General features: G+C 49.2%; 1 protein-coding gene and 1 long non-coding RNA gene across 4 annotated transcripts in view; both read right to left on the bottom strand.

The window, feature by feature from the left end:
• The window catches only part of LOC123375665, a 10,992-nt gene extending 8,613 nt beyond the window's left edge, over nucleotides 1-2,379 (bottom strand). Inside the window, exon 1 of the long non-coding RNA XR_006581551.1 lies at nucleotides 2,271-2,379. This is a non-coding gene — a long non-coding RNA (uncharacterized LOC123375665). The remainder of the gene's footprint in view (nucleotides 1-2,270) is intronic.
• A 35,675-nt stretch (nucleotides 2,380-38,054) lies between these two features.
• On the bottom strand, nucleotides 38,055-71,244 carry CD101 (CD101 molecule). 3 transcript variants are annotated; one of them, XM_045006864.1, is made up of 9 exons: nucleotides 71,140-71,244; nucleotides 68,727-69,107; nucleotides 66,802-67,215; nucleotides 63,320-63,706; nucleotides 60,285-60,662; nucleotides 58,262-58,678; nucleotides 43,378-43,791; nucleotides 42,397-42,789; nucleotides 38,055-40,290 (listed from the first exon to the last, which is right to left on the bottom strand). In XM_045006864.1, the coding sequence occupies exons 1-9, from the start codon at nucleotides 71,183-71,185 to the stop codon at nucleotides 40,031-40,033; spliced, it is 3,090 nt and encodes a 1,029-aa protein (XP_044862799.1). In that variant the 5' UTR covers nucleotides 71,186-71,244; the 3' UTR covers nucleotides 38,055-40,030. The 3 variants fall into 3 exon arrangements, with proteins under 3 accessions (XP_044862799.1, XP_044862808.1, XP_044862818.1); XM_045006873.1 differs by having other exon boundaries at nucleotides 68,727-69,104; nucleotides 71,140-71,230; XM_045006883.1 differs by lacking the exon at nucleotides 58,262-58,678.
• Nucleotides 71,245-71,501: the final 257 nt, after the last annotated feature.

Below are 71,501 nucleotides of genomic sequence, written 5' to 3'. Positions count from 1 at the left end.
AGATGGAGGTGGAAGAGAGAGGAAGAGCATGGAAAATGACTCTCCCTTTTATCACGTCCTTTCTTCTCTCTTGGCTTTGCGCCCTCCCCCCCACACCATTCAGAGTCAGGTAAGCATTATCTCATTGCAGTCCCAAACTGACTAAAGGAAGGGAGGTGACTCACTCGAGAGTCCAACAGATCCTTTGTTGTTGCCTAGGCCAGTGTCCTTTGTTCCTGTGAGGTTGGGCTGGGTTTGTCCCATACATGCCCTGATGAGGTGTGAACTGCCTCTCTGCTCTTGGAGAGTTTTTGCCTGGGCTTGCTTTATGCCATGAGGACACATTTTCAGCCTCATAACTATATACATGAAATTACAACCTATAACAAACATTACTCTAACAATGATTACTAAAATATTACCATAACAACAACGCTCAGTACATCATGAGCCTTCCAAAGACATCCGACATGACAAACTTTGCTTTTGATACCACATAATCATATTATAAGGATAACAATGGGGGTTCTGGGAGTTTCCCCAAAGTACAGAACGACACAAAAGAGCATTGGCTTTGGTGTCTAGGCCAAACTTAAATAAAGATCAGTACATTCTGCTTCACTAGATTTCCTCTAAAGTTTCAGTTGGCTACCGTATTTATCTTCAGTTCATCTTAAATAGGACTTGAAGTTAACCAGATACCTACTTCCCAGGAAAGAGGTGCACAACGAGGTTCTGGCAGGGACAACACCATGGTTAGAAGCTAAGCCCCCTTTCCCATCCCTGGCTGTGGGGAGTTGGACCCCTGAGTCTTGTTTGAGGACTCCATCTTCATCACCCTCCTGTGGCTATTTGGTGTCTGATCCTCTAAAACCTCCACCCCCTCTATCTGCTGGAAAAGAGAAGGTGCTTCAGTCTCTTCTCTCCCCTCCACAACCCGCTGGCTGCTACAAGATGGATGGAGTCTCCTTTCCATTACTCTAGCCCTCCCCCTTGCCTCAAATTTCTGGGTTCTTCTCCGCAGTAGATAGATCCAGTGCCAGATGTTGCTCAGCTTCCTGAGTCTGCAGCCAACCAGCTCTAGTGCCTGACTTTGCTGATGCTCACAGTTTTCACAAAAAAGTGCTGAAATTGACATGGTTTTTGGCAGTGTCCCAGCTGCCCACAAGGATCTAGATAGTGATTATTGAAACTGACCAGGCTCTTGTCAATTTCAGGCTTCAGTGGTTGGAAAGGTAATAAACAACTGGAAAGGCAGACCCTGGACTGGACTCAAGAAGATGACACTGTAAGGCTTGCTATGCACTCATAAGGGATACAGAATTGGGGTGGGGGGGAATTAAATGAAAGCTTAGATTTTGAGGAAATGGATGGTTTAGGATCACACACATTCTGTAGGGGAAACTTCTCAGATGCCACGGCCAGTTGGACAAATGTTTTCCACCCCAGTTCTAAACTTGCATAACACTGATGCATGCTAGTGAACCATTCCTATGTTTCCATCTAAAAGGTGGTGGCATTTCACAGAAGGGTGACGCAATTCTTGTTTATACTCGCATGTCAGATTCTCAGCTGCTGTAAACAAGCATAGTTCTGCTGACTTCAACAGAGTGATGTCGATTTACACAAGCTGAGGATCTGGCCTACAATCTGTAACATAATGTGCTTTGAGCGCCTTTAGGTTGAAAAGTGCAATATGAAACACATATTTCAGTGGGCAGGGGTCTGCACCATCTCAGCACAGGCCTGTCACAACAGCTAGTGGCAATACCATGTCCTGTGCCACAAAGTGAAACACCATTTTGTCACACACAGTGTTTCACACTAGGCACGCTTCTGCCAGTATTAAATATATGGGGATCTGGATTTAAGATTCCTGAGCCCATTCCCCACAGCTGATGCACCCTGATACTGGAGGGATTGCCCATACTGAGAGAATAACTCAGTGTGGACAAGAAACTACTTTGGCATAAAAGCAGTACAGTTCCACTGATTGTTACCCCAGAATTCAGGGTGGGTGGGAGCAGACAGCACTGACTACAAGCCCCAGAAGTGGTAAGCCACAGCCAGGCCAATGCTGCAACATGAGGCCTGGGGCTCAGTTTAATCAACAAGCCAGTTCCTCAGTGCTGGAGCCAAGGAGCCAGCTGCTGTCTGCAGTCCTGACCACAAGCTTATGATACTTCCCTGAAAGTTTAAGGAACTTTCGAGTAATGGTAGATTCACACATTTTGATTCCCCCCAGTGCCTGGGTCAGCCAAGATTTTCCTGACCAATAGAGTGCGACTTACCTCATTCACTGTCTGAGTACAGCTGTGCCTCTGATTCCCTTCCCTGGTCACTGTCTGCCCCATGGCTGGTAAGCTGGCTGATTTAGCGCTCCAGCCAGTAGTTTCCCCAGGAATTGAAATTAGGTGGGGGGGGGGGGGCGCGGTTCGAATTTACAGGGGTGTGTGTGTCAGGACCGATGAGATATATAAAAGAGATATGAATAAAGTAAATGTTTTGTTAGGATAATGCAAATTTAAGCTAAGGATAATGCAAGTTACACCAAAACACATAACAGGTCTAGATTTCTCAAAAAATATAATTTTTTAAAAAAAACTGTATTTAATTTAAATTGACTTTTGAAAAGTAAGCCATCATGGGATAAGAGAGAAGTCCTCCCATGGATCAGCAACTGGTTAAAATATGGGAAACAAAGGGTAGGAATAAATTATCAGTTTTCAGAATGGAGAGAGATAAATAGTGGTATCTCTGAGGGGTCGGTACTGGGACCATTACTGTTCAACACACTCATAAATGATCTGGAAAAATGGGTAAACAGTGAGGTGGCAAAATTTGCAGATGATACAAAACTATTCAAGATAGTTAAGTCCCAGGCAGACTGCGAAGAGTTACAAAGGGATCTCACAAAACTGGGTGACTGGGCAACAAAATGGCAGATGAAATTCAATGTTGATAAATGCAAAGAATTTGGAAAAGAATCTCAACTATACATACAAAATGAAGGAGTCTGAATTAGCTGTTAACACTCAAGAAAGAGATCTTGGCATCATTGTGGATAGTTCTCTGAAAACATCCACTCAATATGCAGCGGCAGTCAAAAAAGCAAACAGAATGTTGGGAATCATTAAGAAAGGGATAGATAATAAGACAGAAAATATCATATTGCCTTTGTATAAATCCATGGTACATGTACACCTTGAATACTGTGTGCAGATCTGGTCACCCCATTCCAAAAACGATATCTTAGAAATGGAAAAGGTACAGAGATGGGCAACTAAAATGATTAGGGGCATGGAACAGGAGGAGAAATTAAAATGACTGGGAATTTTCAGCTAAGAAAAGAGACGACTAAGGGGGGATATGATAGAGGTCTATAAAATCTTGACTGGTGTGAAGAAAGTGAATAAGGAAATGTTATTTAATCCTTCACATAACACAAGAACTAGCAGTCACCCAATGAAATTAATAGGCAGCAGGTTTTAAAAAAACAAAAGGAAGTACTTTTTCACACAACATAAAGTCAACCTGTGGAACTCTTTGCCAGGGGATGCTGTGAAGACCAAAACTATAACAGGATTAAAAAAGGAACTAGATAAATTCCTGGAGAACAGGTCCATCTGTGGCTATTAGCCAGGATGAGAGGGATGCAACGCCATGCTCTGAGTGTCCCTAGCCTGTTTGCCAGAAGCTGGGAATGGGCAACAGGAGATGGATCACTTGATGATTACCTGTTCTGTACTTTCCCTCTGAAGCACCTGGCCTTGACCACTGTTGGAAGACAGGATACTGGGCTATATGGACCATTGGTCTGACCCAGTATGACCATTCTTATGTAAAAATTAATTATAATAATAAAAATGTTTAGTACAGAAACTCCCCAACATAATGATCTCTCAAGATAGCAACAATGTGAGATAACCTTGGCAAATAATGCATTTTAAAAATCTTGGCCTACTAGGAAACATATTTATATAAATTTCCATTCCCAGTCACAGATCTAGCATTCTGGAGCAAAGTCACTAAAATATAGTCCAACAAACAAATGTTTATTTAACGTGCCCCTCACTTTTCCCTCCACCGCACCCCACTCACCGGTGTTGTCCTCGGTCAGCGGAGTCTCAGAGTTCAGAGGTGCTTTCACGTGAGTACACCTCCCAGGTTGGGGGCAAGAAGGCACCTTGCTCGTTCCTCCAGCTGCTCACTGTTCGCTCTGGCCACGGCTGTTCGTTGTGCCACCGTTCACTCCACCACTCTGTTGCCAATGGCCCCGCGCAGTCACCTTCTGCTGCCACCTGCCACTGTGACCTCTGTGAGTTGGTCTCTTGAGATTGCACCAGCTCTCAGTGGGGGAACTTCGCTGCTAGTGCAGTCTGGGCTGTCTCTTACACAAAAACACTGTACCCACAGGAACACTGTCCCCACAGCAGGACTAAGCACTTAGACCTGATATTAAGTGATTTCAGCTGCAGTGGTCACTTAACAGAACAAAAGACTATCTATGGAGCCTAATCAGCTCTGTCTTTAAACAGTGGAGAGGGACAGGTCCCCACCCTCTCTCTTGATGCCCTCAATCAGCACAGGCTAAGTACAGTTCTACTGCCCTTTACTCATATGATAAGAACAACATTTCATTCCCCCCCCCACACACACACATTCAAGTGGTTTGTAACCCAACCCCAGCCAAAATCTTTCACTTGGACAACACATCTCTGTTTGCTGGATACCTAGGTAGATTTGGTGTGAATGTAAATACAATCTGGTCCTGAAGCCTTTCCCCCTAACCCCCAGCTCATCATTAGCTGTCAGGGAGAGCTCATTTAGACTTTGCTTACAAATCATCATTTGAAATTATTAGGTTGGCCAACATCACCAAAATGAATGCACTGACATTGTCATAAAAAACACCAGCTGTATAAGGAAACTAGTCTATGTTAATACTTTTCAAATCTATTATACTTTTTCAGATACACATATTTTATCATACACTGTATATGCTTTTAAAGTGTGTATTAATGTTTCAATTTCAATTCAGATTTCCAAACAGTCACTAAATTGGCATGTAACTAGTTCACAAAACTGGGGAGGAGGGAGGTGTTGGGAAAATTCAGCAGTGGTGCAGGGAAATCACTGGCTCCAGCCAAACCAAAAAGCTCCTTGTCTTCAACAAACAGATGTTCAAATACACCTCAAGGGCTTTTCACAACAAAATTAATCACCCTCCTTGGGCTACAACCCACTAGTCATGGCCCCAGCATGACCTTTCTCTCAGACAGTTCCTTGCTGTGTGATCATTTCCCCTCCAAGTCTTTGCCCTTGGTTGTGGGGGTTTCCATGCCACCCATCAGTGATGCGCTATAGGGAAGCCCATTCCTTCCCTCTGCTACAGGCCCAGGGACCTGAAACAGCGAAGCAGCTGCCCAGCCCAAACTCTAAGCCACTTTGCTTCCCTTTTCCCTAGGGCCACTTCTGCCATACAGCCAAGCCCCTGCCAGACTCCTTCATGCAACAAACCTCGATGCCAACTCTGCCCGCATATCTACACCAGCGACACCATCACAGGACCTAACCAGATCAGCCACACCATCACCGGTTCATTCACCTGCACGTCCACCAATGTTATATATGCCATCATATGCCAGCAATGCCCCTCTGCTACGTACATCGGCCAAACTGGACAGTCTCTAAGGAAAAGGATAAATGGACACAAATCAGATATTAGGAATGGCAATATACAAAAACCTGTAGGAGAACACTTCAACCTCCCTGGCCACACAATAGCAGATCTTAAGGTGGCCATCCTGCAGCAAAAAAACTTCAGGACCAGACTTCAAAGAGAAACTGCTGAGCTCCAGTTCATCTGCAAATTTGACACCATCAGCTCAGGATTAAACAAAGACTGTGAATGGCTTGCCAACTACAGAACCAGTTTCTCCTCTCTTGGTTTTCACTCAACTGCTAGAACAGGGCCTCATCCTCCCTGATTGAACTAACCTTGTTATCTCTAGCTTGCTTCTTGCTTGCTTATATATACCTGCCCCAGGAAATTTCCACCACTTGCATCCGAAGAAGTGGGTATTCACCCACGAAAGCTCATGCTGCAAAACGTCTGTTAGTCTATAAGGTGCCACAGGATTCTTTGCTGCCTGATATTGGTGTTGCTGGCACAAAGTAAAAGGTAACTAGTTCAGGTTAGTGTAGAACTCTTTCGTTCAGGACTACATTAATAGGAACTAGCTACCTTGTAGTTCGCACCTGCAACATCCATAGAGGGCAGTTACAACACAACACTTTGACGCGCTCTGCACTTCACACCCCCGTAGTCTGCAGTGCAGTGTAGACACACCCCTAGTATCCACTCAGAGCAGACAAGAACTTGCCCTATAGTATAATAATCCCCAGTGATTCAGTGCAAATGTAAATGTCTCAACTGATGGGATTTGACATTTCCAGCCACGACAGCTGAAATTCCTGCTGCTCCCACTCACGGGCTCCATTATTAGTGTTCTGTGATCATGTATGACCCTCAAGCCCACATGGCTTTGATGCCCACAAGAATGGCTGCATTTTGGCAGTGGGTACAGTGGTCATTTTGGTGGAGTTAAGGGTGCTCAGCATCTTCCAGGATTAAAAATATGAAATCCAGACTCGATATTTCCATAGAGACCTGAGCTTTTGTAGCAGTCCAACAAACTAGAGGTGCTGCTTGCTCAGGCCTTGGCACTTCCCAGCAAAGTAGACATGCTGAGCTGTTGATCTCACAGAGCCTTGCACTTTGATATCAGCCCAGCACCTAGATTTGCTCAATATTTATTATGAGTTGTTGGTGGTAAAGCAGAGGGAGACTCATCCTCTCCTTGGCCCCGCCCTCAGAGCTCCCCCTCTACCTGCCTCTGTTGGCTGCAGAAATCAGGGTCCATCACACAGGAGCAGCAGGAGATGGTACCTGGCTGGGGAATTTATGGCACTCCATTGTCTTCTCACAGGTCAGTGGAGCTGCACCAGCACCTGATGAAAGAAGAGCTGTCCAAGCTCAGAGGCCCCCTTTCTGCTGTTTTTCTTCTGCAGGAAGATTTGCCCGCCTGCAGATTCACCTCTTCTTCAAAGAGGGAAAGCAAAACCTGCCTCTTTCCCTCCCCAGAATGGCCCAGTCAGTTCCCTTTCTCCTCTTGGCACACCACTGGATGGGGAGGGTGTTTGGAAGCACAGAGGATATTCCCTTCCATAGCACCTCATTCTACACAGGCACATGCACTTACTTGTGCTTGGTTGGCTATGGGCCCGATTGTGGATCTGGACTCCTATGAGATACAGGGGACAGATTGGGAGGGAGGAAATGAATGTGCCATGTTGCACTGTCCTGCATGAAGGGATGTCCCATCACCACATGACTTCACTGCCCACGACAGCATCCAACCGCTGGACTTGGCGTGCATCCTGGCCTGTTTCAGCTGTGACAAAGTTCCTCTACCTTGGTGGGTCCTGCGCTTATTGGTGGATTTGCTCACCTCAGTGATGTTCCCCTCTGGTGGAACCCACAGTCTGGGTCAACTCCTCCTGTGTCTGATCAGGAGTTGGGAGTTTTGGGGGAACCCGGGCCTGCCCTCTACCCCAGGTTCCTGCCCAGGACCCTGTGGATTGCAGCTGTCTATAATGCCTCCTGTAACAGCTGCATGACAGCTACAACTCCCTGGGCTACTTCCCCATGGCCTCCCCCAAACACCTTCTTTATCCTCACCACAGGACCTTCCTCCTGATGTCTGATAACGCTTGTACGCCTCAATGCTCCAGCAGCACACCCTCTCACTCTCAGCTCCTGGTGCCTCTTGCTCCCAGCTCCTCACACGCACGCCTCACTGACTAACTGGGAGGCTTTTAACTAGTTCCAGCCAGCCCTTGATTGGCTTCTGGTGTCCCAATCAATGTAGATATCTCCACTGCCTTCTAGAAGGATCTTAATTAGCCCCAGGTGTCTTGATTAACCTGGAGCAACTGCCAGTTGGTTACCATGGTACTAGGGATTTGCTTAGCCTGGGGCTAACATACCTGTTCCTCACTACTTTACTGTAGCCATCTGGCCTTGCCCCATCACACAGCCTACATAAACCACTGCTGAACTACCCAGGGTGCAGGAGTAGATAATAAGTCATCCTCCACCCTAGCACAGCCAGTGCACAGAGGAGGTGGCAGCAAAACAGCCCCACTAGCCAGCATTAGCAAAGGTGCAGTAAACAGCCCCCCTATAGCAAAAATAGAGGCTTAAGCAACCAGAGAACTCAGAACGTTTGGGGGTTAGTTCTGAAAAGTATCCGAAAGTTTAGGGCTGATCCAAACTGTCCCAATCTACAGGCCCTACAACCCTCCAGCAGGTCTGTGTGGCCCATGATTGGGCTTCACCAGGAAGTGATGCGCTGTGCAGCATTTTCTGGAGACAGGGCTGTCCTAAGCACATTTGGAAATAGCCTCCATCTGCTGCTTTGCATCCAACCCCAAACCAGAGAGTACTTCAAGGACTCGCCAATACAAACTCAAGGGGTACAGATCTGAAGGTTTTTATTCCCAGGGCCAAATCTCCCCTTAGTGTTTGTACAGGGACAAATCACACTGACAGCCTTCAGCAAATTATAACAATTGACATGGAGCTGGGAAGGTCTGATCCAGATCTCACTTGCCCCAACGGTTGGGGGAGTTTCAAAATCAGGTTTTTGGTGGAGATCCATCTCTAAATACTAACCAAAAAAAACAGAGTGTCTTATCAGCTTCCTAGCAAGGCACAATGGAGATGTTACATGGATAAAATATGAATCCCCTTCATTGCCAGAAGTAAATTCAATTCTGGAAAGAAATGATGTTTTTAACACTTAACATCTCATACTTGCTTGGTTACAGACTGCTGTTTTACTCATTTAATAGGATTTTACCAGTGCTACCTACCTCATCAATATTTCACTCCATTTAAGCTGGGATTCCTAGACAATCCGTCCCACTTCCACATACAGTAAGTCATTTTATCACAAACAACTCTGCATTTTCCCTCATGCCCTCCAGCGCGAACAACACTTTTAATCTTATCCCATAATACCAATTATCAAAGCAACACTTTGCGGCAGGAATAGATGCCGCATTTCAAACAATTAGCGGGAAACAGAACTAATTACAGAAAAATGGCTAAAAATAAGAAATCTCAGACTGTTAAAAATAGTTTTTCCTTACAGTGACTTCAATTTCTTATGCAAATAATAGGCCCCGTAAATTCAGGATGGAAATCTACCTGGCCAGGAAACCATAAATGATATCTGAGAATGTATAGCCTACAAAAAATCTAACACACAATCTCTTGAATCATGCCTACTTAGGGAAAGGAGTCTGCCCCCCCAGAATTTCAGAGTACAGGTTGTTTCTTGCAGATGTGGCTAAGGCTCTAAATGTAGATTACAATGATGGGCATTAATCTCTGCCAGATATATGGGGCCAGATTTTTATCCCCTTATTCATACTGAGTAGCAGACTTGGAAATGACCTTCATCTGCCATTTTGGATCCCACCCAAAATCACAGAGAGCACTTCTGCTCTGTGCCCTCCAATCTGAACACCCTGAAAATTCCAAATCTCATATCTTTTTTCATGTCGAGTAGTGCTACATGAATAGTGCCCCTGATTTTAGTTGATCCACTTGTGGGGTAAAGGTGCTACTCTAACTCACCATGAGTAAGGGGATGAGAAACTGGCCTTTGTCGAGTACTGTAATACTCACTGATAGAACTCTAAGGATTTATTGGGACACTGCAAGTAACAACTCCAGCACACACCGGTAAGATTCAGATTTACTACAAAAACCCCTTTTCTGACCATACAACATACAAGACAAACACCACTAAATAAAGATATAGCACCACCTGTTGGTGGAGTTGCTGCCTAAACTGATCATTACAACTCCCCCCCCCCCTAGTTAAATAAGAATTTAAAACAATAATGAAAGTTTTAATATTGTTGCAACTCCTAGGAATCCAAGTAATCTGCCGTGCGCACAGGTTTCCATTTTGGTCTGCTTACTTGAGTCCTATATTCAGTCATGGAGCTATCACACATAGTTGGATCTAGATTATCAGTATATACAGGTTTCTTGTCCTCCAGGTTATGCTTATCTAATTGTGGACAGACTTTCTGTTGAAGACTGCAGTGGGTTGAGGTGGCAATGACACCCCAGCAATTCTTCATCCACAACTGGTCTCCCACCATGAGCCAGAGGATTCTGCTCGGCTACCTCCAAATCCTCTTCTGCATCCCTCTGGGATGGCTGTTGAGCATCCTCAGTGGTTGCGCTCCCATTTCTTTCAGTGGATCTGTGCACTTGTTCTCAATGCACCAGAAAGGGAGGAGCTCTTGCTTTTTATATGAGCAAGGATACATTGTTTCTTTTCTTAACTCTTTCCAAAAAGGAGTAAGTTTGGGATTTTTTTTTTTAAACTAGGCTGCTTTTCCCAGTTATGTAGCCACATCTTATTTCCTTCCTGGATGGGCACATAATTTTTGTTTTTCCTGGCATCCTATGCCTGGCATACTTGCTTCCAGCTCGCTCTTGCTTGACCCTTTGGAATGCTCTCCTCGGGTCACTGATGTAAGACTCCACTGCATTACCCACCTATGTAGGTACAGGAGGCCTAGTTAGTTCTTGCTTCCTGAAGATCAAGTCACAGGGAAGCATGGGTTTGCAGAGTCCCAAAATAATCTCACAAGGAAAGTAATGGAAGGCTGAGTGCCAGCTGGTGTATATGCAAAAATTACAACAAAAGATGTATTCATAGCTGTGACGTTCCCCTCTGGTGTTATCCAGACTGGTGATCTGCTAGGTCACTCCAATCCTTGACTCTGGGAGCCAGCCTTACCTTGCTCTGCTGTGAGAACCCCCCTCCTGGGCTGTTCATGCACAGTCTCTGGCATGTAAGCTGCTCCCAGCTGCTTGCAAGTGAATGACACTAGCCAAGATCTCCGGTCCCAGATACAACCCTAGAAACCTCCGTCTTGCAGTGTCCAGCTATGCTGCAAGCTTATATAAGTTAATCAATTTAACAAAGAAATTGATATGAACCAGGCTTGTTATCCCAAGGGTAGCCTCTGACATGCTTCAGACCAAACACTCTGCTTCAGGTAGAATAAACAAACAGATTTATTAACTACAAAGATAGATTTTAAGTGATTATAAATCAAAGCATAACAGGTCAGAGTGGTTACCAAAAGAAAAGAAAATATAAACACGCAGTCTAAACTCTCAACTCTATTAGACTGGGCAGCAACTAGATTAAGCAGTTTTTCTCACCCCACTGGATATTGCAGTCCTTAATATACAGGTTTGTTTCTTAAATCTGGGTCAATCTTCTGTGTTGGAGTCTTGTTTTCTTCTCAGTGTCTTGGTTGCTTGCAGCATAGTTGGGGACAGGAGAAGGGCCCAGTATGTCTCCACTCTGCCTGTTTTATACTCTCAGTCCACGTGCTTGGGGAGCACAAGTCCAGGCATGTCTGGTGGGCATTGCTGAGTCTCTCTAAGCAAGGTTGAGCAATTCCCCTGGTGTGGCCTCATGCAGGTGAGTCACTGCATTGTAGCTCCCTTGCTGGACAATGGCCGTTGATGGGTTGTTTGACACCCTGCCCGGGTGTTGGTTACTTTCCTTGCTGTTGCCTCTGGGAAGCTAATATCTGGCTGATTCCCCACCTTACATCAGGCTTTGGTGACCACGTGTGACGGGGCGGGACAGCCCCACACTGGTACAGCGGGGGTTAACCCTTCTTTGATAGCAGAGGAAGCCACGCCCAGGAAGCTCTGCTGGGCGTGCTCCAACTGGCAGACCGGTATAAAAGCCTGCAGGTCTGCTCAGTCGGGGCTGACCACCAGGGGAGAAGGACGCAGACCGTCAGCTCCTGCAGAAGGAGAGCCAGTGCGCCTGGACTGGGGCGTCAGCCGAGCAGAGGCCGTACCGGGGACGCCTGCCGGGAAGGATCTACGGGGGAACCGCTCCCACAACGCCGACGTCCGGCTAGACAGGGTAGGAAGTGACCCAGGGGAGTGTCGAGACTGACAGCCTTAAAGCTGCAGTACCGCTCGGCGTGTTGCGGGCGGATCCCCGCCGAGCGGGGGAGGGGGTGTCTATGGACTCTGGCCGCTAGGCCGTGCTACCCCGCTCCAAAGGAGTGTCTATGGACTCTGGCCGCTAGGCCGTGCTACCCCGCTCCAAAGGAGTGTCTATGGACGCTGGCCGCTAGGCCGTGCTGCCCCGCTCCGAAGAGGGGGTTGTTGGACCCCGGCCGCTAGGCCGTGCCACCCTGCTCCGAAGAGGGGGGTTGTTGGACTCCGGCCGCTAGGCCGTGCTACCCCGCTCCGAAGGGGTATCTATGGATGTTGGCCGCTAGGCCGTGCTACCCCGCTCCGAAGAGGGGGTTGTTGGGCTCCGGCCGCTAGGCCGTGCTACCCCGCTCCGAAGAGGGTGTTGTTGGACTCCGGCCGCTAGGCCGTGCTACCCCGCTCCGAAGGGGTGTCTATGGACGTTGGCCGCTAGGCCGTGCTACCCCGCTCCGAAGAGGGGGTTGTTGGACTCCGGCCGCTAGGCCGTGCTACCCCGCTCCGAGAGGGGGTGTTTATGTGAACTCGGGCCAGTAGGCCGTAATACGCCGGTTACCAGGGGCAGGCCGAAGAACAAGGGAGTGGCACGACGCTAGGCTCCAGCTCGCCCCTGCCACCAGGGGGTGCTGGGGTACCAGACCCGTCACACCACCATACAACACAATTCTCATAACTTCATATGCATTAATGATACACATATATGGATAGAGAAATCACTTTCAGCAGATCATAACCTTTCCCCTGATTCCTTACAAGGCATGCTTTATATGTGAGATCATGATTATATGAAAACAAGGAATATGGGGGTTACAGTACAGTATGCTCTCCCAAGGGATAGAATGTCACAATAGCACAGTTTTGTTGGCCTTTGCTGACTAAGGGCTTGTCTACGCTTGCAGCGCTCCACCAGAGCAGCTCCGCCACTGTAGCACTGACTTGTCTACACTACACAGTTTTGTTGACAAAAGTCAGCTTTTGTCAACAGAACAGTGGAGGTGTACACACTGCAATGCTCCTCCCGCCCATGCAACTCCCCAGCTACACTGACATAATAGAACCACCTCAACGAGAGACATAAGGCTTATGTCGGCATAGATAACTCCTTACATCGGCTGTTGGCTGTCATTCTTGTCAATTTCATGGCTCCAGTGAAGCTGGCTCTGGAGCTGGGCTACTGCCCAGTCTCTGCTCCGGCCGGGCTGCTGCCCAGGCTCCCTGCTGGGAGCTCTGCCCCCCTGCCCCTGGGGTCACCGCTCTCCACTTCCCACTGGGGGCACGGCAACCAAGCGGACTCTGGGCTCAGATCTCACTGCTGAAGGTGAGAAGCCCTGGGTGGCTGCCCCCTGCTGGGACTGTGAAGGCAAGAAACCCTGCGGGGGGTGGGGACAGTAGAGCGCCCAGTGGGGAGCTGCGTGGAGTTGAGAGCCATGGCTCTCAGCCCCCCCCACTGCCCATCTTCAAATGCTGGAAGTGCTCCTGGTGAGTGGTGTGGACATCAGCCACCGCAGTAATTAATGTGGTGGCTGTAAGTCAACCTAACGTAGACATTGCCTGAGTGAAGATGCTACCTATGCCGATGGCTGTATGCTGATGTAAGTTAGGTTGTCATAATTTTGTAGCGTAGACATGGCCTTGGACTCTAAACACAGAACCCCGCCTGTAGCGGGGTGGCTACCCGCTCCTGCCCTTTGAGGCTTTAAAGCAGCCCTGGGAAGGGGCTTTTTGGCTGGGCTGATTGGGGAAGTGGCTGCAGGTGGGGGCCACGCCCCAAACAGAGCAACAGGGCCTTATAAGAACGCAGGGAAGCCAGGAGCAGTCAGTCTCTCTCTGCTTCCAGAGGGAGATGGGCCTGGCTGCTTAGAGGTTGAAAGGTACCTATGGTGAAGCAGGGCTGGGGAAGGGCTGAGGAGCTAGGGAAGCTCCAGCCTGGAAAGCCCCAGGCTGCGGCCTAGAAAAGGGCAAGAGGTATTGGGGGTTGCAAGGGACAACCCAGGAGTAGGTAAAGCAGCAGGTCCAAACCCCTTTTGCCTGTGATGAGTGGGCCGATGCTGCAGTCTGCCCCAGGGTGTGGGGCTAGACCATGACTGTCAGTGGCCACTACTGAGGCAAAGTGGGGATAGTAGGGTGGGGGAGGGGGAGGGGGAGACCCAGTTATAGTTAAAGGGGCACCGGGTCCAGGGAGGGACACGGGGCCGAGAGCAAAACAGGTGGATCACCAGCCTGCAGGGGGCGCTCCAGACTGGAAGAAGAGCTAATTCCCGGAGTAACCAGTAGGAGGCGCCACAGGGGTGAGTACCGCCCTGTTACACCGCCCCTTTTAAAAACATAGCTACCAACAACTGACACTATTTACATCTATTCATTCCAAAAGTGAGAGTCCAGGGAATGGGAGCGAGATGGTGCTGAAGTATTTTGAAGGCAGGAAAACAGGAGTCTAGGGACTGCTGTAGAGCAGGATCTTTTATAGGCTTGGGTCCCGAAACACTGAAATCTTAACTAGGCCTGCGCTGTACTACCAGTCATGGCTCTGTGGCTCCCGTGCCTGGTATGAGACTGCTACAATGGAGATCTGCAGAGGCAATTCAGGGTGGAGAAGGAAAGTGCTAAGTGCTGAGTGACCGTCTGCAGAGTTGGTGAGCAGAAGTGTCAGTTTATTAGGGTAAGTTGCTTTTATAAACCAAACAGCAAGTTAATAGCAATCTCATTTTAAAAGATGATACAGCTTAAGTGCACTGTTTTACTGTCCTGCGATTTAATACTGGCCACTAGACAATGTCACCATTTCTGTAAGCATCATGCATAAAAAAGATTGTCTATGGCCTGGTCTACACTAGGACTTTAAATCGAATTTAGCAGCGTTAATTCGAACTAACCGCTCAACCGTCCACACCAGGAAGCCATTTAATTCGAACTAGAGGGCTCTTTAGTTCGAATTTGGTACTCCACCCCGACAGGTGGAGTAACGCTAAATTCGACATGGCTAGCTCGAATTAGGCTAGGTGTGGATGCAAATCGAACTTAGTAGCTCCGGGAGCTATCCCACAGTGCACCACTCTGTTGACGCTCTGGACAGCAGTCCGAGCTTCGATGCTCTGAGCAGCCACACAGGAAACGACCCGGGAAAATTTGAATTCCTTTTCCTTTCTGGACAGTTAGAATCTCATTTCGTGGTTGGACATTGGGGCGAGCTCAGCAGCACCGGCAGCAATGCAGAGCTCTCCAGCAGAGAAGTTCATGTAATCTCTGAATAGAAAGAGGGACCCGGCATAGACTGACCGGGAACTCTTGGATCTGATCGGTGTGTGGGGCGAGGAGTCTGTGCTTTCGGAGCTGCGCTCCAACAAACGGAATGCAAAGACCTACGAGAAGGTCTCCAAAGCCATGATCCAGACAGAGGATACAGCCGTCATGCAACGCATCGCTGCGTGAAAACCAAGGACCCCAGACAAGACTACCAAAAAATCAAAGCGGCAAACGGACGCTACGGAGTCTGCCACCACTGCCCCACCAGTGACCATGGACTCTGATGATGGGACAGTGTTGACGGACAGTTCCTCGACGATATTCACGGACGGGGAAGATGAGGAAGTGTTTGTGGAGGACGAGGCAGGCGAGAGCGCTTACAATGCTGGTTTCCCCGACAGCCAGGATCTATTCATCACCGTCACGGAGATCCCCTACCAACCCTCCCCGGCCATGAACCCGGATCCTGAATCAGGGGAAGGAGCAGTCGGTAAGTGCTTTAACCATGTTAACTTTTATTCTTAATATAACAGGAATCTGAAGTGTGTGAGAAGGAGGTCTCTCTATATATGGTGATAGAACAGAAATCCTCCTGGGAGATCTCCACGAAGCTCTCCTTCCGTTAATCGATAAGCATCAGCAGGAGGTTCCTGGGGAGAGCTGCCTTATTGGGTGCTCCGTGATAGCACCCTTTTCCGCGCGAGGCTTTCATGCGGTATTCAGGGAGCATTGCCTCCCCGAGCACGGCTGCATCGGTCCGTGGTTCATGATAGATTTCACGCAGCATGCGCTCTCTATCTCCTTCAGTGCCCGTCCTCACGGTGATCTCGCTAGGAGACTCATGCATCTAAGTAGTGGAATTACTGTTATGGTGCGCCTGGTCCAAAGTATTTTTAATAAATCCACGGACAGACGGCATAGCACAGACTCAGCACGCAGCTGCGTGACGAGCGTAACGGAAAGCCAAAGAATATAATGGACGCTCATGGAGGGAGGGGGGAATGAGGACGCAAGGTATCCCACAGTTCCTGCTGTCTCTGAAAAGTATTTGCATTCTTGGATGAGCTCCAAATGCTTCTAGGGTCAAACACAGTGTCTGCGGTGGGTCAGGGCATAGTTCGGCAATTTGCGCACACACCCCACCCACCACCAGAAGTGAAAACAATCCTCTGTTGACTCTTTTACATGTCACCCTATCTTTACTGAATGCTGCAGATAGACGCGATGGTGCAGCACTCAACACCAACATCCTTGCTCCCCCCACGCTATGGATGGCTGATGGTACAAAACGACTGGTATCCGTCCTCATCATCAGCCTATTGGCACATGGGGCAGTGCAAAAGGACTGGTAACCATGCGTACTAGCATCTGTGAGGTCGATCAAGGGCGCCTGGCCCTAATTTTTCATGGTAGATGGTGCAGTATGGCTGGTAACCATCCTCATCATTGCAACAGGGGGCTGAGCTCCATCAGCCCCCACCCTTCATTGTAAAGAAAAGATTGAATTGCCCCTGGACTAGCAGAGGGATGTGGGCTCCTTCAGCCACAGTAATTAATGTCCTGCCTGGACTATCATTGCAGCTGGAGGCTTCCTTCCACTCATTTCTCACAAACAAGTCACTGTGTCTTATTCCTGCATTCTTTATTACTTCATCACACAAGTGGTGGGACAATGGTATGGTAGCCCAGGAAGGCTGTGGGAAGGCTGGAATGAACAGGTGGTGTTGTTGCAGGAGCACCCCCTGTGAATAGCATACAGCTCCAAATTTATGCAGGATCGGACACAGAGCAGCTGTGCTCTCTGGTTCTATGATACAGTGGTTCTCTAGTACACTTGCCCATAATCTAGGCAGGACTGATTCTATTTTTAGATACCAAAAAGGAGGGATTGACTCAGGGAGTCATTCCCAATTTTTGCTTTTGCGCCCCTGGCTGCTCGGCCAGGGGCACTTATGACAGCACCAAATGGTACAGTGCAAAAGGACAGGTAACCATGCCCATCTTATTACCATCTTATTACCAATTTATGGTATGGTAGATGGTACAATATGGCTGGTAACCATCTCTGCTGTCATGCAAAAGCATGCTGCTGTGTAGCGCTGCTGGACCGCCTCTGTCAGCGGCATCTAGTACACATACGGTGACATACACAAAAGGCAAAACAGTGTCCATGGTTGCCACGCTATGCCGTATGCCAGGGCAATTCTGGGAAAACGGGCTTGAAATGATTGTCTGCCGTTGCTTTCCCGGAGGAAGGAATGACTGGCGACATTTACCCAGAATCCACCGCGAAAATTATTTGTGCCCCAGCAGGCACAGGGGTCTCAACCCAGAATTCACAGAGACAGCCTAGACTCAGTTAATTGTTCGCAAAAATGTATCTTTGCAAGGAATTCACTCCCTGTTTCCCATCTCACAGCTTCCACTGTCTCCAGACCTGCCACAGCATCCCCCTCGCAGAGGCTGGCAAAGATTAGGCGGAGAAAGAAAAAGACAAGGGACAAGATGTTCGAGGAACGTATGGGCTGCTACCTAGCAGAGGCGGACCAGCAGAGCCAGTGGAGGGAGACCGTCTCTCTGTACCAGCGCTCACACAGCGAACGGGAGGAGAGGTGGCGTGAGGAAGACAAGCAGGCGACTCAAACAATGTTTGGACTAGTGAGGGAGCAAACGGACACGCTCAGGCGCCTTGTGGATGTTCTGCAGGACCGCAGGAGGACAGAGCCCCCCTGCAGTGTATCTGCAACCGCCCTCCCCCGCCACAAAGTCCCATACCCCCCTCACCCAAAATAACCAGAAGGAGGGGCGCCAAAGGCCATGTAAACTGTCACTGCACCCCAGCAGAGTGCTCAAGTACCCAAAAGCTCTCATACCCTACATTTGCAGAAGTCGTTCCCTTCCGGACTCGCACAAGTCCCAATCCCAGTTCCATCCCCTAAGTGTCTACTTAAGTAATAAAAATACTTTGCTGTTAATTACTGTTTCCGTCATGTTTTTTCAAAGAAGACTGTGTTTGAATGGGGGGCGTGGGGAAGGGGGTTGTTAATTGCATAGGACAGTCACCTTTCCCAGGGTACAGACACGGGGGCAGGATCAGCAGCAGGTCACACACACAGTGCAGTCAGTAGGCACCATGGTCGGTATGGGAGGTGGTTTCCAGGTTCTGTGTGGGCGGGGGGGATGTGACTTTGTAGCGGGGGAGGGCGGTTACAGATCTTATACAGCGGTCCTTGTCCTGGACCGCTGAGTCACGCAGCTGAGGAATCTGTATCCGTACTCCTCCGCCACAAGGTCACATATCCCCCCGCACACACAATTCGAAAAAGAGGGATGGCAGGCTCCGTTGAAACAACCAGTCCGGCACTGCGGACCGCTCTAGGAGCAGGAGCCTGTCATTCATTGAGTTTAGAGGCAGTCTTTACATCACCGCACACCCTACCCAGCACAGTCTGCCTCCCAGTTTCAACCCTTTAACGCAAAGTCATGAATAAAGAAACCTTTCTTCAGTAACAATGGGACATGTATTTTATTTTTACACGTGTGTTGGAAGTGGGGGAAACGGGGTTAACGGGGTATGTAACCGAAGAGGAGAGTCAACAGTCAGTGGGTAAAGAAACAGGGGCAGGTTCAGCTTCTCTGTAAAGAAACTGAACAGTCACAGGTCACGCTGCTCGCTGGTATTTGAAGAGTTCCTTGTCGCTGTCCCAGGCGCCTGTATAGGGCTTCATGAGCAAGTGCATTAGCGGGCGGGCTGGGTCCCCGAGGATGACTTTAGGAATCTGCTCATCCACAACAGTTATTTCGTGGTCCGGGAAGAAACTACCTTCCTGCAGGCGTCTGAGCAGCCCACAGTTCCTGAAAACACACGCATCATGAACCTTGCCCGGCCACCCGACGTTGATGTTTGCAAAACGTCCCCTATGGTCCCCCAGTGCTTGCAGCACCATTGAAAAGTAGCCCAATTTCTCATCAGCTGACTGTGGAAGAGGTGGACGATAAAGTGCGAGGAGGAGAAAACGGCGATGATCGCAGCGGGCTCCGTGCTTGCAGTGCTGTGGCGTCCGCGCTGTCACTGACCAGAAAAGTGCACGAACAGATTGCCCGCAGGCGCTTTCAAGGAGGGAGGGAGGGAGGTTGTGATTGACGGTTCAATGACGACACTTACCCAAAACCACCCTCGACACATTTCTCCCCCCAGCAGGCATTGGGGGCTCTACCCAGCATTCCAATGGGCAGCGGGGACTGCGGGAACTGTGGGATAGCTTCCCACAGTGCACCGCTTCCAAAGTCGACGCTGGCCCCGTGAATGTGGACTCAGAAATTCGAATTAGTGTATTTAGTATGGATACACAAATTCGACTTCATAAGGTCGAATCCACAAATTCGAACTAAGTTGATTCGAAATAGTCTTGTAGTGTAGACAAGGCCTATGAGACAAAGGAACTCAGAGGTAGGAAATCACTGGGATCAGGGGTAGCTGGATCCTATGTACATATAACCTTTTTCTACTCTTAGTATATCAAATGAAAATAAAACTCTGAGTCAGACCTTATTTGCCCTATTCATTCAGCTCGATATAAACCACAACAGAGGGAAAAAACAGGTCCAACTAGCTGAAACAAAACAATTATATACAGGCACATAGTCATAATAAAAGCAATTACCATGCAAGATATTAAGAACCTATCCCATCTTAAAAAGTCTGTGGGCCATAAATAGAGATGCACGAAGGATAGATTAGGAGCAAATCTCAACCTCTTCTGCCATCAATTCTCAAGTTAATTATCTGATAATCACCACGGCATACATTTGCAAAATAAACACCCCGTGTAAATTTAAATCTGCATGTAAATAGAGTAAGAGTTAATTAATGCAACGATCAAATACGCAGTGATGTGAGCACTCCAGTGACTCCACTCCCCATTAAAGAGGAGAGTCTATTAGAACTTTGTGCTCAACTCCCCGATTGAACTACTCAGGCCTGTAGGGTTAGCAGCAAAGCACCAAGTAGCACCACAATGAACAGGGCAGCACGTTGATCAGTGATCAGGATTCTCAAGCAATTTTAGGCCCGGATTCAGCAAAGCATTTAAAATCAGGCTTGGGTCTATCCCTATTCAGCAAAGCACTCTACACCTAGGCCTGGTCTACACTACGAGTTTGTGTTGAATTTAGCAGTGTTAAATCGAACTAACCCTGCATCCGTCCACACAACAAAGCCATTTTTGTCGACATAAAGGGCTCTTAAAATCGATTTCTGAACTCCTCCAGGATGAGGGGATTAGAGCTGAAATTGACATCACTGGGTCAAATTAGGGTTAGCGTGGATGCAATTCGACGGTATTGGCCTCCCGGAGCTATCCTATAGAGCACCATTGTGACCACTCTGGACAGCACTCTGAACTCAGATGCACTGGCCAGGTAGACAGGAAAAGCCCCGTGAACTTTTGAATTTCATTTCCCGTTTGGCCAGTTTAGTGAGCTGATCAGTACGGGTGACCATGCAGTCCCAGAATCGAAAAAAAGCTCCAGCATGGACTGTACGGGAGGCACTGGAACTGATCACTCTATGGGGAGACAAATCTGTGCTATCAGAACTCCATTTCAAAAGACGAAATGCCAAAATATTTGAAAAAATCTCCAAGGCCATGATGGACGGAGGCCACAGCAGGGACTCAACACAGTGCTGCGTGAAACTTAAGGAGCTGAAACAAGCGTACCAGAAAACCATAGGATCAAATGGACGCTCTGGGACAGAGCCACAGACATGCCACTTCTATGCTGAGCTGCATGCATTTCTGGGGGGGGGGTCGCCACCATTACCCCACCCCTGTTCGTGGACTCCGATGATGGGGTATTCTTGTCAACATGCCTGAGGATTTTGGAAAGATGGAAAGATGAGGAGGAGGAGGAGGAGGACGATGAGGCTGAGGAGAGCACACAGCACACCGTTCTCCCCAACAGCCAGGATGTTTTTCTCACCCTGACTGAAATACCCTCCCAAGGCAGTATCCCGGACCATGAAGCCATAGAAGGGACCTCTGGTGAGTGTACCTTTGTAAATATAAAACATAGTTTAAAAGCAAGCGTTTTTTAATGATTAATTTGCCCCGAGAACTTGGAATGCATTCGTGACCAGTACAGCTACTGGAAAAGTCTGTTAATGTGTCTGGGGATGGAGCAGAAATCCTCCAGGGACATCTCCATAAAGCTCTCCTGGATGTACTCCAAAAGCCTTTGCAGAAGGTTTCTGGGGAGAGAAGCCTTATTCCGTCCTCCATGGTAGGATACTTTACCACGCCAGGCCAGTAATCTGGTATCATCGTATGTAATCTGGTATCATCGCATGACAAAGCCTGGCAGCGTATGGTGACGGTGTTTGCTGGCATTCAAGCAACATCCGTTCTTTATCTCTCTGTGTTATCCTCAGGAGAGTGATATCATTCATGGTAACCTGGTTGAAATACGGGAATTTAATTAAGGGGACATTCATAGGTGGCCATTCCTAATGGGCTGTTTTCCTGTGGCTGAAAAGAAATCCTCCCCACAGTTAGCCAAGCAGAGTGTGTGTGTGTTTGGGGGGGGGGGCGGGGAAGCATTGGCACTGAGCTATCAGGGATCTTCCCTGATACCAACCACGCGGTTGGGGGAGGGTTAAAGCGATCATCCCAGAGAAAAGGATGGGGGGGGGTTAGTTTGGTTTCTGCTGCTGCACGTTAACACAAAAACCGCAGCTCTAAATGGACAACTCAATGGGCTTTGCTTGGTATGGGAAAGGAGGTCGCTGCTGTTATGAAGGTTGCAAAAGCCTAAATACTATGGCTTACCATGGCTGCCTGCAAGCCGAATTCTGTTGCCCGGCCCTGCATCTGTGATCTCTAACACCAAAGCCGCAGGTACTCAACATAAGATGCAAAAATGACCTTGTACCAAAATCACATGTGCTATGTAATGTGAATAGTGGTGTTCACCATGAAAGAGTGTATACCCATTGTTCTGTAAAATGTATCTTTTTAAATACTTCTTTCCCTTTTTTCCTCCTGCAGCTGCAAATGTTTCAAGCCTCCCTCCTCCATCCCAAAGGCTATCTCAGATAAGGCGGCGAAAAAAACGCACACACGATGAAATGTTCTCTGAGCTCATGCAGGCATCCCGCACTGAAAGAGCTCAGCAGAATGTGTGGAGGGAAACAATAGCACAGTACAGGAAAGCGGCCAGTGAACGTGAGGAGAGGTGGTGGCAGGAACATCAGAGGAGGCAGGATGGAATGATGGGGCTACTGTGGGAACAAACGGACATGCTCCGGTGTCTGGTGGTGGTTCAGGAATGTCTGCAGGATCAGAGACTGCTGCTGCACCCCCTGTTTAACCACCCTCCCTCCTCCCCAAGTTCCATAGCCGGGTCCTCACCCAGACGCCCAAGAACGCGGTGGGGGGAGGGGAAGCTCCAGGCACCCAACCACTCCACCTCAGTGGACTGCCCAAGCAACAGAAGGCTGTCATTCAACAAGTTTTGAAGTCGCCTCTTTCTTCCCTCCTCCCACACCCAACCTGGGCTGATTGTATATTAAAGCAATTAGTTACCAGGATAAGCCACTTCTTCCTAAATTCATTTTAGATGCAGCAGAGAGAGATTCCATTTGGTTCTCTCTGCTATGGCAGAGCTTTTCTTTCTGCATCTTTCTTTTCAGGTCTTCTATAGAGAGGGGGAGGGTTTCCTAGGTTCTTTGTCTAACTCTGCCACTGACTCATGGGTCTTTGGCAAGTCATGGTGTCTCAATTTCCCCATCTGAAAAATGGGGATAATATTCATCTGTCCCATCAGTGTACTGGGAAACTAAATAGCAGGTTGCAAAGCACCTTGAGATCCTTAAATGGAAGGTACTATAGAAAAGTGAAATATAATTCTCTCAGACCTTAATCTTGCCTAGTGATCTACAAACTAGGATTCCTTACTTTATGCAAATAGGATTCATATTCAAATGAAACGTTTTAGAAAGGGAGACAGAGGGAGCTGATATACCACTGCCTTACACCGTGTGTAGTTATTTATGCCAGTACAAATCCAGTGCAAAGTAGATGTAAAACACTACCCTGACCTTGCACAACAGCTCACAGGTCTAGTCAAGACATTGTGTACTGCTGTAAAAAGGAATTGTAGCCTGGATCTAGCTCAGAGCCCCTAACAATGCAGAGTGTGATGTAAATACTTAGCTAGGCTGTCTAATACCCTACAATTCTGTCTTCATACAACTTGGACCTTTGCCTAAACAAACATCTCAAAAAGGTTTCACCCACCCACCCACCCTACAACATGTGGTTGAAACTTATCATACCCTCAGAGCCCTGCATTTTGGTCTCTGTCTGGCTAGACATGCCAAACTCAGTCTGATGCAGCAGCAAAAATGACTCAGTAGCCACTGAATACCCCCTGAAGCCTGGGTAATCTGCAGTAATGCACAGGCTTCCAGCAACCAGACACAGCTGCTTTCACCTTGTTCACATTTGAGTCCTAAGCTCCTGTTACCCTGCAGAAGTCTAATGAAGTGATCTAATTATAGTAAGACTGCACCACCTGGCCTTTGCTGCCTAGACTTTGACATATGGGATCTCCTAGCATTGCGACAATTTCAATCAAAATAGTATAAATTGAACAGAAGGCACAAGGCTGCTGCTTGGTGAATGCCCTAGTGTTGAGGGCAAGGGACAAGGCAGCAGCCAGACTGCCCACTCTCACCGTCGCCGGAGCATTACTCTGCACCTTTCTTACTACGCTTAACAATCTAAGATCCATCCATTGGCAGAAGCTGGCTCCACAGCATGTCCCTACTAATACTAGGAAAAGCATCTTGAAGGTTTATGAAAAACCAATCCTACATCCCAGGTGCCCAATGTCCTTATCAGCTAGAAACAGAAGGTGAAAGCGTTCTTGGCGGGTGAACAACACATCTGGCAGGCACGGCATCTCAGTCTCAGGATAGGCAGTGCTGAGTGCTCAGTGCCATAGGGCACTTGTCTTTGGGGAGAGTCCAGGGCAGCCCTAAGTAGCAGGACTATGAAGGCAGGGACCTGGTTCACGAGGTGGCTGGCATCACCTGCAATCCCCATGGTTGTTCCCTGAAACAAGGGGGAAATCTTGTTCCTCAGCCGGGACTGAATCCCCAGCCAGTCTCCTGCCAGCTATCCCACTTCACTGCAGGCAGGTTGAAATAGTGCTAAGCAGCGTTCATGCTCCGAGCCAGAAAAGCTGCATCGCCTCCCTCTGCCTACATATTGCAGCACAAACCAGTATCTGCATAATCAAGGATAAGGCAACAGGACCGTAAGCTCTGAGATTCGCCTCCGGCACAATGGGATTGACTTGGTGCACAGGAGTGAATTTTCAGAGTGGTGAGGGGGGATGTGTGCGACACAGCCCATGCTGATGCCAATTGGAGCTATGCTGCAGAGTTCCCATCATTTCAGACCTTCAGTCATTCCTCTCTGGATTTCCTGCCTCTCATAACATTATCTGACTGAAGTGTATATCCCACTTCATTAAGTCCATAAGCCAGTGGCTGGATGGTATCTGACTGACAACCGTTTGCAATTTAAAATGGACATTTGCCTCAGATCAAAGCAGCAGAAGCGGGAACAGCAATTAGAATCTCACAGTCTCTCTTGCTCCAGTTTCATTGCCACAGAGTGTCTCACTCATTGCCGGAGAAATGAGAAGTCTTACAGTTCAGCCTGGCGCGGCCTTTTATCCCGTGACCACTGCGTGAGGCATTCTTGCCATGTTCCACACTGATTGGTCATGACCCTTCTCTTTCAAATTCGACAGCATGCCTCTGGTTGGCATTACCACCACGTAAGGAGGACACAAAGAGTTGGTGCCCCTGGTATCTTTCCATATCGCTCTTGGTATTCACGGATTCGTTCCCATGAGCTTTTAAAGAAATAATACAACTCCCCCCCCTCCCCCGCCTGTCAGTTTTCATGCTCTGTTGACACCCGTGGAAACAGCAGTGCTCACTCTATCTGCAGAACTGGTACAGAAAAGACAGTGCTGGCCCCATTCATCCACAGGACTCAATCCTGACCTGTGAATTCAGGCTACCTGGTCCATTCAGTCTCCCTGGTCCTGCGGAGAGAGTGCTGACAAGAGTTATAGCTTAGCCTCAGATATGGTGCTGGTGTATTTTCTTGTTATAAGAAATCCTGCCCACTAAGAATTGGACAGAGCCCCACCAAATTCATTTCACAGGCCACTGAACAGCCATTAGATAATAACTTTTGGTCACTCACTACCATCCTGGGCCACATCCAAAACTCTGAATACTTGGCGTTCTCTTCTGCCCTCCAGGCCTGTGTACATTTGTGTTGAGCAAAATGGAAGCAGAGAAGCATTTCTTTCCTGCATAGTTTACAATTGATATGGGATTGCTGTTTTCCATTTGCATAATTCTGAACTGAATTTGGTGTTCATGAAATTGAGGGGCTAACAAAACTCTGGCAAGATCACACACATAGCTCCACACACACATAGCCTCACACACATGTTATGTCCTAGGGGCAGCCGGTGTAGGAAGCAATCACTTGAGGCCAGAGAGCAGACAGCTAACGAAAACCTCCATTTTATTTACAGGAACAGAGAGCTCACTCAGCCGGTTGAAACCGGCTGAGCTATCCCTTAATAGTCTAACTCAGTTGCCATAGTAACAAAACCCATGACAACCAAATACACAACATATTCCTCCCCCCCTAATAAGAACATCCCCTAAATAAAACACACACTAAACTAGAGAAGGAGGGTAGACTGCCTCCATTCCCGGCTAAACCCTGGGGATTATTTTGCCCCATAACCGTGGGTTCGCCCTAACTAAAGATCCAGCCGTTGAGGAGGCCTTCTGTCTCTAGGTGGATTACGGCGAACTTCTGGTGTTGTTGCACCCGAAAGTACTAGGGGCTCAGGGTCCGCAGCACGAATAGGTGAGGAGGTGGTATCAGCTTGTGCTGGGCAAAGGGGTATCTCAGCTGCCGGCAGTAATGGAGGAGAACAGTCAGGAACAGGTGACTCATGATTCGGTGTCTCACCAGGAGGGGTGAAGTCAGACCCCTCAACTGCAGATGGGTCCTGAAGACTGGCATGACCTGGCAACAGCTGATCTACATGTCGCCGCCAGGTAAGATTCTCTGCAGTCTGGACTGTATAGGAAACAGGTCCTGTTTGAGTGATGACTGTGGCCGGGACCCATTTAGCTCTGGAAGTATAATTCCGAGCCAAAACTGGCTGCCCTGGGCTAAAGGTTCGGTCTTTTGCTCTGGGTGCCCGTCTGATTACTTGATATTGCTGCTGATGTTGCACAGTTTGTCTGGGTTCAGAAGGTTTCAGCAGATCAAAGCAAGTGCGCAGCTGTCGTCCCATCATTAGAAAGGCTGGGGAAGCCTGGGTCGTAGCATGAGGTGTGTTTCTATAGGAAAGTAAGAAGGTATCCAGACGCTTTTGAATGGAGTGTTGTCCCTTTGCTGATTTCAAAGCGTTTTTCATTGTCTGCACAAATCTTTCAGCTAATCCGTTGGTGGACGGATGATATGGTGCTGACGTGATGTGGTGTATCCCATTTGCCTTCATAAAATTTTGAAACTCCTGAGAGACGAACTGCGGTCCGTTGTCGCTCACAAGTTGTTCTGGCAGACCAAAACGACTAAAGAGTCCTCGTAGTTTTTGGATAGTACTCTCTGCAGTAGTGGACTGCATTATAGAGACTTCTGGGCATTTAGAATGGGCATCTACTGCCACCAAGAACATGCTTCCTTCAAGGGGGCCAGCAAAGTCAACGTGAATACGTTGCCACGGGTTTTCAGGCCAGTCCCATGGGTGTAGGGGTGCCCACTGGGGTGCATTTCTTACACTCTGACATGACATACAAGCTTTTGCCTTCTCTTCAATAGCACTGTCCAATCTAGGCCACCAAAAATAGCTTCGTGCAATTTCCTTCATGTGCACTATTCCACAGTGACCGGAATGTAGCTGTTCTAACATCTGTGATCTCAGGGGTGGTGGAATAATGACACGCCTCCCCCACAACAAACAACCAGATTGGACCGATAACTCCGTCCGCCTGGACATGTAGGGAACAAGGTCGGGTGAGACCGGAGAGGTTTGTCGAGATTTTCCATGCATCACCAGGTCCATAACTTGGGATAATACTGGGTCAACGCGGGTTGCCTTCTTTATCTGAGTAGCAGTGATGGGTGTATTCTCTACCTGTTCAAAGTAGAAGATTTCCTTTTGGGCACTATCTTGATGTTTGACCGGTAAAGGCAACCTTGAGAGGCCATCTGCATTGCCGTGCAGAGTGGATTTCCGATATTTGATTTCATATGTGTGTGCAGAAAGTATCAATGCCCAACGTTGCATACGACTAGCAGCTAATGGGGGAATGCCTGTGTAGGGTCCAAAAATTGATGTCAGAGGTCGATGGTCTGTAAGAAGAGTAAACTTTCGCCCAAACAGGTACTGATGAAACTTCCTAATTCCAAAAACAATTCCTAATGCCTCACGTTCGATTTGGGCGTAGTTAGTTTCTGCTTTGCTTAGAGTGCGTGAAGCAAAAGCAATAGGTCTTTCTTCTCCCGAAGGCATAATGTGTGACACGACCGCTCCCACTCCATAAGGGGAAGCATCGCAGGCCAATTGCAGGGGTAAGGATGGATCAAAGTGCGTTAGAACTTCAGAATTTAACAATGCATCCTTAGCTTTGTTAAATGCAACATCACAGGCTTCAGTCCACTTCCAGGCCTTGTTCTGCCCAAGGAGCTCATGAAGTGGTTTTAGCAGTGTGGCTAACTGTGAGATGAACTTTCCATAATAGTTCAGTAGTCCTAGAAATGAGCGTAGCTGGCTTACATTTCGAGGTGGGGGAGCCTCCACAATAGCTTTAACTTTTGCAGGGGCCTTATGAAGACCTGCAGAATCGATGATGTGTCCCAAATATTCAACAGAGGGCTTGAAGAATTCACACTTGTCTTTGTGAACTCGTAGGCCATACTCTTCCAGTCTTTGTAGGGTAGCCTCTAAATTCTTTAAGTGATCCTCTTCATTTCTTCCAGTGACCAGGATATCATCCAGATAGCACTGAACTCCTGACAAGCCACACAAGATCTGGTCCATAGCCCTCTGGAACAGGGCGGGAGCCGATGTGATTCCGAAGGGTAGGTGACAGTATCGATAAAGCCCCTTATGAGTCACAATAGTCAACAGCTCTTGGGACTTTTCATCGACGTGCATCTGTAAATATGCTTGACTCAGATCAATCTTACTGAACTTTTGTCCCCCCAGCCAGGCCTGCGAAGAGGTCATCGATGTGGGGAAGCGGGTATTGCTCTGCACACAACACTGGGTTGACAGTGACTTTAAAATCACCGCAAATCCGGAGAGAGCCATCTTTCTTCACGATTGGAACGATAGGAGTGGCCCATGAGCTATGGGTAACTGGTATTAGGACTCCATTGGTGACCAGGCGCTCCAGGTCTGCTTCAACTTTTGGCCTGATGGCATATGGCACAGTTCGGGCTTTCAGATATTTTGGTGGACTGCCAGGTTTAATGTTCAATGTCACAGTGATTCCCTTCATACTTCCCAAATCATCTCCAAAAACAGCAGCATGTTTCCTTAGTATAGGGGTTAGACTGGTTTCTTCTTTAGTCATCCGGTGCACTTCTGCCCAGTTCAGCTGAATCTTCCCAAGCCAAGACCTACCCATTAAGGCTGGGTAGTCACCTCTCACCACAAACAGTGGCAATTTAGCCGCCTGTCCATTGAGCTCCACCTTAACATCAATAGTGCCCAACATGGGCACAGCTTCACCTGTATACGTCTTCAGAACAGTTTTTGTTGCCTTAAGCGGAAGATGCTGTAGCTTTTCCTTATACACCGTCTCAGGAACCAGCGAGACAGCTGCACCGGTGTCTAGTTCCATGCGTGTAGGTTTGCCCTCCAATAAGGGGGTTACCCAGTATTCATGTGAGCCCGCTGCCAAAGACAAAACATGCAGTGGCACTTCCTCTTGTGAGGAGGTGTCACCTTGATCATCCTGGGTCTGCTCTAGGGTATGCAAGGTTCCTCTTTTTGTCGGCCAGACCACAGGCCTCTTTTTCTTTTGTTTACAGGCATACTCAATGTGTCCCTTTTTGCCACAGTGTTGACACACCAGGTCCTTACACCAGCATTCTGATGCCTGGTGACCCAGCTTACCACAGCGGTAACATTCTTGACTCTGCACCGTTTTGTGGGTCAGTTCTTGTGACACTTTTTGCACTCTAGGGGATGCACCGATGTATTGTGCCTCCCTTGTAGCCAGTTCCATGGAGACAGCAATATCAACAGCCTTCTGTAATGTAAGCTGAGCCTCTGTCAGTAGGCGCTTCCGTATAGCTTCACTGCAGAGGCCACACACTAACCTGTCACGCAGGGCATCATTTAACATCTCTTTAAATTCACAGTGTTCTGCTAGCTTTTTTAAAATGGCTACAAATCGTACAACTGTTTCATCTTCCTTTTGGTCTCTTTTGTGGAACCTATATCTTTCAACAATTACCAGTGGTTTGGGGGAGAAATGAGACCCCAGGATTTCCACAATGTCACTGTAAGATTTAGTCTCAGGCTTAACAGGGTGTAGTAAGCTGCGTAGCAGAGAGTAGGTTTTAGCCCCTACAACAGTTAAGAATATTGGCACCTTCTTCGCTTCTGTAATGTCATTTGCAATACCAAAAAGCTCAAAACGCTCAGTATACACATGCCACTGCTCTGTATTCTCATCAAAAGGCTCCAGGGGCCTGGTCAGAGTAGCCATGATTTTTAGTTTCACTTTCACAGTCAGTGCAAACAAGCAGCTTTTTTTTCTTTGTTTGGTCTTTACCTTGACTTCTACTTCCTTCTGTTACTGGAGCAGCACCAGGATCCCACCCTCGTCGCCAGTGTTGTGTCCTAGGGGCAGCCGGTGTAGGAAGCAATCACTTGAGGCCAGAGAGCAGACAGCTAACCAAAACCTCCATTTTATTTACAGAAACAGAGAGCTCACTCAGCCGGTTGAAACCGGCTGAGCTATCCCTTAATAGTCTAACTCAGCTGCCATAGTAACAAAACCCATGACAACCAAATACACAACAACACATAGCTCCATCAATGCACCGTTATCCTGAACTGCAACACATGCTGCCAGAAGCTGGGAATGGGCGACACTTGCTGATTGCCTGGTTCTGTTCATTCCCTCTGAAGCACCTGGACAGGATACTGGGCTAGATGGACCATTGGTCTGACCCAGTATGGCCGTTCTTATGTTCTTATGCGATCCCAGGCCTTGGCCTTCACTCCAGCTGTGCCAGTGCCTCTCAGTAACTCCCACTAATTCAGGCCTGAGAATAATCATCACCCAGCTTTGTCAAATGGACATCAGTCCAACTTCACAGTATTCTCTGCCGTTCGAGTCCTATTGAATTGTGCCAGCCAAAATACTGGGTTAGCTGGGCGATATTTTCAAATGAAGAGATTAGAGCGCGAGCACTAAACTCACTTCATGTGAGCTGAGGTCTCCAGGGGTGAAAGGAGAATATATAAGGCCCTTTGTGCCAGCAGCCCCTCCCCAAAAGACTTTTCCTTTTGGAGCGTCTCTGGCACAAAACCTGCTCCTGTCAGGTTACAGAAGTAACAAGCACATTGCCAGTTATGAACAAACACTTGCATTACTTTCAATGAGGTTGCAAATGGAGATGAATGTTTTGCAATTGTTTGTACTGCTTGCCAGCACTCTCATCGTTCCAGGGCTTTTGGGAAGGAGCTGGTTGTATCTGGAAAGGACCTTTCCCTCTGCAGTCATTTATAAATGTGTACATCTCCCTCGCAATGTAAACAACAAGGTGTCAAGCAACCATCTAAGTTGTGCAAAGTATAAACAGATGCTCGTCCTCAAACTTCTCATTTGTGGTTTTGAGTTCCCTGTTTGGATTGCAGAAGCTTGTGCTGCCTGGCCTCAGGGTGGCTTTCCTGTTTGCATTTCTAGCTGGGAACCTTTGGGAGACTGACACCTGTGAAGTGGTGGATTTTAGAATGTATTCAGTTAGAGCAGGGGTGGGCAAACTTTTTGACCTGAGGGCTACATCTGGCTTTGGAAATTGCATGGCGGGCCATGAATTCTCACAAAGTTAAGGGATGTTACCGAGGTGGGGGGAAGGGGACTCATGGGGTGTGGCCGGGGGGGATGGGTGGCTTTACAGGGGTGGTACTGGGGACTCCTAGGGGTCCTGCTGGCAGTGACACCACCAAGGCAGCCGTACCAGGCACCACCATGGACGGAGGCACCCTAGCTGGGAGGAGTATGGCCCCTGGGCACTTGGGAGAGTCTCGAGGGTGGGGCCGTAGGAGACCTGGAGGGTCCAGGCCGTGGTGATGGGCTGATAAGGAATGAGGCATGTCTCTCGGAGGAGTGGGGCCTCAGGGATTGGTCGATGAAGCTTGCGGTTCCTAATTGGACACGATTAGGGGTGGTATCCTGCAATTCTGCTGCCTTGATCATTGGTTCGTTTGGGTGGAGGCTGGCTCTTCGGGGATTGGGCGCAGTGCTGGGTAAGGGCAGGGTTCTGACCCAGAAACAGCACAGTGAAGTCTTGGTAAGTGGTGCCGGTCGTGCCTGTGCAGTATGGCTCTGCGTGTGGGAAGATGGTGCTCATCCAGGAAGTGTGAGCCGGGGGCTGGGGAGCACCGGGCAGGCGGAGCGGGGCAAGCTCCCGACCCCGCTCCTTGGTGGAAGTTTGAGGGCTGGATTAAAAGGTGTGATGGGCCGGATGCACACCCCTGAGTTAGAGGGCATTAGTCTAGAGATGTGGGGAGGCACCATAGGGTGGGGCAGAGTGAGAACCTTTTCTGGTTTGAGCTCCACCACCTTTCCAGTGCCGGACATCTTCCCAACCACAACTAGTGGCAATGGCTCCTAACTCTGTTTACTTAAGAATCTGAACACTCCTCATGACAACTTTAAGTCATCTGCCCAGCTGCTGCGGAACCAATGCCTGGTCGTTCAATAGGCCATGTCCTGATCTCACCAAGGTCAATGAGAGTTTTGCTACTGAGTTCAGTGAGACCAGCTAATGCAATGCCACAGGGAGAGAGGCAAACAGAAATGAAAATATCACTGCACAAGTGTGCTAACCCAGTGTTTCTCCATGGCCAGTCCATGGACCGGTGCCAGCCCCTGAGATCTCCCTACCACAGTTTAGGAAAGCAGCAAGCCGGTCTCTGGTATCAAAAAGGTAGAGACCTATTGTGCTAACCCACTCACACTGCTGCTTGCTGGTACTCAGGATGGTGCAAAGCAGGACAAAGGTCACTGGAAAACTGTCATTACCAAGCTGGCATGTAAGGAAAAATCAAATCATGTTCTCACCATCCTGGATGGACATGAATGTCAAACATCAGAAACGCATCACTTCTTTGACTCTGCCAATGTGCTCGCCCTGATCTATTGGGAACACAGGAGACTAGCAGCAGATCAAAATGCACCCGGTGATTTGGGCACTTCCAAATCCTGTCTTCGCCACCTGTGAACCAGGAGAGCAACTAGTACCAGCAGCAGAATTTCCTGTTGGACCAATAGGAGCCGGTATACCTGCACCAGGGCTACTTTCAGGGAGGGTCTGGAGAACTAGCAGCTGGAAAGGAGCCTAGGTCTTTGGTTAAGAGGGGGCACTCAGCAGCCTCGTAGGGGAAGATAGGAGAGCTTGCTGTGGGGAAGGAAGGTAAGCACCTGTGGATTAGCATTCTCAGGGCTGTAAAAGAAAATCAATCAAAGGGGTAGGAAACAAAAACGCCCCTTTCCCTCAGTTTTCCAGAGACCAACGCCAATGTGGATTGAAGCATCACAATGCTCCCATCAGGATTTCTTTGCCGTGTACACCTGCCTTTTAGTCATCGCAGAGAGACAGGTTTGCAGGGAGCGACCCAGAGCTCTATGTTACCAGTTTCCAGAAATAACTTTTCTCTGCTCAGGAGCACTTCTCAGCCCTCTCTGCTGAGGTGCAACACTATCACCACTTCATCTGTTTGCAGGCATTTCTAGCCAATAGGAATAATGTGCCTGGGCTGCAGTTAGCCCCCTGTGCACTATGTGAGATTATTTATTGGAAAAAGACACACTGCCAACAACATCAGGGACAGCTTGGGAGCCTGAGCACTGCCACCAGGCAGTTATTTGCTGCTCACCTAGCCCTCTTAGACTCTCACACTTGTGGCTGTGGCCTGTTCATTACTAGATAGTATTCCTTGAGCCCCACAGACATGGTCTCCTGACCTCCGTGTTGTTGATGCTTCACCTGACCATCAGCCTGAAAACCAGCAGCAGGAGGTGAGCCAGGAAAGAATTGACAATGGCTAGGTGGGTGGTGAGCTAGGACCTCCTGCGTGTTGTCAAAAACTAGGGTACTTTCCTGTCACTACATCTTCTCCCCCCCTACCCTGTTTGTGTCCACCGGTTACATCTTGTCATAACCTAGACTGTGAGCTCGCAGAGGCAGGGACTGTCCTGTTACTGCATGTGCATAGAGCACCCAGTGCAATGGTGCCTTGATCGGAGGAAAAACAAGAACTTCAGCCGGGTTGGTAGGGTGAAGTGACAGAGAGTTGAAATAAGTTCTTTCTAATTCTCCTCCAGCAGCAGGGAGGAAGGGATCAGCCCTTGCGAGGGGTTGAGGCATTGGTGGCCAAAAGAGTGTTGGAGTCTCAGGAAAGAATCTACTTGCCTTGGTGCTCCAAGGTCTAATAAACAGAAGGACTCACTGAACGACAGACCAGCGGGGGCTGAGGAAACCAAGCTCAGGATGTTGAAAGTCTGAGTAAGACCAAAGCAGACTCTGAACCATGCCCCTGTTTGTGACACTTTAGCTGCAGTTTAAAACATTTCATCACAGGAACGAAAACAAACCCTATTTCAAAATACCCGGAGAGCTGATGGGAAGGAACCAAGAGACCATACTTGGCCTACGAGCTGAGACAGGCCCAGAGGGACACACTGTGAGGTGGGCAATAGGAAAATCCCTGGGCCTTTTCTGAGAAGTACCTGAAGGTTCAGCAGTGTTGTATCAAGCAGGCAAGGTACTAACAAGCTTCGACAAGACTTTATTTACAGTGGAAACCCCTTTACCAAGCTGCTGCTGCACACTCTGTAACTCTCACTCTGCCTTCTCAACTCCTCCCCCCGTCCTTCCTGTTTCCTGTCCTTTCAGACTCCTAGCAGACAGTGCTCCCAATTCTAATAATTACAAGCACATCTAAACACCACAAACAGCTTTTCCAACAGCCCTGGGTCTGGCACTATCGTGGAAGCATGCTGGTGACATTTTCACTGTTTCCTGAATGTGGCAGCAGTGCTGGTGCTCAGGGCCGGATTAACCTTTTATGGGCCTGTGCCAAACATATTTGTGGGCCCCCATGGAGACAATGGAGCATGGCACAGGGAGGTCAGTCCCCAGAGTGAGGGGCCAGCCAGAGGCAGCGCGGCCTGGCATGGCAGGGGCGGCCCTACTTTTCCCAGTGCCAAGGCACTATTTACAAACTGGCAATTGCCAGACACACAATGGCCTGCCCGGCCCTGTGCTGCCAGCATGCCCCTTTCCCTCAGGGGCAGGCCCATACCACACCACACAGCTCCCCCCCCCACTTAACACCCCTCCCTATGTCCAGCGCCCCCCCCAGACCTACCCACAAATGCACAGCGCCCTGCACAACACCACCCCTGCCCACAGCCCCACCACAACTGCCCAGCACCCCCCACAAAACCCTCACTGCCTAGTGACCCAACACACAGATCTTCCCTGCCCCTTCATGGTCCAGATACCCACTCCCCCACACTGTGCCTCTTGGCCGCACTCACCGGCCTGCTGGGAGGCGACTGTCTGCTGGGCTGAGCTGGTCCCAGGGCAGGGAATCGCTCCAGCCCTTCGGAAGTGGCGTGATAAACCAGGCCAGGTCCTGCCCTGGCCAGGCTCCCTCAAGACGCACATGCCTGGACGGGCCCAGTCAAGCCCCCCACATTGTCTTCTTGCCCCACCTCCACCACCTGACTGAGACTGGCCAGGCTTCTGCACCAGTCCTAGGCGGCTCAGCTCTGGGGAGATGGGTAGGGACCCACAGGTGGTAGGAAGCAGAAACTGCCCAAAGCCGGAGGTGCACTGGGGTCCGGCCAGGGGGCAGAGAGGAGCAGGGGGTGGGGCCAAGGGGCAGATAGGAGCCCTCTGCCAGCCAGCGGGCAGGTCGAGAGGAGCAAGTGGTGGGCAGGGGGAGACAGCGGGGTCTCGGGTCGCAGTGCAAGCGGAGCAGGCTGGGGCCCCTTCTGAGCATGGGCCCGGCTCCATGGAGCCACTGGAGCCATTGTAAACTCGTCACTGCTGATACTAGCCCATTGGCGGCCCTAAGCAGGAACATTTTGTGCCCCCCCCCAAAAAACAGGGAAGTTCTTGTAATAAAAAGTGAACGGGGGTGGGCCTGGAGATGCTGAGGGCCCTAAGCAATTGCTTAGAAATGATGCCTAGTGCCAGCTCTGTATGGCAGGGAAGCAAATACTGATCTATCAGCTCCAGGATGCACTACCTGCCTACCAACTCACCAACATGGCAAATTGCACCCAGCACTGCCCCTGCCAAGTGCATGACCCTGCCCATCTACCTCCTCAGCTTTGCAGTCCAGGGCACCCAGTGCCCCACAGCTCCTTTCTAACCCTCCGTGATCATCTGCCCCACCCCAAGAAAGATCCATTGGGGTGGAAGTATGTAAAGCTGATCTCCATTGTGGCATTTCTGCTTATCTCCAAAGGCAGCTTGCCACTAACAACTGCAACAAGGGAACACAGCTTGCAAATCGCTAGCTGAACTTCAGGGCTGACCATTGAAGAGCTGGGTCTGTTTGTTTGATCCGAACTGGTTCTCTCCTTCCCACCACCATTTCCATCTCACTTCCTCGGACATCCAAGCCCCCTTCCTCAGACCCCAGGAAAGAGAGCTTGGAAACAGGGAATCGCTCACTGAAGAAAACCTTCCCTTGATTTCTTCCTTTTCTACCAACAGCCAAGTCTAGAGGTACAGGCTCACTTCCCATCTTGCTCTGATGAGCTTATTTCTATGGCAGCTTTCACGAACCTGACTAACAGCTGACTGATTTCTTTTGGCCGCACTCTCCATCGCCCTCTAACATCCCCACTGTTATGCTGCTTTGTGGTGTCAAAGGGCCATAAAGGCAGTAGATTGGCCCACCGTGTTACATTCCTAGCCCAGGGAATTCCCAAGGCAGGACAGAAAGCATGGAGAGGCAGCAGCACTGTTACACTCTCCGATTATTCCTAGTTGCTGCAATGCTCCCTACAGGGCAGGTGCAGCTAAACATAAGTTAGAGAAACCTGGGGGCTAATCTAAGTTACACCTGGGGCCAGAACAGGGGATGCACAAACAGGGGCGGCTCTAGTAATTTCGCCACCCCAAGCACGGCGGCACGCCGTGGGGGGCGCTCTGGCAGTCGCCGGTCCCGCGGCTCCGGTGGACCTCCCGCAGACGTGCCTGCGGAGGGTCCGCTGGTCCCGTGGCTCCGGTGGAGCATCCGCAGGCATCCACCAAAGCCGCGGGACCAACGGACCCTCCACAGGCACATCTGCGGGAGGTCCACCGGAGCCGCCTGCCGCCCTCCCGGTGACCGGCAGAGCGCCCCCCCGCGGCGTGCCGCCCCAAGCACGCGCTTGGTGTGCTGGGACCTGGAGCCGGCCCTGTGCACAAAGTTGGCTCTTGCCCCATTTCCATTCCTGTGCTAAGTAGGGTTCTGGCAGCCCCCTGTCTCTTTCCTTCTCACACAGTGCTAGGCAAAATCATCACTTTAAAAACGGGAAAGTTTGGGAGTTTTTTAGGAGTGATAAATCAGTTCACTCGCGGAAGAAAATCAAATGTGTTAAAATAAAGTCAAAGGTTTGGCTGAAACTCAGCAAAGCCAGGAAATTCAAAACAACAAGGTATTGTGCTTCTCTAGCCCCACCTAATCAAGGCTCTCAGAGCACTCTACAAGCTTTAATTAAGCCTCCCAACCCAGGGATGAAGGAAGTGCTGTAAGGGTCAGCCTTTAGCTAGTCAGGCAACGGTGGGGCGGCAATAGGAAGGGAATAATTCCCCCTCCCCCACTGGAATAAACACTGATATACGAGGTGCAATCAGTTTTATTTTAGCAGATTTCAAAACATTTTCAACAAACATCCAGATGACAGCAAAGAAGCCCACCCGGCCTGACTGTGGAATTCTCCAGGAGGCTACGGTGCCAATGGGATGTTAGGATCTGCTATTTAAACACCAGTAAGAATGCAACAAGCCGAGCGGTCACGGGGCCTCTAATGCCCTCATGTCCCTCCCATCAGAAACTGGAGACCGGAACCTATTTGTCTATAAAATAGGTATTAGCATGTGTAGCAGCAGGGCAAGCTGCCCCCAGTACAATCCCCTGCTAATGTGCCTCACCCACTGGGACCCAATGCCAACCAAAGTTAACGCAAATTGTGATGAGGGGTTTGGGAAGCAGACACACTTCTGCACTAACGACTGGGCTGAAATCTCTCTCACACACACTCAATTCCTAGCATGAATCAGATGGCAGAGACTTTCAATCAAGACCAAATGGATCTGGATTGGAGCCAGCAACCTAGAGAAAAAAGGCTGCATATTCCATTAGTACCAGTCCCCTGAGCCAACCAATCCTTATTTGGTTTTAATGCTTATTTGAGTGTATGGTTTGAAAAAATATAATTGTAAGGCAAATATAATAACCCCTGTTTGTTCATTTTTAATAAGAATTAACACTAACTGCGGGGAATCAGGGCATAGGTGATACTGCAGGAGAAGAGAAATCAGTGATCACATATACACGGGTAGTGTTCCAAGACCGTGGTTCTGTGGGTCCATCTGTCCATTCAGTGTAAAGAGCAGAGAGACGTTCTCTAGATTTAGGTTAGAACCTCTGGGATCTCTCACTTCCTTGTGCTGCCGGGCTCTGAGGCATGCCTGACTGGCTCTGAAAGCTGCTGTCCAAAGAACCAGTGTAGCCTGGTGGGAGGAGCCATGTGGTAGCAGAATCACAGTTGAAACACTGCCAGACAGCTCCGGGATCTCCCGATTTCCCACTTATGTATTAGTTATGTGCTCAGTCCCTGCCCTAAGCAGCTTACAGGCTAGTCTGGACACATACAGTGCGTTGCACCGAAAGAACTGGAGATGAATTTTGCCGAAGTCATTGCTGAAAGGTGCTGCATCCTGCCACCCATGGGGAGTTAGATGCAGCTTTCTCCAGAGTCAACCAATAAGAGGATGGAAATAGAAAGACTAGCACATCAAAGGGATTACATGAGTGACACTGAGCTAGCCTGGCAGCTGCTGTTTGTTTCTATGATCCCCAGCTCCATATAACTCCCTTGCTGGGACAATAAGACCTTTCCTTGGACACCTTTCCAAGGTGCTTGGTGTTTTTCACATGGACATCTTTTCAGTCTCAGCCAGCCCTCACCTAATATAGAGCCTATCAGCTCTGTTCCAGGCCATAGCTGGTGCAACTGGGGTTTTAATTAGCAGGTGGAGCAGGGTACTCAGGTCATGTTTTGCACTGCGGCTAGCAGAAAGAGGGGTATTCATAGCATGCATTGGACAGAGGTGTTCCAGGGTGGGATGGGCTGGGAAATAGAGGGGCTTTTTACATTTACGTTTTTGGAGTGAATTTAATGCTGGTGAAATATACTAGATGGACAGAATTGGACAGTGAAGGCCTCTACTTATGCACTGCAGAGGCCCAGCAATAGGAGCGACTCTAGATTCCACCCCACCCCCCACCACCACTGGTCTGCCACTGTGCCTCCCTCCTGCCCTGAAGGGACCACTCTCTGAAAGGGGAGGGGAGTCCAGTCTCCAGGGCCCACTCAGATACGATTGCCAACAAGAAGGCCAACTGGTGCCAGATGGAGTTGTGATTATTGATGTGAGGACTCTTTTCCCCTGAGAACTGGATTAAGATCCACCAACTCATCTCTCATAGACCATTCAAGAGGAAGTTGGTAATGACTTTTGGCCACTAGCCACTGACCACTGCACCAGAGCCAGCCAATGTAAGATGAAAGTTGGTATGGTGGCTAAGGCACTGGACTACGACTTGGGAGATGTGGGTTCAGGTCGCAGTTCTACCACAGCCCTCCTGCTGGACCTTGGCCAAGTCCCTTGGGCTGAGATTTTCAAAGTCGCATCTTGAATTTAGATGCCTTATTCTCATTAAAGTTAACAGGAATTAGATGTCCAAATCCCTTTGAAATCTCAGCCTTGATCTCTCAGTCTCAACACTCCATCTGTAAAATGGGCATAGTACTTTCCTTTTTCACGGGCTTTTGTAAGGATAAACTGATTAATATTATGAAGGCCTCGGAAACTACCATTATAGGAGGAGAGCCACATAGGCACCTATGCAAGTAGAGAGGCAAGAAAGCTCCAGTCCCAATTACCTTAGCCATCCAATCTGTCTCCTATCACTTTCTTAATTTGCCACATTAAGGTGACTGAGGGAAAATGCACATTTTCAAGGTTCAGAGCATATGATGCTGAACAGCAGCACAGAGTCCCTTCCCCCCACATGCCACCTGAGCATTCAGTCCATCTATTCCTCCTTCAGATTATTCATCTCTTCCTCCAGATTATTATGGTCAGAATAAGTGGGCTCAACATCTCCAGTCCCTTTCAAATCCACCCACAGCTCTTTTCCTTTCCTTTGATAGATTGATTCCTTGTGGGCTTGCCTGTTCTTGACAGACAAGTAGAGGAGAGCAGCTGTCAGGCCAAGGAACAGAATCAGGGGGTAGATTAGGATGAAGTGGAGCAGTGATGGAGACGAACAGACCCTGGAAGAAATTGTTGACTCTGCAAAAAACAGAAAACAATTGAATACAGCAGCTAATTGTACTTACTCCTCCTGCTGTTCAGTATTCACAGCACTAATAGGGGATTATAGCTAATAGCCCAGTGGTTATGGCACTCACCTGGGATGCACAAGACATGGGAGAACTACATTCATGTCCCTGTTTTTCCTTATTCAGAGCAGGGGCTTGAATGTAGGTCTCCCACATCCCAGCTCAACCAATCGGGTGAGTCTCTCTTTCCCGCTCACACTCTTCACAATAAACTTTCAGGTTTGGCAAATCAGCAGTTTCCAACAACCTGCATAACGCAGGCCACAGAAATGTCATCTCTGGCCTGCTTTAGCACAGATGATCAGAATGGTCCCTTTGGTGTATTCTAAGTATCTTTGTTTGTTTCCTTTAGTTTTCCCCTTTATCCTATAAACATCCAGGCATGCTGCTATTGGGTTGTTCATGAGTTTGGGGCCGTATAATGTTGTTTTTTTGATCTAGGATTTTTCGGGAAGTGACTAGCCTGGAAGCCCATGTGGTCTAGTGAGTTAGGTAGGACCTAGGAGTCAAGCAATCTGATGTCTAGTCTTAATTCTGACACTGACTTTCCGTGTTTCACTGGGAAAGTCACTTCATCACTCTGAGGCTCAATTCTCCCATCTGTAAAATGGGAGGAATTTACCCTACCTCATAAAAGTACTATGTAAGAATTCTTCAGGCCAGGGAGTGTTAGCAGAGGGCCTAGAATTTAAGATATCATGGCTCATTCCTCTAGATCATACATCCTGTGGGATGCAGCCTCACCAGGACACAGATTTTTCAAGTGAGTGTCACTTCCAAGTTTGTGTGCTTCACTGTGAAAAATATCCAGTCTCTTGGAATTTTGTGGAAATCAAAACACTGAGGATGCAAAATTACTTGGCAAAAATACATATGCACATTCCATGGCAATTTTTCAGCAATTACTATTTCACTCAGCAACAGTGAGGGTTAGTAAATAATACACACAAAGGAACACCTAGTGAAAGAAACATCCCAGTACAACAGAAAGCTAGCATCCAGTTACAAGGATGACTGAGATCCTAACTGCAGATGGATGATGCATTTTACAAATCTTCAGCACCTCCCTAAACAAGTTTGAAATCTTTGGTTCTGTTTATTCAGTTTCATTGCTGCAGAATCCCTCTGTGTTTCTGAATTTTGTCCGGGCCTTGAACACACACCAGTTTACCAGGGCCGCCCGGGGGGGGGGGGGGGGGAAATGGGGCAATTTGCCCCAGACCCCGGGCCCCAGCAGGGGCCCCCACAAGAATATAATATTCTATAGTTTTGAAACTTTTTTTATGGAAGGGGCCCCCGAAATTGCTTTGCCCCAGGCCCCCTGAATCCTCTGGGCAGCCCTGCAGTTTACCCCCCAAAGGAAGGTTGTTCTCATAGTTGGCCCCACTGGAAACAGACAGGACTGGAGGCATCACCAAGAAATCCTGTTCCCAGGGGATTTCCAGGGGCTTTTTACAATCTCTAGAGATTCAGATGACCACCCAAGAGTTCATCCAAATGGAATGAAAGCCCTGGTTTTTCTGAGTTTTTCCAAAAAACTGAGCCTAATGAGAACCCGGGTTCAAACTCCAAGATTCAGGTTAGGACTGTGAGGGCCTGATTTCGCAAGGCATGGAGTGGTCAGTCCCAATCCAGCAAAGCACTTAAGCACAAGAATAGTCCCTTGGAAGTCAGTGAGGTTGTTCACATGCTTAAAGCTCAGCATGTGCTTAAGTGTTTTGCTGGATTGTAGTCAGTGCTCAGCACCTTGCAGGCCAAACCCTGAAACCCCCACCCCTCGAGTCTGAGGTACCCAGCTCCTACGTACCAGCCAGCAGTACTCCATGCACTTCTTAGCCTACCTCCCTTCCCTGCAGCAGGCTATTCCTGCAACCAACAGCACAACTGAACTCTAACTTGCAGTCATCTCTGCTATTCTAGTAGTGCTCCCCTTTCCTGACCCTGCAGCGACCCTGGCTGCATGGGAACGTTGCAGAGACACAGCAGATGTTTGCTGGAGATGGGGAACATCATATGCAGGGGAACTAGGAATGTCCCGGGGGGTGGGGAGCGTTACCTGGAGGCAGCGCAGTGAGCCTTGTGTACCCGGACAGTTCTGACGCCCGCAGAACCCAAGCGCCACCGCTATCCTGCTGCCACTCCTGCACTTGGCAGCAGTACACCCCAGTGTCGCCCGGCTCCACGCTCCGCAGCGTCAGGTTGAAGTCGCCGAAGGATGGGCGGCGAAGGTGCAGCCTCTCCACCATCGCCTCCTCAGCATATTCCACCATGCCACTGGTGTGCACTTTCACCAGGGTTTTCATCCCAGAATGCTCCAAACCATGGAACCAGATGGCAGAGAAGAGAGAGGCTGGTTGGGAGGGGCCCTGCAGGAGGCAGCTTAGGGTCACATCCTCATTCTCTGTGGCTGTGATGCTGTGGTTTGTTTTTTCAACATGGAGCTTGTTTTCTGGTGTGGGAGGCAAGCAGAAAAGGCCTATGTTTAGGGGCTGTGTTCCACAGCTCAAAGAGACACACACAGGCTTGTTGGAGGCTGATCTGGGTCTCCATACAGTATGTGTGTGGGGGGTCAGTGTGGATGCCTGTTAAAGAGCCCCCGTTTAAGAACTGGAATCACATTCTTTTCAGGGTGGATGGGAAGTCATGTGACCTGCTCCTGTGTGAGATGCTCGGGGCTCCTCCTAGCGCACATCCTAACTCTCGCCCTTAGTGCTCAGCCAGGGCTCCAGCCCCTGCCTCCATAGCCCCACCTGCTCCCTTGGGCAGGTGACTCCTGCACCACAGTGTTCACAGGGTTCCTAATCACTGGCTCAGGGCTCCAGCCTGCAGGACGCCTAGGCCAGGGAGAGGACATGGAGGGATGTTGGAAGAAGCAATCCTTGCATAATTGATCAAGGAAGGCCTCCCACTGCAGCTGTGTCAAGCATGAGCTCAGTGCAGCTGGGGAGCCAGCCTTTGCTTCTTATGGCCATACATGCTGTGATAAAGGAAAGCTGAGTTCATGCTTCAGGGACCCCTTCTGGGACAGCATATTTACCTGAAACTTTGAACTCCAGCATGGTCTTTCCTGATTCCTTCTTTCCAAGATTGTACCAGCCACGGTCTGCTGACCACAGCCACTCCTCTACCAGGCAGTAATACCTGCCACGGTCACCATGATTCACAGACAGAATACGCAGCCAGAACAGGTTGCTGGAGACCCTCTCACTGTGGAATTTAGATTTCTGCATAGCAGAGCTGAACTCTGCCCCGTAGTCCAGAATGTTGCTGTAGTTGGTCCTCACAATTTGCAGTGGGGCTGCATCAGCTGGAGAAGGTGGTAGGAAGTACCAGGTAATGGCTAACTGAGAATCCCTCTGAGTCAGTGATGTGACACTGCATTCGATTTCTGTGTCTGTGCTACCAGAGATCTCCAGGGATCTATCTTCTGTGTTTACTCTTAGCTTGCTCTCTAAACCAAGAGGGGAAAAAAAAAAGAAGTTACTATGGTAGCTACCAGTACTAGAACACCAGCAGGAAAGGGATATATTTCCTGAAATGATGGCTTACAAAGCCAGTGGGAACAAGTTTGAAATTACACATAAAAGGCTCTGATCAGGCATTAGAAATCCCACATTCTGAAAGACGCCCAGCCCCAATTCCAATCTCCTTTCTTTTAGAGTCCTTGCAATGTTTCGGTAGTTTTTAAAACAAAATCGTTGAAATTGCTTTTCCTTTGCAAAACCTCCATAAGCAACCTTACAATAACAAAGCTGTGTGTCCAACTCAGCCTTCACAAGCAACCTTACAAGAACAAGCCTGTGCACACACGTTCAAGCACTCAAGAGAAATACTACAGCAAACTCATCTGCAGAGACCTACCTATCCGACCACCAGGGCTAAAGGAATGCACCAGTGAGAATCACAGAAGTCAGAGACAGAAGAGCGCCATGGTCACTGTCAAAGGACTTGCCTGACTTGCAGCACCTCCTGCTGGCCAAGTGTGGCTCTTCTGCACCCTGCCTCTGTTCTTTCAGACCAGAACAGTCAGTTACCCAGCCCAGAGGAGTTCAAACATTTGTGGGGGCTAGTTTATTAACTCTTTCTACAGAGGGCAACTTCTTAAGTTGCTTAAGTTCACACCCGCTCTGGGCTCATGTAAGTGTTCGGGGGGGGGGGGCAGTTTTTTCCCTGCTCAGAAGGCCCTTGCCCTTGTCCCGGAGCTGGCTTGTACTTCAAACTCTCTCTCTTTCTCTCTCTCTCCTTAAGACAAGAGCTGGAGTTATAATTTAGGCCAGCTGTACAGCCACAGCCAGCTTGTCCTCCAGCTGGCTCTTCCCCCAGTCAGTCCCTTCACCTGCAGGCTAGGAGAGTTCATCAGGCACTACCTTCTGCCCTTGGTAAAAACAGAACATATACAGTCCTCTTCCAAGAGCACGTCCCAATTCACTGGGAAAGAGCAGAGGCCTGCCTCGCCCACTCTGTAAGGCTCCTGGTCTGAGGCCCTTAAAGAAACGACAACCTGGGTTTTCCCCAAGCCTTAACTATTGTCCTGGGATCATCTTCCTTCTCCCAACAGCTAGCTCTGTAGAGTGGATGAAGATCTAGGGAAGGCAAAGTCCCAGAACTTAAGGGTCACACCACTGAAGAGGTGTTGACTGACTACTACAGTCCTTACTACTCTTAAAGGGAAAGTCACCCTGTTACAGTCACCCAGCCATCTCCCTGCCCAGGCAGGATTGTTCCTTTCCAGGCATATTTCCCATACTTTAATAATGCCAATTTTCTCAAGCGATGGGGCTTCCAGTCCTTCCCTTGGGAGACTGTTCTGCTATCTCACTGTCTGTAAATTTCCCCAGCCAGTCAATCCCATTACTTCTAGTCAGACCCCTGTGTACCATCCCAAACCATTCATCTGCCTTCTTGATGTTTACTCCCTTCACATAGTGGTAGGTGGGCCCTCCAGGCGGCATTGCTGGCATGGGACTGATGCCACAAGCCGATAATGGAGGGGGACAAAAGGGAATGAAGATCCCCCTGGTGCCCGTCCTCTTTGGTGGAGCAGTGGAGCGGGGAGGAGAAGATAAATTAACACAAAAGTGCAGCTTTGGAAACTGAACAATGAGGGCCTTTCATCTCAGGCAAACTAAAGAGTCGGCATGGGTTTCATAACACTTCCTACCTCATCTGTCTGCCTTGGTTAATAACTAGAAATGTGGTAATGTGTTTCTGAATGTCCCTAGTCATTATACCTGGTAATTGTTCAATTAAGTGCTGAATGGCTCTAGTGCCAACAAAAGATACATCCTAATCCCTCTTCAATTCTGCAACCGTCTCCGGTTGGAATGATACTGAGGTGTATCCTGCTAATGCAGTCTCTGTTTATGGGGCTTAGTTCCGATTGCATCATCTGTTGCTAAATCAATTGGGAAAGCAATAAAATGCAGTCTCTCATGTAGTCCTCCTATCCCCCATGCTAACATACCCCACACACCCACATCCTGCTTTCTAAAGGACTGTTTATTTGATATAGGGAGACTAGCCACAAAGCAGGAAGATCACGTCTTTGGGGACTTTTCTCCTTCCCTTCTTTCCCTTTTCAGGCTCTCATTCACCCTCTTAGGCCTTGTCTACACTACAAGACTATTTCGAATCTACTTAAGTCGAATTTGTGGATTCGACCTTATGAAGTCGAATTTGTGGATCCACAGTAAATACACTAATTCGAATTTCTGAGTCCACAGTAACGGGGCTGGCGTCGACTTTGGAAGCGGTGCACTGTGGGAAGCTATCCCACAGTTCCCGCAGTCCCCGCTGCCCATTGGAATGCTGGGTAGAGCCCCCAATGCCTGCTGGGGGGAAAAATGTGTCGAGGGTGGTTTTGGGTAACTGTCATCATAGAACCGTCAATCACGCCCTCCCTCCCTGAAAGCTCCGGCGGGAAATCTGTTCGCGCCCTTCTCTGGTCGGTTACAGCTCGGACGCCACAGCACTGCGAGCATGGAGCCCGCTGCGATCATCGCTGCACTTATGGCCGTTGTCAACTCCTCGCACCTTATCGTCCACCTCTTCCACAGTCAGCTGCTGAGAAATCGGGCGAGGAGGCTCCGGCAGCGCGGTGAGGACAGGAATTCACAGAGTGGCGCAGACCTCTCACAAAGCAGGGTACGCCGCGCCGTGGAGATCATGGTGGCAATGGGTCAAGTTCATGGTGTGGAACGGCGATTCTGGGCCCGGGAAACCAGCACGGACTGGTGGGACCGCATAGTGCTGCAGGTCTGGGATGAATCACAGTGGCTGCGAAACTTCAGGATGCATAAGGGCACTTTCCTTGAACTCTGTAACTTGCTGTCCCCTGCCCTGAAGCGCCAGGACACCCGGATGCGAGCAGCCCTGAGTGTGCAGAAGCGAGTGGCCATAGCCCTCTGGAAACTTGCAACGCCAGACAGCTACCGGTCAGTAGCGAACCACTTTGGCGTGGGCAAATCTACCGTGGGGGTTGCTGTGATTGAAGTAGCCCACGCAATCGTTGAGCAACTGCTCTCAAAGGTAGTGACTCTCGGAAACGTCCAGGACATCATAGACGGCTTTGCCGCGATGGGATTCCCAAACTGCGGTGGGGCTATAGATGGGACTCACATCCCTATCCTGGCACCGGCCCACCAGGCCAGCGAGTACATTAACCGAAAGGGCTACTTTTCTATGGTGCTGCAAGCACTGGTGGACCATAGGGGACGTTTTACCAACATCTTCGTTGGGTGGGCAGGCAAGGTTCATGACGCGCGTGTGTTCAGGAACTCTGGTCTGTTTAGACGCCTCCAGGCAGGAACTTTCTTCCCGGACCACAAAGTAACGGTTGGGGATGTGCAGATGCCTACAGTGATCCTCGGGGACCCAGCCTACCCGCTAATGCCCTGGCTCATGAAGCCCTATACAGGCGCCTTGGACAGAGAGAAGGAACTCTTCAACTACCGGCTGAGCAAGTGCAGAATGGTGGTGGAGTGTGCTTTCGGACGTCTCAAGGGGAGATGGCGGAGCTTACTGACTCGCTCGGACATCAGCGAAAAGAATATCCCCGTAGTTATTGCTGCTTGCTGTGTGCTCCACAATCTCTGTGAGAGCAATGGCGAGACCTTTTTGTCCGGATGGGAGGTTGAGGCAAATCGCCTGGCTGCAGTTTACGCTCAGCCAGACACCCGTGCCGAGAGAATATCCCAGCGGGAAGCGCTGTGTATCCGGGAGGCTTTGAAAGCTAGTTTCCTCGGAGAGCAGGGTAACCTTTGACTCTCCACTTGCTTTCAATAGAAAGTGACCCTGGGCCTGTGTCTGTATGTGTCGATTTCGATCTGCGGTTACATACCCCGTTCTCCAAGTTTCCCCCACTTCCAAAGCACGTTTTAAATACAATTAATTGTTACACTCATTATTAATAAATCTTTGTTTTACTTTGCATTTCTGTTCAGTTGTTGAAACATGGACGCATACTGTGCTGGGCACGGTGTGCACTGATGTACAGACCGCTTGTTCCATAGAGGAATGACATCCTCCTGCTCCTACATAGGTCTCTGGGGTGGGGGACGGTTGCAAGTGGTTGTGCATGAAGGGGAGGGATTGCAGGAAGGGGTGGGTTTGCAGGAAGGGGCGAGTGGTGCCTTCTTTGGATAGGGGTTTGGATGACGGCAGTGGGCTGCGGGTTTGGGCGTAGGAAGGGGTGAGGGGTGTGGGGGAAGGGTGAGTATCTGTCCGTGGATGAGGGCTCTTGTTGGGGCTCAGGGCAGCGGAGAGGCTCGTTGCTACGGTGGAAGTGCATGGTAAGGGCAGCGTGCCTTAACATTAAGGGGGTGGCAGGTGCTAGGACCCTGGACAAGCATACACATCACAGAATGACCCGGGGCAGCATACACCACACAGAGTGACCCTGGTGCCTACTGACTGCAGTGTGTGTGTGCCCTGCAGTTGATCATGCCCCCAAGTCTGTACCCTGGTAATGTAGGCTATATCGTGCAATTATAAATCCCCTCCCCCCCCCATACACAAAGAAATCCTCTGACACGAAAGACGTGACCGAAACAGTGAATAACAGCAAACAGCTTTTAATAATCTAATACACAGTGGGGGGATGAAACTTGGATTTGGGACTGGGTGAGCCTGTAAGGGAAGCACTTCTACAAATGTATAGCGTGAGAGGTGTGTGGTACATTAGCGCTATGCAGTGGTGCAGTGACAGTTTTCACGGCCCCTACCGCCCCTCCGTCTTGTACTTTTGGGTGAGGGGGGGCAGGACTTCTTGGCGTTGGAGGGTGGTTGCAGATACACTGCAGGGGGGCTCTGTCCTCCTGCCTGCGGTCCTGCAGAACATCAACAAGGCGCCGGAGCGTGTCCGTTTGCTCCCTCATTAGCCCAAGCAGCGTTTGAGTCGCCTGCTGGTCTTCCTGCCGCCACCTATCCTCCCGTTCGATGTGTGTGCGATGCTGTTGACATAGGGTCTCCCTCCACTGTGTCTGCTCTGCCGCCTCGGCTCTGGAGGAAGCCATCAGTTCCGCGAACATCTCGTCCCTAGTCTTTTTCTTTCGCCGCCTAATCTGCGCCAGCCTCTGCGAGGGGGATGCCGGGGCAGTCCGGGAAAGAGCCGAAGCTGTGTGATGGGAAAAGTAACTGATTTCCTTGAACAGATACATGTTTGCAAACAGTGAACACAGTCTAGTCAGTTTCTCTGAACAAGACCATACAGGGCAACAAGTCTCATGAGATCTCGGGACAAGTTCGAGATTTCGGAATACGCTCTCATTGGCTGCGGCATTGCACAGGAGAGCGGACAAGTGGGGAGAGACAGCTGAATCCATCTAGCAGACAGTCCTGGTAAGCCTTACAGTACATTCTGCTTATCAGTTAATGGATAGCTGTGCCCTCCCGCTAAAGGCAATCTGGAAATCATATACTCTGACCCTTTTCCAGCCACTCCCGCCAGTGCACGGGAAAGATCAATGTATGCTTTTCCTATGTGGCCTACAACACGTGGCTGTTAAGCGAGGGTCATTGTTATGCAAAGTAAAAGTCAATCATTCACAACAGTAACAATACACTAATTGCCCTAATTAGATGCAGCATTTCATGAACGAGATCACCCTGATGCGGGTCCCTCGGAGTCACAAAGAGCGGATGCTAAGGGAAGCCCTGCAGAGACCAGGACCATATGCGGCCATGCTTGTAGAGGCGATGATTCCCATCTACATAAGGATGTCCTGGCACGGAAGAGTGTGCTTCCATGGAGCACCCAACAAGGCACCTCTCCCCAGGAACCTCCTGCGGAGGCTTTTCGAGGACCTAAATGAGACCTTTCTTGAATTGTCCCTGGAGGATTATTGTTCAATCCCTATATGTGTGGACCTACTTTTCATATAGTTTTTCATTGAAAATTTTATATATAGTATTTCTATTTTTTATACCTGTTTTATAAAAAATAAATGTTTACATGTTTCTAGCACTTACCGCCTGATCCTTCCCCTGATTCAGAGTCCGGGTTAACGGCCGGGGAGGGTTGGTAGGGGATCTCTGTGAGGGTGATGAAGAGATCCTGGCTGTCAGGAAAAGCGGTTTTGTGTTCGCTGTCGCCTGCGCCGTCCTCCACAGACCCTTCTTCATCTTCCACATCGGCGAACATCGAGGAGGAACTGTCCAGGTTCACTATGCCATCCACTGAGTCCACGGTCACTGGTGGGGCAGTGGTGGCAGACCCACCTAGAATGGCATGCAGTGCCTCGTAGAAGCGGCATGTCTGGGGCTGGGCTCCGGAGCGTCCGTTTGCCGCTCTGACTTTTTGGTAGCCTTGTCTCAGGTCCTTGATTTTCACGCGGCACTGCATTGCATCCCGGCTGTATCCTTTCTCTATCATTGCTTTAGAGACCTTCTCGAAGGTCTTTGCATTCCGCTTGCTGGAGCGCAGCTCCGAGAGCACAGACTCCTCGCCCCACACACCGATCAGATCCAGGACTTCCCGGTCTGTCCATGCTGGGGACCTCTTTCTATTCTTGGATTGGCCGGACTCCTCTGCTGGAGAGCTCTGCATCGTTGCAGGTGCTGCGGAGCTCGCCCCGATGTCCAGCCAGGACGTCAGATTCAAAGTGCCCAGACAGGAAAATGAATTCAAATTTTCCTGGGTCATTTCCTGTGTGGCTGGTCAGAGAATCCAAGCTCGGACTGCTGTCCAGAGCGTCAACAGAGTGGTGCACTGTGGGATAGCTCCCGGAGCTACTAAGTTCGATTTGCATCCACACCTAGCCTAATTCGAGCTAGCCATGTCGAATTTAGCGTTACTCCACCTGCCGGGGTGGAGTACCAAATTCGAACTAAAGAGCCCTCTAGTTCGAATTAAATGGCTTCCTGGTGTGGACGGTTGAGCGGTTAGTTCGAATTAACGCTGCTAAATTCAAATTAAAGTCCTAGTGTAGACCAGGCCTTAGGCTGTGGCTACACTTAGCATTCAAAGCACTGCCGCGGTAGCGCTGCCGCGGCAGCGCTTTGAAGCGCTAAGTGTAGTCAAAGCACCAGAGCTGGGAGAGAGCTCTCCCAGCGCTGTCCGTACTCCACCTCCCTGTGGGGAATAACATACAGCGCTGGGGCTTTGACCACACTGGCGCTTTGCAGCGCCGCAATTTGCAGCGCTGGAGAGGGTGTGTTTTCACACCCTGCTGCAGCGCTGCAAATTTGTAAGTGTAGCCATAGCCCTTAGACAGCGGGTGCTGAGGATATAGAGAAACTATCCCATCCCAGAAGCTGTGGGGCTCGATGGGTTGGACTGGGGAGTTGTTGCCTTACGGTTGGGATCTGATAGTCATTTTGGGGTGGGAGAGAGGAGCTGGCAAGGGAGAATCTGTTGTCCATATAGAAGGTTTCTGCATCCTGTCCTAGAGGGACCCCTTCCCCCGATAGCAAGGATGAAAAATCGGGAAGGGGCTGGGGAGTAATTGGCACCTATAAAAGACAAAGCCCCAAATATCAGGACTGTCCCTATAAAATTGGGACATCTGGTCACCCTACACCCCCCCCCCCATACATTCAACTGGGACAGCTGTACTCTTTGCTGGCCACCATGGCAGAGAAAGCTGAATGGCATTGCCATATTTTGAACATACAGAGGACTGGGGAGGATGGAAATCAGCTCTAGGATCTTTAATCCCAGCTATGATGGTCAGGGGAAGCTCAGGTAGGCAGAAGCATTTGCCTGTGAAGATGTAGATTCAACATCCTGCTACCCTGGGAACAGGACAATTTTACAAACACACATGCACACACTTCAGTGTGAGTCAGGAACGGGTGCATCAAGGAACTATTAATTCATTAGGTAAGAATTATGGCTCTGATCATGTGAGGTACTGTGTGTCCTCAGCTCCCACTGATGTTATTGGGAGATGTAGGAGCTTGGCACCTTCCTCTATTCCTCAGAAGCAAGGCCTTTGGCCTCAAGGCCTGCTCCCGCATCCTCCCTTCCTTCCCCACTCCCCTGAAGACTCCTCTAACATCCCTCTCTACATGTGGTGTCCCCCACAGCCTATCGTCTCCCTCACCATTCAGAGCCCCCCACACACATTTCCTCTTTCCTTTGGGGATCCCCTTAGCACCTCTATTCCTTCTCAGAACCTCATGGACATTCCTTGTCTCCAGAGGTCCCCTCACATATGCCAGCACCTCATGTTTCCCCTCCTCCTCCCCTTCCCTCCCAGAGTTCCTCTGAATGTCTGCCAGTGCCCCAAAGAGCCTCCCATTCCCCCTAGCCCCACCACTGTGTGCCTCCGCCTTCTAAACCTAGGTGCTACAGCCCCTCAATTCTGCAGCCAAAGAGGAACGTCTCCCTTCAGAGCTCATTGTTGCCGCTCCTCAACTTAGATATCCTCCCTAACCTCTCTTGGGGCTTGGGTGGTGCCTCTGCCTCTCTCTCACATCTGCTAGCCAAGTCTCTCTCTCCTTTATCCCTGTCTTCCTTTCCCTATTCAACGCATCTGCATCCCCCTCGTGCGGCACACGAGCTGATTTTCAGTGATACTCACACTGCCTGGGTCCTGGCCACCAGTCTGGGGGGCTCTGCATTTTAAATGAAGCTTCTTAAATATTTTAAAAACCTTATTTACTTTATATACAACAATAGTTTAGTTATATATTATAGACTTATAGAAAGAGACCTTCTAAAAACTTTACAATGTATTACTGGCACGCAGAACCTTAAATTAGAGTGAATAAATGAAGACTCGGCACACCACTTCTGAAAGGTTGCCAACCCCTGTATTATTCTATATTTCTCACTCTCCCGTGCCCCCCCCCCTCCCATCTCAAATCCCACTGGAGACATTAGCACATGTCGCTCTGAAATTGAAAACGCAATACACCGGGATTGGCCTCATAAATGTTTCAGGCAGGTGGAAATGGCATGTTCCTCAGCCCGGCTCTTTGCAGGCTGCCACGTGAGAGTGAGAACAGCAGCGAGGATTTGGGTCCTACTGCGACAAGAGTCAAGAAGGGGCGATGGAAAGAAAGAAGACAGCTGCTTTAAATGGGGTGGCAAGATGTTTTGCGGCTCTGTATTTCCCAGCAGATGACATCTGTGCTTTGAAGGTACTACATGGGCTGTGAACACAGGGACAATTCTAGGGGCAGGCAAGCAGGGCAGCTGCTCTGGGAGTGCCCCCATTTTTTGCTCCACTCTGACTGACTGACCATTTTAACTCTGACTTTTTTGGCTCGACTGCTGGAGGGGGTAGAGGTTGGGGAAGGGGGAAGATGGATTGTTGCCAAAAAACATTTTCCACCCTGGCCAGCAAAATGGCTAGGGCTGCTCCCGTGTGAATGCATGGAATGGCTAGGCAGTGCAGAGGAGCAAGTGAATTTCTGTCCCAAGGGTCACCCGCTTTAGTCCTCTGTTCTGCTGCCATGCACCCCTCTGACTGTTCCACATCAGATCCCACGGGCTAATCAGAGCTGAGCATGGGCAGGACTTGGATTTGACTTCATTTCTTTATTTCTCCATCCTTAAAAATGCACCCATCAGAGCCAGCTCTGGGTATTAGCACAAATCTAATGCAACATAGATTAGCTCTTCATAACCTAAAACAGATTCAACCCCAGAACCTAACTGCTAAATATAACTGAAATGGTGCCTGCCTCCAGTCCAGATCCGGAAGTCTTATTCTGTGCCCTAAAGGCCAACACAGACTCTGCCTCCGTCTGACTAAAAGTGGAAGGAAATTCCAGGGTTAAGAGGCATCCACTGAGAATACCTTGCCAGCAGGCTTTTAAATCTAGACTTGAGCACCAGTGGATCTCAGCTCTTATGGCAGAGCAGAGGGAAAGTGTTGCTTCCTCAGGCAGCTACGACCCAAACCATAGGGCTTTCAAAATTATGCCAGCGTCAATGGCATGAGAACATCTGGATATCAGAGGAAGTGGTGTGATGGCTTAATAGAGGGTGCTGTTCGATACTGAGCTAATCCCCTTAATCTCAGAGTAGTGAGCCATTTCTTAGATGAGACAGAGACAAAGGCCGTGATATCACATGTGGTCATTAAAGATACTGGGCTTCCTTATTCGAATAGGGCTATGAATTCCAGACTCCTAGCCTAGTTATACAATCGCATTCTGATTCTCTCCATTTCCACCTCCACTTTCAAAGGGTTACACTATTCGTCTTCATTTCTTTTCCTGAAAGGCTGCGACTTTTGTATTCTGCTGGCCCACGTGTTGTGTCCCCTTTTGTGCGTGATCCACAGAAGACACAGGCCCATTACCATTCTCAGCTCGAGAGGCAGGCTCTTTAGCTCAAACTATAACAACTCATGGTTAGCACCAAAGGTCTCTGGTTCAATCCCCTGTGATGGCCACTATAGCTGTGGTCTCATAAGAGTAGGCTCATCATCTGAGATTCAAACTGTTAGTCTAAGGTGCCACAAGTATTCCTGTTCTTCCTCTAGATGGCAGCCTTGAGCATGGTAAAACAGCTGTCTGTGACCAGAGGGGATGCTATTGCAGTAGTGGCAAATTGACTGTTGCATACAATTTGCAATGCACTCTGAGACCTTTGGAGACAAAGAGCTATAGCAAGGTCAATCATTTTAACTGAAAGAAGGGAAAAGGTGCATCACACTGTAACACAAATTCAGGCTAACCTGCATGGTGGCCTCATAGGATTCCAGATGAACTCATGAAAACTGTCAAGTATCAGAGGGGTAGCCGTGTTAGTCTGGTTCTGTAGAAGCAGCAAAGAATCCTGTGGCACCTTATAGACTAACAGACGTTTTGCAGCATGAGCTTTCGTGGGTGAATACATCCGAAGAAGTGGGTATTCACCCACGAAAGCTCATGCTGCAAAACGTCTGTTAGTCTATAAGGTGCCACAGGATTCTTTGCTGCTTCATGAAAACTGGGATCTTTCAAAAAAAAAAAAAGCCAGGATGGGTTGTTAGTCCTAGCTAGCATTACAGCAACCTGAGGGGACCTCACTTTAATGTGTGTGGCTTGGCAGTCTCCTCCCAGGAAATGTTCCAGAGAAACTGATGTGGGGTCAGCAGAGCTCACAAGGGGAATGTGCTCACATAGCCTGCTATTAACAAGGGACCCTTGATTCCCATGAGAGGAATTTTTGTTGCAACTCCTCTAAAGATCATCCCCAAGAGGAAGCAAAGTGCTTGCTAAAGCCCCACCCCTTTTGCTTTAAGCTTCTGTCTCTCACCACCACATTGCTAAAGTTCAATTACTATAAAAAGCAGACAGGCCACTTCCCTCCATAGAAAGATGTGAAAGCAAAAACAGAACCAATTTCAATTTAATTAACTAAGCAGAATCTCCCATTGACTGTCTTGCTTTGAATCCTATCTGCTGACAATGCACTTTCTGCTTTGACAAGCTGGGGAACAGCTGGAGTATGCAAAAGAACCTACCTGCTCTCTCTCTCGCTCTCTCTCTCACACACACACTCTCTCACACACTCACACTGCAGCACCAGAAGGGCATCTCTCGGGGTTCTGGAAGTACCCATTTGGGCAAGTGCTAAAAAGGAGCTTTATCCTTCTCTCCAGTACAGTGTTAAGGTGCATTATGGGTAGATTTAAACTTCTTCTGAAGCAATGGGTATTGGCCATCCTAGGGAGGTAGGATGCTGAACAGTCAGGGCCTAAGTCAGATATGGAAGTGATCTGTTATCTTATAATCTAGCCTCCTCCTGCAAAGGAAGGATTGTTTCTTAGCCTACATTTTCTAGGGGGTTTTGCCTAGTCTCCTTTTAAAGTGTCTCAAGCAATGGGGTTCCCATCTCCCACCTGACAATATTACTTAGCCCAGTGGTTTTCACTGTCAAAGTTTTTCCTGATTTGCAGCCTAATTTTTCTGTTATTCAATTTCATTCCATTATTTCTAAGTTAATTTCCCTTCCCCGAACCCCTGTACTTTTGTCCACCAGATAGAATCATAAGCCTATGACCTTCTTACCAAAACAGTACATAGCTACCTTTCCAATCAATCCCTCCATCCCCTTGATCATTTTTGTTGTTCTTGTCTCAACTTTAGTATCTTACCAGTACTGCAGTTTCCAGGAATGAATACAACATCCTGGGGGCATACAGAGCAAGCCTAGCCTCTTCTGGCTCCATGACCAAGATATGTCTACATAAGTAACCTACAAACTCCCACCGGTGTTTTTGGCTGCCATTTTAGATTAAATATTTAAGTTTGCTGTTCACTATCACCCCTTGTTCCCCTTCAGTGTTACTGCTTCCCAGGGTCCTCCCGCTCACTGAAAGTCTGTATTCCCAATGCAAACCAGAGTGTCACAATGGCCAATCCTCGGGGAAGGGAAAAGTGTAGCAATGATGGATGGCATCCCTAGCCTCTGTTTGCCAGAAACTGGGAATGGGCGACAGGGATGGATCACTTGATGATTTCCTGTTCTGTTCATTCCCTCTGAGGCACCTGGCATTGGCCACTGTCAGAAGCAGAGCCGTCCCTTGGGTATGGCGAATCAGGGCAACCGCCCCAGGCCCTGCACTTTAGGGGCCCCTGTGCTTCGGTAAAATCATGAGGAGGCAGGCAGGGAGGTGAGGCGGGCGGGCAGGCAAGCGGGGTGAGGAGGCGAACAGGGAGGCAAGTGGCAGGCGGACAGGCAGGAGAGGGTGAGAAGGCAGGCGGATGGCAAAGAGGAGAGCGGCAGTTGGGCAAGGGGGAGGGCAAGGAGGCGAGCAGTGGCCACTGGCAGCCCCCCTACCAGAACCTCCTCAGCGCCTCCTGCCCACTGTCAGGCCCTGCCGATCAGCACCTCCCCCTCCCTCTCAGCACCTACTGCCTGCCATGCATCAGATGTTTTGATGACCACAGAAAGCTCAAGGTTTCAGTTTTTGGGACTGCATTCCCTACAAGCCAAAGGCCAGGTCTACACTAAAAAGTTGGGTTGACCCAGATATGTTGCTTAGGGGGGTGAAAAATCCACTCCCCTGAGGGACGTCGTTAAGCTGCCCCTGCCCCCTGTGTAGACAGCGCTAGGTTGACCAAAGAAGTTTTCCATCGACCTAGCTACCGCCTCTCAGGGAGGTGGAATAACTATAGTGAAGGGAGAATCCCTCCTATCCACACTGGAACACTACAGTGGTGCAGCTGCAACGTTGTAGCTGTGATGCTGTAGCAGTTTAAGTGTAGACATAGCCTTAGGTTAAGTGGAAAAACTGGAAATATTTCATGCAAAAAAAAGACTGTTTTTTCATGAACAGAACTGGTACTAGGAAATCCCCATGGCAACAGGGACACAGTCCTAGGCTTGCGCTTCAATGGCCTAGTGGCTCAGGCCTGGACAGTCACCATGTATTCTTAAGGGGCCAGATAATTAGCTGCTGTAAATTCATGTAGCTCTATCCATTTTGATGGAGTTACACTGACCAGCTGAGGATCTGCACAAGGAATTAAATTCACTAACAACATTCTATGGTCCCATATGGGGAATTTCAGTCTGTGACTCCCTACAAGATACTGGGAGACTCTCGAGAGATACGACACAGATTACAGATCCCTATCAAAGTCCTGGTTACTGACAGAGAATCAGATATACAGATGCTGTTTAATGCAGGATGTACCATGCCTCAGAGGGATCCTTCCCAGCCACAGGAGTCAGAAGGGTAGAGAGTACCAGAAACAAACCCCCAAACCCACTCAGCTTCTTTTTCACAAGCCATGACACCTCCCAAGTAGGCTATATTGGCCTCTAGTGTACATAGGCTGGTAAGAAGAGAAGAACATGTTGTGGATACATTGGACAAGTGGACACTGGAAGACTCAAGGGATTGGTAGTAGGGAATGGAGCTTTTTACATCCAAGTCACTGGTTCCTGTCCAACCCAGGGCAGTAGTGACCATATGGTAGCCATTTGGGGGCCTAGTATAGATATGTAGCCTGGAAGAAACCTCAATAGGTCATCTAGTCCAGTCCTTGCACTGAGGCAGCACTAAGTGTTTTCTAGTGAAATAAGGGGGTGTTCACGTCTCAGACACTCCTCCACTGGCCCCGTTTTGTAACAGTGTGAGCAGAGAGGGCAAAGACTGAATAGGCCAGGGAATGAACTCCCACTTTGCCCCAGAGGTTAGGGTTAAAGCCCACCGGCAAGCCTCGGGGGTGGGGGTGGGAAATCTTCAACAGCCATTCCCCACGTTGTACCCATTCAATGGACAACCAGAGGCCTGCACTCACCAGCACCAAGTTCACTTTAAAAACATGCGTAACAGCCACGCTGGATGAGGCAGAATTAGTACAAGCAGCACCTGCTGCTGTGGCCTTGGTGCATGATCCCACAAAGCCCGGAGGGGTTCTAGCAGTTTTAGGATCATGGAGACAACTAACTGCTAATTACATTCTTTTTGGATTTATGCAAGTCACACAGCAAGAAGCTGCTCCTGAGAAAAGCATTTGCTGCAGCTCACCTGGTGGATTGACCTTTATCTCCACAACGTTAGACTTCACAGCAGCAGCTGCTGCCATAGCTAGGTGTCGTGCTTGCTGGGAGCTTCTCCTCCAGACCTCCACCTCACACCTGTACCTGCCTGCATCCTGCTCTGTGGCACTGTGGATTAGAAGTTGGGAGGAAGATGCAGCTTGTGTGACTCTGGTCTTCCTCTGAAAGTGAGGTTGGGCAGCCCCCCACTCGATGGTGCCACTGGGCATGATTTTGATCAGCTGTTGATAGCCACTAGTCCCTAAGATGGGCTGGAATTGCCAAGTTACCGATATTGGCACTGAGGTGATGAGATAGGGGGCAGAGACCTGGCAGAACAGTTCAAAATCCTGAGTAAATTTGACATTTGCTGTTCGGCTTATCAGCATGGCTCTCAAATCCAAACCTGTTAAGAAGAAAGCACATCATTTGTACTGGGTTTGTAAGGTTATAACAGAGATTGTACAATAAAAAAACATTCTCCCTGCTTTTATCCCTTCACAAGCAGCACTATCCTCCCCTGCCGGGAGCTGTTCCCACACTGATTGGGTGATCCGGGGGTTAGCTGTTTATTTTACAAGTGAACTTTAGGCTCATGATATTAGGGAACTAATAACACGCTCCTGATCATTCTGCAGGAAGCGTTGACCCAGCTTCCCTGCCACTCCACAGCTCTAACAACACACCTTGCTCCTTCCTTACCCCTCAATGCTATTTAAATCTGGGCTGCTCCGCTCTGTCAGTGTGCCTCCATCATGACATGGAGCCCCCAGGCTATTCTGGATCATACAAACATTGCCAATACAATTCAGTCCTGATTAAAGTCATCCATCCCCTGCTCTCCCATTCCTGTGCCCCTCAGTTCTGTGAATGCATCTCGCTCCTGACATGTACCCTGTTATTCCACTCCTGATTCCATGCTCAGCTCTGGCATTGTGCCTAAGTCCTGAGCTGCAGCATCTCCTACTATTCCAGACTCAGGCCTGAGCTGCACTTTTAAACTGGCATAGCTGTGTGTATCAGGATATGAAAAACCACACCCCTTAGTGACAGAGCTACACGGACAAACCCACAGAGTAGACACAGCTACATCAACAGAGGAAGGCTCCTGTCAGCACAACTACCATAATAGAGAGATGGCATTCCTGCACCGGTAGAAAAACTCTGTCAGCATACACTGCGTCTACACTAGGGGGTTCTGCCAGCACAAGCTCTGCAATGTAAACAAAGCCTTGGGTTCCCCATACAGCTCTGCCAACACCATACCTCAATCCTGCCTGCAGCACAATCTGGAATTCCACCACAGCTCTACTAACAGAAGGGTCTGGTTTTGGTTAACGACTGGTGCTTCATTTTGCCAAGCACACTTTCCCCACTGATCATCTGCAACATTTATTTACATATTTCACTTTTTAAAATACAGTGGCCCATCCAGTGCTACAGGCGCCTATTCCATAAACTAAAAGTCACAACATGGACAGAAAGAAAGGTGCCTAAATATATCCACTTCAACCCACACCGTCCTCAACAGCCAAACGGGAAAAAAGAAAAGGGGCTTGCCTGGAAAAGTTAACCAAGCTAGCCTCTGGTGGGCAAAGAGTGTTCCAAAATCAAGGACCCCTCACTGAGAACTCTTGTAGTACAACTCAGCAAGATCTTTTGTTCAGTTTCATTTCCATAAACAATTGTGGCAATAGATTAATCACTTCATGTTTCAAGAAGCTGAGGATCCAAAAGGATTCCTGCTAAGTAGTAATTGGTATTTACACAGTGACTGGCATTCAGGGATCTCAGAGCACTTTACCAGTTTTCATTGTTAACTTCTCAAAACAGACTGCATGGCAGTCAGGTTGTATTCCCCCCATTTTACAGGTGGGGAAACTGAGGCACACAGCTGTTAAGTGATTTCTCTAAGGTCACACAGTAAGTCAATGGCAGAGCTTGGAGCAGAACCCAGATCTCTTCCTTCTCAGGCCCAAGCATAATATAAGGAAGGGATTCTATCAACTTACTGAGAGGGCTAATGGCTACTGATGTTTCCTGTGTCTGTTTCCAGCTCCTGTCCATGGACCACTCTGTCACTTCACATTTGTAAGACCCTCCATCACTGGTGGCTGAAGTGTTGTAGATCGCCAGGGTGAATGTGGTAGAATTAATCTTCTCTAGTCGGAGGTCCCTATTAGCACTGCGTTCCTGGTAGGAGGGGCCCGGCCTCAGCATGCCATCCCGTTCCATCCCAACTATGTGCTCCAGTTGATCTCCGCTCTTTTGCAGATGCCACCAATTCACAGAGAGTGGGCTTGTTGCTCCACTCACCTCACAGTGAAGGATCAAGGTGTCTCCTTCCACTATCTGCCTTTTGCTGAGCACAGACACTTGCATGTGGCTTTCTGTGAAAAACAACAACAGCAATTACCTTTCCAAGGTAGTCAGGAGTATTCTTATGTTACACAACGTGACAAGGTAAATCTCAACATAAAGGGTAGGGGGAATTGTCCTGAAATTTGGAGCCATCTTTTCAGTACCCTGAAGTGCATTTTTTCTGCCAGTGGCATTCCTGGAGCCATCACATTAGGGAATGTTTTGATGAACACACTCAACTGGCAGACTCTGACTTTCACTCTGCCTGCTGCATTGAGACAGGAGAATTCCAGGCTCCAGTGTGGACACATCTCGTCAGCTGTTCATAGCTGAGCCAGATGCATTTAACTTTCATTTTAAAAGGTGGGGTTTTTTTAAGTCACATGAAGAGTAATGACAAATATATTAAAGAAAACAAATTATGCTCTTCAGGTTCTTGTACTGTGCTCATCACCCTGGCATTCAGGGGCGGCTCTAGGCACCAGCAAAACAAGCTGGTGCCTAGGGCGGCAAAATCGAGGGGGCGTCCCCTGCAGCCGGGGGGGGGGGGCGGCAGGCTGGGCCGGTGGACCTACCGCAGTCATGCCTGCGGGAGGTCCACCGGAGCCCCGGGACGACTGGACCTGCCGCAGGCATGACTGCGGAGGGGGCGCTCGTCCCGCGGCTCGGCTGGACCTCCCGCAGGCATGACTGCGGCAGCTCAAGCGGAGCCGCCGGACCCGCGAACCGTCCGCAGCCGCAAGAAGTCCAGCCGAGCCACGCGGGACCAGCGGTCCCTCTGCAGTCATGCCCGCGGGAGGTCCGCTGCTCCCGCGGCTCCGGGGCGCCTCCCGCGCATGACTGCTTGGGGCGGCCAAAAACGTAGAGCCGCCCCTGCTGGCATTTGAGCACTTATGGGTATTAAATAGAATGTATGAGCTGTCATGGCTACAAGAGGCCTGCAGTAAAACACCTACTCCACACATCAGCTTTTACCTACATGTCACAGTGTGTGTAGCACCCTCTGAGGAAAGAGCAATTGCCTCTATTTAAAGAGAATGGGTGAACTGGAACAGAAAGTGAGGTGCCCTCTGGAGAGGGAGTTGAGGTAATAGGGAAGGACAAGTCGTGCCGAGCCATGATGAGGGAAAATTGTCAATATTTGCAGAGACACCAAAGGATGAGAAGGAGTAAAGAGTACATCCCAAGCATGACTGGATGGTCAAAGCAAAAGACAGTCAGTCAGATACCTATTTTCACCTAGCACAGTTGCAAAATTCACACAGCATCATTGCATGAACAAAGCCAAGTCAATACAGAAACAGCAAGAATTCGTCCAGCTTGGATATTTTTCTAGAGTAGACTCCTGACTTATATGCAGGGCCGGCTCCAGACCCCAGCGCGCCAAGTGGGACCAGCGGAACCTCCGCAGGCACGTCTGCAAGAGGTCCCCTGGAGCTGCGGGACCGGCGACCGCCAGAGTGCGCCCCGCGGCGCGCCGCTCTGCTTGGGGCGGCGGGATTCCTAGAGCCGTCCCTGCTTATATGTGCATGGTCTTCATTATTATTTGTGTTCCAGTGGTACTAGAAGCCTCAACTAAGACAGGGGCTTCATTGTGCTAGGCACTGTTTGTACGTACACACGCACATGCACACACAGCATAAGAGACAGCCCCTGCCCCAAAGAGCTTCCAATCTAAACAGGCAGACGCAGGATGGGAAGAGAGTAGTATTTATTGTCCCCATTTCACAGAGAGATTAAAGTCACTGTGGCAGGGCTGGGAATTGAATCCAGATCTCCTGAGCCCCAGTCCAATGTTGTAACCACCCCTGACAGTTTATTCACAGGTACACCATGGTGATGGTTGTCTGCCTTTGCAATGTTGGGTAGAACAGCATGCCATGGTAGGAGAAGTCATTGGGAGTGTCAGTAAATCTCATTTAGCCATCCTGGCCTTAAAACAAATAATACTGCAGTATTCTACAATAATAGCCCCAAACACAGCAGTATTAATACTGGAAGCTGTCAGACTTTGGACCATTACCACATAGGCTATTGTAGCCAAAAGCTTCAAGTGGTCTGAAAAAAGTATGTGTGTGGGGTGGGGGGAATGGGGTGGCTCATAATCTGGGAGAAGCATCTTTGGTAAGACAGTGCTTAAAGTACATCTCTCAACAACCCAGCTTGACCTGAACTTTTTTGAGGGGGTTGGGGAATCTGCCCCTCCCTCCCCCTGCATCTCCCCACATTTTAAGCATTGATTGCACCATGCATAAGCATAGGCAATAAAAAAGGCAATAAGTAGAGAGCCCTGATGAAATTGAGAATGATCCTATCAAACGTAGGATCCCAGTCACCAGGTGTGCACAGGCAGCTGCCTCAGAAGAGAGGGTGGAAACCGCAAGAGGGATTGTAGGTGAGAGGCAAAAGACTCTTATGCCTACTGGAGAGAGGATGCAGTTCATCAGGACACACTGTGGGGTGATCCGGTGAATTAGGGTGCACATTTCCCTTGCTGCAGTAGAAGTGTTATGTGTGCCTTCGTGAATACTTTGGTTTCTACCACTGTACCAAACACTGCAGCCCACCTGCCCCTTTTGGGGGACAGCTTCCTTGTGCCAAGGCAGGAGGCCAAATAGCAATGGAACCCAGACCAGGGACCTTTGTCATATTTCATTTAGAAGAAAGGGCATTTAATTTCACTGACCTATTGGCTTCACGTTGACATCAATGCCTGACAACATCTTGGATTGGATGATGGAAAAACCTGCGGAAGCCTTCTCCATCTCTGAAACCTCACAGCTGTATGTTCCGTTGTCTTTCAGCCTCACCTGGTATACTTTGAGGATATACATCTCATTGCTTTTCTTCACCACTTGGAGCTGTCCCAAGGCAGCTCTCTCTTCATACTCCTTCTTCAAGGCCAGTACCCCATGTGGGTCAATTCTAGCTACTTCTACTCCTTTGAAGAGCCAAACCACTTGGAACCATCGGTTCTGGCTATTCTGGGCTGTCACAGAGCAATTTACCTGCAAGGGCTTCCCTTCTGCAAGGGAACTTTCAACAGCAGCAATATTAGCTTGGAAATCTCTGTCTGTGGAAAAACAAAAGCAAGGTAAGTGTATGTCAAGAGGCCCTGGTTCAATTATCCCTTCCTATTACTAGCTTCATTAGAGTCAGGAGGGACCTCTATCAAATGGGTCCTTTAGTCCATTGCCTCTGGACAAGATTCTCTCTTCTTGAAGGGAGAAGTATTTTTAGGTCTAATACAACATAGACTAACTTCCACCCTTGCTGAGGCATCTGCCAGGCATTCTTAGATTTGAAACAAAGCCCAAAAGGTGATTCAGGACAAGATTTTAATAGAAACTGGTCACTGCTGAGTGAGCGGGGAATATGGTTCCCTACCAAACTCCCATGCATGGAACTCATGAAATCAATGAGAATTCTGCACAAAAATCAAACACAGAACATATCTCTGTCTGTACACAGGTCGCATTTTTACATGACCATTGGGTTGACTATTTAGATCAATACTACACAGACAATGCCTAGATCCAAGGGAAATACCATACATTATTGTCCAAAGGTAAAAATACAGTAATTCCTGAGATTTACAGCTGCTTTAAGTATTTATTGCAAATAAATTATGCTATGGTTTTAAATGTTTGGCTCATAAACAATTCAAGAAGAAACATCCTGATTCCTGCACATATGGTTGGTATTCCCAAATATTGGCTGAATTGTTTACAGCAATAATGAGCTCTAGAGGCCTCCAAGTTCAAACAATGGCGTAAACTGTTCAGATACCTCAATGATGAGTGTAATATATTAATCTAAATAGAATAGAATTCTCAGCCTATAGGGAGTTTCCAAACTCTTTACTTGGGCTAATCCCTATTCATGAATCATAGCATGTGATTGGTAACTGAAGTTACATGGTATTATTTCTGCTTCCTGATTGGATGATGAAATTTTAAACAGGAGAATAATAAAAAGCAAATATTCTTGTCTGCTATGAACGTTCATATGAACTGCAGCTGTTCTCCAAACAATGGTGCACACAAAAACCTCTCCTATGAATGAGAACAAGAGATACAAACTGTCAAACCTGCCAGCCATTCCAAATTAAAATCTACGGTCATTAAGAGAGTTTTTGCAGTGTTTGAGTGATGCACGTCATGACATCTTGCCCACAGCTCAATGAACTGTTTGAACCATTTAGCTCATTGGGTTTCAACTTGTAGTCCACAGACCTTTGGGGGTCCTCAGACTGTGTCTAAGGCAGGGTTTCTCAAACAGTGGTCACTGCTTGTGTAGGGAAAGCCCCTGGCGAGCCGGGCCGGTTTGTTTACCTGCCCCGTCCACAGGTTCGTCCAATCGCGGCTAGCACTGGTCGCGGATCGCTGCTCAGGGTCAATGGGAGCTGCTGGAAGCGGAGTGGGCCGAGGGACGTACTGGCCACCACTTCCAGCAGCTCCCATTGGCCTGGTGCAGCGATCCGCGGCCAGTGGGAGCCGTGATTAGCTAAACCTGCGGACGGGGCAGGTAAACGGCCCGGCCCGGCCCGCCAGGGGCTTTCCCTGCACAAGTGGCGACCCCTGTTTGAGAAACTCTGTTCTAAGGGGTCCGCAAAAGTTTGTTGTTATATGGTAACAGTGGTTACCCCTGGTAATGGGTCTACACCTCCATTAGAAATTTTTTAGGTGTTTGCAAATGAAAAAAGGTTGAAAAACACTGATTTAGCTATTTGTTTCTTTGGTTTCCTGTTCTGTATCAGGGTCTTTACCAGACACCAGCTTCCACTACCCACACACACTAAAACCAGATCTTTCCTCTCTACCCAGGCCATTAATTTTGGCCCAAACCATGGTCATTTTTCACCTCAACACTCTCCATTCCTCACCCTCAAGACCATCAACACCCTCCTTTCCTCTGGCCACCTTACATCTCAAATCAGCCCCCCTTTTCCAAAATATTTCTGTGATAACCTTCCTTGTGCACGGTTCCCACCACATCACTTCCCTAGTCAGACCTCTTCACTGCATTCCCCAGCAAGCTCCAGCTCCTTATCCTCACCTTCAAGGGCCTGTATCCTCCATTAAGCTCCCTTCTCTCTCACTGCTTTAGCTTCCCCACCCCACTCCAGGCCTAACCTTCTGCCTTTGCTCCCTTCCCACCTTCCTCCATGCTACCTCTGTGCTTGCCATAATCCCCTTTGTCTTGGGCAACAATGCCTCCATGCTGTACCCACTGCAGTCAATGGGAACATTGCCTTCACTTGTATCTGGGAAGGTGTTGGTGTTGCCAACTCTCACAATTTTATGAAAAGTCTCACACTACTGGGTGTTTTTAGTGGAGTCAGGTGATTATATGAAAATCTCAGCTTTCAATTTAAAAAAAAAAAGTATTTCTAGCCCTCATGGTTGCAGAGAAAAGTTTGGCCTCTCTGCTCACACTGTTACAAAACGGGGCCACTGGAGGAGCATCTGAGACACGAACACCTCCTTATTTCACTAGAAAATATTTAGTGCTGCCTCAGAGCAGGGGACTGGATTAGATGACCTATTGAGGTTCCTTCCAGGCTACATATCTATACGAGGCCCCCGAATGGCTACCATATAGTCACTACTGCCCTGGGTTGGACAGGAACCAGTGACTTGGATGTAAAAAGCTCCATTCCCTACTACCAATCCCTTGAAAGTTTGAAAACTTGAACCCTAAAGGCTCAGATGCCCAAAGGCAAATAAGAACCCAACGTTTGTTTTAAAAGGTCATGATTTTTAAGCTGATCTTAAAATTTGTCAGGGATTAACTCATGATGTGCGATTTGGGGTAGGCAATATTGAGTCATCCCTCCCCCTCACTCAAGCACTTCTGATCAGCAAACACAGGATTTTTGTACATCCGGAGCCATTCTGTCTCCTGCCTAGAGCCTCTGTCAATCAAATGTGACAGGATCTAGAACTTCAGAATTTTCATTCACGTTAATGCTGTTGTGTAAAGTGACATTTTGCGCAGAGGCTTAATGACTGGGTGGGTGAAGAGGCTTTAGAGAGACACAACAGGCCTGACTCTCATTTAGAGAGGGTAAGCACATGAGTTAGGATCCCTCTGCAGCCCCTCAGATGGGAGCTGTGGTATTTTATAACGATAGTGTGTCTCACCGATGGGCTGTGGGCATCTTACCTTGGCTTCTGACAGTCAGCAATGTCTTTTCCGTTTGTTTCCGAGTTATATCTTTCCAAGACCCACCAGGATCCTGAATCCACTCAGCCGCCTCACAATACACTTGGCCCTGGTCAGAGGGCTGCACTTTGCCAATAGACAGCTTGTATGTGGTGTCCCCAACCTTGTCCAGCCGGACATCTGACAAAAACCTCTGCATGTAGGAGGGGCCCGGAGTCAAGACGAAATCCTTGGACAGGGAAAGGATCACTGTGGCCTGAGCATCTCCTGATCCCTGGAGATGGTACCAGGCAACAGAAAGGTGGGTGTGTTGAGCTGTGGATTTTGACACCTCACAGGTGAGCTCTAGTGGATCTCCTTCCACTAGGGTGAGGGCCTGCGGTGTCATGGTGGCGGACAGAGTGTCGGGGATCACTAAACACAAAAAAAAACCCACAGCCATGCTGGTCACAAGGAACAACTCTCTGTCTAGACATAGATACCCTGCTTATGAGCCACGCCCTCCTCCTGGTGCAGGGATTTCCACTCTGTGGCATTAGCAGCTTTCTCTGCTGATTGCCACCGATACACAAAGGGGCTCAGCTCCTGGGTGGGCAGAGCTTGTCTCCTTTGCTGCAACGCTCTCTTGCGCCCTCTTCAGTCAACCTGGGCCAGTGTTAACTGACTCCAAGGAGTATCAGGTGTAAGCGAAAGAATATGGGCAGGTACACTACAAGGATAAAGGGAAAACATGGGTGTGTGGGGGTACCCCAGGGGCCCCACCAAAGTTACCACAGAGCATCTCTCTCCAGGGTAGGCTGCACCGTCATTTACATAAGAGAGTGAAGAATAAAGCATTTTCCTTTGCCTCTCCCATCCAGTCATGCTTCCCCCTCCTAACTCTCTCCCCCTTCCCAAAGATGTCCCTTAGGATGGTCACCCTTTCCAGAATGTCAATGGGTATCCCACATGTGTCAGAGTGACCCTGTGTCCTATAGGCCTGGCCTAAAGGATGCTAAGTGTCAGTTTTGAGGGCCTTTGTACCCATGGAGATATTTTGATGTGATCTGCTGGAGCTCTGTCATGACTAGGGGTTCAAGAAATGAGGTGTGGAGAACATAGCTCCCCTTCCTCAATGAAGAGCAGAGTGGCAGCTTCCCTTCCTTTCTCCTTTTCTGGCTCGGGGGAGGGGGACTCAGCTCCTCCTCCCTAGTGGAAGTGAAGATTCACCAGGAAAGGAACACGAAGTGGGAGCCACTGGAGGGGTTTGTGACTGGCTGAGGCCCCCCATCCAGCCTTCCCACCACTTGGTGGAGCAGCACCAAAAGCCCCAGATGAGGAAGAAGGGAAGGCCCAGCTAAAGGCCCTATTCACCTCCTCTCCCACTACCACACCATCTGCCCCTTCCCTCCAAGAGAGAAGACACCTGTCCCCACCATCTCCCTCTCTACAGGGGGAGCAGCCATCTGATGTCCCTGTGTTTTTTAAACACTGCACTTCACTGGCCTCTCCCTTCACTAAATGGGATGCTGACATCAGGGGCGGCACTATGCATTTTGCTGCCCCAAGCACGGCAGTCAGGCAGCTTTCAGCAGCATGCCTGCGGGAGGTCCCACGGTCCCGCGACTTCGGCGTACCCGCCACCAAATTGCCACCAAAACCGCTGGACCGGCAGACCTGCCGAAGGCAGCCTGACTGCTGCCCTCACAGCGACCGGCAGGCAGCCCCAGGCACGCCCTTGGTGCGCTGGTGCCTGGAGGCGCCCCTGGCTGACATACAGGGTTTCAGTGCCAACATGGGACCACCACAACTGGACAGCATCAACAGCAAAAGAAAAGCAAAACCTGAACCATCCTATCTGGCCACCCTCACCCAGTGCCTCAGAGCAGCCGATGGAAGGTGGCTGAATGGCAAGTGCGAGGCTAGCAACCTTCTCTAGCCCTTACCTGAGAGGTTCATCTTGGCGCTGTAACTCCCGAAGAACCTCTCGTCGGTGTTGGGTGTGTGGCACTCGTACTCGCCGGCGTCCTGGTCCTGGAGCTCCTTAATGTGCAGCAGGGCAGAGTCCCCTTGTACCCTTTCTACGTAGATCTTCCCACTCCGCACACGCTGGGTGTAGGTGGCGTAAAGGAAGGAGGGATCTATGGTGCTGATAATCTTCACTTCCTGCTCTGGGGCAGATGGCAGGTAAATGGACCAGTGGAAATTCTGCTCTGAGGGCCCCTGGTAGCCACTGACATTGCACCAGATGGTGATGTGATAACCTTTAGCCCGGTAAAGACGTCCTTCCTGAACCAGCACTATTCTCTGGCCAACGCAGAGGCCTGCTTATAAATAATGAAACAGCAGTAGTGTTATGTGGCAATACAAGTTCTTCTAGAGGCACATCCCAAAAGGAGGAATTTGGGTTTTAAGAATACGTGGAATTTGAGTTGCAGAAGTGGGGTGCTTGCAGTCACAGACTTACTTCACTTGTGCATTTACCACAATTGTGAGAGCAAATCAGGTATCAGCACAACTGTCATTTACATGCGCTGATACCCAGGTGGCACATACAGCTGCAGTAACTGCACGTTCAAACCGAGAGCCTCACATTTTAAGGATCCACATCCTTTTAATGATTATTCTGCCCTCCTTGATGCTGCTTAGACCTCTGTTTAGAGGGGAAGAGCAGAGCAACAGGGTGTTGAGATGGATGCCCCACAGTTCTAACGAGGTATGAAGAGGTTAAGAGAACTGGGCATGAATAGCCTGTAGTTAACACAGCTGGGGTGAGTGGATATCAGAATTGCCTATCAGTATGATAAGAGATGTTAGAAAGAGGGCAGAGAAAACTGATCTCACTAGCCAGCATGGGCTGCAAGTGCAGTGGGGGATAAGGCTGGTTTGCCATTAGAAAAACAGCTATAGGAACATGTCAGGTGATGAGATGTGCCAAAGGAGACCTCATCAGAGCAGGCAGATAAGGACATCCCTGCAGAGGTGAATAGCCTGCAAGGGCAGTTCACCCCTTAGCTGTACAGCCCATCCCCCTTCTGTCTGTATGCGGCCTGAATGGAGTGGGAAAGGGAAGCAACAGGGTCGTCAGCTGGTAGTTTTTCTCCCCTCGTTACAAGTGGAGTTCTCAGAGCAAGTTGTTTTACTCTACGTTTTATTTGAGAGTCCCAAAAAGGGCTTGTCTACACAGGGACACTGACGAGAATGGCCATTCCAGAGTAGCTCCCTGTGTGGACGCTATGCTAGAAGAAGAGTGCCTTCTTCTGATTGGACTTTGGAAGTAGATTACACTAACCCAGAGAAAGGCGTTTGTATTCTGGAACACAGAGTCCACCCGGGGAGTTACAGCAGTATAACTACAGCCCTTATAGCCACACCCTGCGCTATACTGGAATAGCTTCCCTTGGAGATAAGCCCTTAGTCTCCTGAGTAAAGTACAAACAGCAACATAAGCAAAAGGACCGATAACAGCAGGTGCAGCTCCTGTGGGTCAAATTAAATTGGGATGGAATTTTTGGTGCAACATGCAGGTCCAGTGTAAGCTCGTGATAAATGGGGGTACACAGCAAGGTCACGTTCCGTGTGCCAGTTGGACATTCAGTGGTTGTATAAAATGGGCCAAACCCTGCCCCACTGAAACAGACAGGAGTTTTGCCATTTCTTTTGGAGAGATTATCATCATCTAAATCAAGGGCCAACCCGGAACAAGGCCCCATTGAGCTAGGAACTGCACCGAGAGTAGCAGGGAGTCCTGCCATGGGGCGCTTCCAGGCCAAATAGCCAAGACAGGGCAGGGGAAGGGCTATCACACACAAGCAGTGTGAATGATGGGATGGCAGAAAACGTCACATTAGTGCCACAATTTTTTGTTTTTGCTTTTTCAGTCAGGAGGGGACCAGGCAAATGGACAGAAAAGAGAAGGGAGCAGGAACTTTGAAGCAGGAGATCAGGAGTAGCTCAGCCAGGGGAGCATAGCAAGAGGAAGCAACTAAAAGGAGAGTGACAGAAAGCAGCCCCACCTGTCCATGCTCACGTACCTCCACAGTGCTCTCAGCACCCTTGTGGCCATGCTAAGCCCCTGAGAGGGGGAATCTCTGTCCATTACTGAGCCCTAGCGCACCTCATTGCCAGCTGTAGTGGCCAGTGCGACAGAGAACCCCAGACACACCCAGAACCCCAGGGGCCAAGTCCCCTCCCTGAGAGGAGCCAAAGGAGTGGGTGGCTTTGACAAATATCAGCGAAAGGGGCTGGATGGCTTGCACGTCTAAGCCCTCCCTTTGGCCTTTACCTATCCCCCATTACCCCTCCTCCCCCCACAAGTGCTGAACAGAGAGGAAAACCAACAAGCTCCACGACACTCACCGAGGACGAAGAGAAGCAAAGCGGCTGAGTGCTGGATGGACCCCATTACAAACAGGGGCAGACAGGTCCTTCCCCTGCAGGTGGCAGGAAGTTCTCCTCAGATAGCTGCAGCCGCCAAGCCCTGCAAGAACCACCGGATGGAAGGCGGACGGCTCACGACGTGGTTTCCTTTTTTTCAAAGGGGCGGCGTGGGGTTGGGTGTGAGAAGAGGCTGGTGAAGTGACTTATTTCAGAGCCGCAAAGGCAGGGTCCCAGTGCACAGCCACAAAACTAAGAGGTTGCGTGCCAGACACCCTCATTACCTCGCCCTGCTTTGGTTGCATCTCACCCAGTGCTGAGGTGCAGCCTGCTTAGACTGTAAG

This window comes from Mauremys mutica, chromosome 1 (assembly GCF_020497125.1).
Source record: "Mauremys mutica isolate MM-2020 ecotype Southern chromosome 1, ASM2049712v1, whole genome shotgun sequence".
NCBI classification, from domain to species: domain Eukaryota; kingdom Metazoa; phylum Chordata; order Testudines; family Geoemydidae; genus Mauremys; species Mauremys mutica.
The sequence above is the reverse complement of the archived record's forward strand: the minus strand, read 5'-3'. Positions and strand labels throughout refer to the sequence as shown.

Coding starts and splice junctions, on each gene's coding strand:
- CD101 (XM_045006864.1), bottom strand. CDS start 71,185: ATGGGGTCCATCCAGCACTCAGCCGCTTTGCTTCTCTTCGTCCTCG. Junction 67,216..68,726: donor CGCCAAGATGAACCTCTCAG/GTAAGGGCTAGA, acceptor TTTTGTGTTTAG/TGATCCCCGACACTCTGTCC. Junction 42,790..43,377: donor GCTGGAGTTCAAAGTTTCAG/GTAAATATGCTG, acceptor CTCCCACACCAG/AAAACAAGCTCCATGTTGAA.